This window comes from Muntiacus reevesi, chromosome 2, assembly GCF_963930625.1.
Source record: "Muntiacus reevesi chromosome 2, mMunRee1.1, whole genome shotgun sequence".
Taxonomy (NCBI): Eukaryota; Metazoa; Chordata; class Mammalia; order Artiodactyla; family Cervidae; genus Muntiacus; species Muntiacus reevesi.
The window spans coordinates 238,432,702-238,488,945 of record NC_089250.1 but is presented as its reverse complement, the minus strand read 5'-3'; the positions used below and the strand labels follow the sequence as shown (position 1 = coordinate 238,488,945).

Genomic DNA, 56,244 nt, shown 5'->3' with positions numbered 1-56,244 from the left:
GTGTACCTGTAATTAATATAGTATTATATGGGCTTCCCTGATAGCTCAGTTGGTAAAGAATCTGCCTGCAACGTAGGAGGCTCCAGTTCGATTCCTGGGTCAGGAAGATCCACTGGAGAAGGGATAGGCTACCCACTCCAGTATTCTTGGGCTTCCCTTGTAGTTCAGCTGGTAAAGAATCCACCTGCAATGCAGGACACCTGGGTTTGATCCCTGGGTTGGGACGATCCCCTGGAGAAGGGAAAGACTACTAACTCCAGTATTCTGGCCTGGAGAATTCTATAGACTATACAGCAGAGTCGGACAAGACTGAGCGACTTTCACTTTCACTATATGTCAATCATACTTCAACTTAAAAAATAAAACATGTAAAAAAATTTTGTAAAGAATACATACATATGTAGTAAGGGTTTTTTAAAGGCAAGTGAATGAAAGTCACAAAACACAGGGTGAGAGAAGACAGGAAGAGGTGAGGAAGACTCAGGAGAAGCCAGTTCTTAGTGGGTGGGGGGGTTGCTCTGCACCCCTCTGCATTGACCCACTTCCTGTCCTATGGAAGTGTCACTTCAGTTATTTCACCCATGTCAGCAAATTATATAATAAAACACACATTCAAAGAGTCCTAAGTCACCCTTCCTCAGAGGAACCATCTGACCCTCACAGTGAGAGGAATTAACCTCACCTCAGCCCCATTCTCAAAAGTCCTCTCCAACACCACAGTTCAAAAGCATCAATTCTTTGGCGGTCAGCTTTCTTTTTTTTGAACTGTGGTGTTGAGAAGACTCTTGAGAGTCCCTTGGACTGCAAGGAGATCCAACCAATCTATCCTAAAGGAAATCAGTCCTGAATATTCATTGGAAGGATTGATGCTGAAGCTCCAATACTTTGGCCACCTGATGTGAAGAACTGCCTCATTAGAAAAGACCCGATGCTGGGAACAAATGAAGGCAGGAGAAGGGACAACAGAGGATGAGATGGTTGGATGGCATCACCAACACGATGGACATGAGTTTGAGTCAACTCCAGGAGTTGGTGATGGACAGGGAGGCCTGGCGTGCTGCAGTCCCTGGGACCACAAAGAGTCGGGCACGACTGAGCGACTGAACTGAATCGAACAGCCCCACACGGTGCCCAGGACCCTTACTTCCCGGAGGCTGGGGTGGGCAGAGGTTGGGAACCAGAGAGTCAGCCTGCCTGTGACCAAGTCCCACCTCTGCCTGCCCCACTGGGTCTCCTTGGGCAGGGCTCCTCAGCTGCCTGTGCCTCGGTTTCCCTGACAGTAAACAAGGGCTGACAATAGGACCCGTTCCGGCTGTGAGGATCAGTCAGCCCTCAGCAGGCCTGAGCTGATCTCAGTCAGGAGAGGGGAAAAGGCCACACGGCCATCTGCGGGTGATGGGTCTACAGGGGGTTATTAAGCTGTTCCTTCTATGTCGCCTGTTAGAAACATTTCATCACAAGGGAAAGATTAATGTCCTAGGGCACAGGAAGGAGAGGCAGAGTCTGTCCCTCAGAGCCCCCCAGAGACCCCCTCCCCCCCACACACACGCTGTGCCCGGCCCCTGGGGTGTTCCAACTCCCACAACACTCTCTTCTCGGGCCAGGAAGGTTTGAGGGCTGGCAGTGCCATCCTACGCACAGGTCGGGGGTGGGTGGCGAGCCAAGAGAGTGAGCGAAGCAAGGTGATGAGGAGAAAGGAGAGTCGGCACAAGCTGAGCTCCACCGCAGAGCCTGAGAGCCAGAGCGGGTCTGGCCGACAGCTGCCAGGAGGCAGGTGCTTCCTAAAGTTAGCCGGCGGCGCGGCGATGTAATAACTCATCCAGCGGGAGACCTTGGGGATCCAGCGGAAGGGGCGTGGCAAAGCTCCCTGGAAACCACGCCCTCTGGAAGCCCCTCCCGGCCCCGCCGCCAGCGCCCCGCCCACAGGACGCCCCATCTAGAGCCCCAGGACCTAGTGACCCTGCTGCCAGAGCCGGGGAGCCTGCCGCAGCCTTGGGCGCACTCACATGGACGTGGTCTTGAAGACCGTGCTGTTTCCCCGGCTGTCGGAGAGTTGGATCTTGAAGGGTCCGTAAACAGAGCTCTTGGCGGCAAGAAGGAGCAGCACTAGGAAGGCCGGGACCCCTGAGGAGTGGGACAGAGGCTCAGAGTCTTGTCAGGAGATCCCAGAGATGAGATGCTACAACATTTCTACTGGGCAAGTAGTGGGGAAAGAAAGAGACTGCTCTGAGCCCCCAGCCGCTGTCAGTGTGGTCCAGACTCAGGAATTAGCCAGCCTAGTGGTCTTAGAGAAGGCTATCTTCCCAGGTAGTGCAGTGGTTAAGAATCTGTCTGCCAATGCAGGCGACGTGGGTTCGATCTCCGGGCCGGGAAGATCCCCTGGAGAAGCAAATGGCAACCCACTCCAGTATCCTTGCCTGGGAAATCCCATGGACAGAGGAGCCTGGTGGGCTATAGTACATGGAGTCACAAAAGAGTCGGACACAACTGAGCGCCCATGCTCACACACACGCTTAGAGAAGGCTGATATGAGCGAGGGCTCTAGGGTGGGATTATAGCTGTAGCGGTAGTGGTCCTGCTGGGAGGCTGTGTCTGGGAGGTAATCCGAGAGAGGATTTGGGAACTGGTGAGGAAACATAATAGAGAGGCTAGGGATACTAATGACAGTGGTACCAGAGATGGTGGTGACCACAAGGATGAGGATGGTGGTGGTGATGGAGGTGGAGGCAACGGTGGAGGTGATTGATGATGGTGCGGGAGATGGTAATGAGAATCGTTCTGGAGGTGGAAGTGGTGATAAGAATAGTCATGTAGGAAGTGGTGGTGGGTGTTGGCAGGGATGGTGTCCATGGTGACCATGGTCATGGCAGTGGAGGAAAAAGAAAAGAACAGAGGGGACAGACACCCAAGACCCGCGGGAAGCCTCAGGAAGCAAGAGGGCAGGGAGACCGTGCTTACCCCAGCCCACGGCACAGAGCTTGAGCACGTATCGGTGGATGTAGATGTTGTAGACGCGCCCGAGTAGGAGGTAGAGGTTGAAACCTTCAATGGCCATCCAAGTGAGGCAGCTAAGCAGCGCGAAGTGCAGGGTGGCGGCCAGCATCACGCATGCTGCCCCGGGCACTGGAGGCGTGGCCAGCACAGGGCTCAGCAGGAAGGCGATGTTGAGGAGCAGCACGGAGGCGTGCAGGTTCATGTGGATGCGTGTTACGGAGTCACTCTGCTTCCTGCGGGTGGGAGCATGGCCTTCCGCGACCTGGATGTCACCAGGCAGCGCCACCCCCTGGGCTCATAGACACAGAATGACCGGGACACAGGTCAAGAGGGGCAGGAACTCAACATCAGCCACATACAATGAGGCTGGTCTCCTGCCTCCACTCCTCCCCCACCCCGCCTTCTGCCTTCCGGGAAAGCCCACCTGACTCTCGCGGGGCCAAGTAGAAAAGAAGGAGGCATTCTGGACAGCAGTGGGTGGGCAGGCCCAGCATGAGGACAGGGGAATACCTGGCCTGGAGGTGCAGCAAGACAGTGAGCAGCGAGGCCACGATGGAGATGCTGCAACCCACCAGGGAGATGTAGGTGAGAGGCGCCAGCAACTCTGCAGGGATAGGGGTCTGGGAGAGTCGCTGTGGGGGAAAAGGCAGGGGCAGAAGCATGGAAATGCCCTCCCCTGCCTGAATCAGAGACCTGCCAGGATCTCAGCTCCAAGCCCCTGTCCTCTACAGTGCCATCAGCAGTCCTGACCTGAAAACAGTGGCTTTTCTGTCTCTCAACTCCCATCTCTCCTTCCTCCCGACCTTCACTCTCTTAGGCATTGGAGTGGACCCTCCCCTGCTCCTGCTATGAGCAGTCAGGTGCGGGAGGCCTGGCCTATCAGAGCCCTCCCTCCTTCTGCCCACAGTGATTGGTTAAGGGTTGGACATGTGACACACTCTAGGCCTATGGGACTCAGTCCCAAGATTTTGGCTGGCAGAATTGGTGAGAAACCTGAACCCTAGTAGGACTTACAACAGGAAACACTAGCAGCCATATTATTATTCCGTGGGGAGAGCCTATCTGAGAACTAAGCTAGCACAAAGCAAGCACAGTGGAGAGACTGAGATAGAGACTTGTCTCGGTAATATTGAGTCCCTGGATCAAGCCATGCCTGAAGCCTAATCCAACCTTTTAGGAACATGAACTCATAAGTTTCTTTTTTCTTACCCCCCCCCCCCAAGTCCCTTTGAGTTGGATTTCTGTCCCTTGCAGCAACTTTTACCTTTCTGCTCTGTCCTAGGTATGGGGCCCTCTGCAGCTCTGACCACCCTCATCCAGACTGGACGCATACATACCATAAGAACAGCAAAGTAGGTGAGGTGGCTGCAGCGACAGAGCACCTGGGAAGGTGAGGGCCGCTGTGTGTGACAGCCCTCGGGGCTCCAGGCTCCCCAGTAGCTCTCGTTGGCGCTCTCCTTCCAGAAGACACAGGTCACTGTGTAGCCTTCCTAAGGGGAAATGCTGGAGTTGGGTGCATCCAAGGGGTGGAGGGGAAGGCCATGGATCAGGGTCTGGAAATTGTGGGAGCCAAACATGACTCAGCTGCACCCTTGTCAACATTTTACCAGGCACCAGCTGTGCTTTGGCATCAGACAGACCCAGATTCCAGCCCCACTTCCACCATGGACCCTGAGAGAGACCTGGGAAAATCACAGAGGGTCTCTGAGCCTCAGTTTATTCATCTGCAAAATGGGACCATTTATACTCAAGATATGGGCTTCCCAGGTGGTGTTAGTGGCTAATGCAGGAGACATAAAAGATGCAGGTTCAAACCCTGGGTCAGGAAGATCCCCTAGAAGTGAGCATGGCAACCCACTCCAGTATTCTTGCCTGGAAAATCCCATGGACAGAGGAACTTGGCAGGCTACAGTACATAGAGTCACAAAGAGTCGGACGTGACTGAAGCAACTTAGCATGCATACTCAAGTTACATGGATGGTGGAGTCATCAACGACAATGAGGAATCTTGAGTACCCAGCTCTGGCCAATACAGCAGGTGCTCTTGTGAAATGTGAAACCCAAACGACTCCATTTTAGGATAGCACCGCCATTTTGAGTAAAACCCCCTCCCGAGGAGAGAAAACGAAATTTAAAGAGAAAGAAACTCAACGAGCCAATCAGGGGAGGACAGGAAAGTCCCTCACCCCCCCTTACTCTAACCCACCAGTCAGTAGCTAACAAGACACCCTTAGTTGAAGAATTAACCAATCCCCTTAAGCTTCCCTTCCCGCTTCCCCTGCTATGCAGTATAAAAATGATTCGCCGCTTTCACTAGGGGCTCCTTGGCCGTTGTGTGAAGAGAGTCCCTGCTTGAGCTTGTAATAGAGTTCCTCACTGTTTTTTCATTGATCCGCAGCTCCTGTGGTGTTTGGTGGGATTCCACGATCCGGGTACGACACTCTATGATCAATTGTCCCATTTCCCCTCCTCCCCATGGGGAACAATGATGGTCCAGACCAGTCCCAGTGAGGAAGAGAGTCATCTACAGACTACCCTGATGCCAAGCTGTGTGGTTGGAGAGGTGAGGGAAATGAAACAGGCTTGCCATGGAAAGCTGCAGAGAGAGGGGTGGAGGAGTCCTGAGAAGGGAAGGGACAGCTGGGGGAGTGAGGCCTTCAAGGACACATCAGATTTTCTCTAAGTGGAGCAAGGACATACCAGGTGGAGGGAACTGCGGGGGCTAAAGCTCAAAGAATGAAATGAAATGATGATGGAGAAATTGAGAGTGCAGAGCAGTTCTGATTAGACTGAGTGAAGATAGGGCCAGAGTGTAGAAGCTCTGGGCTTTTCAAGAATGCCATCAGGGCTTGCGCCCACCCAGCAGCCTGTCTTCCTTCTTTTGGCATCAACATCTGTACTTTCCTTGAGGACCCAACCCTCTCCCAATGACAGGTCATATAAATCCAGCCCAGTCCCTGGGCCATGTGACCACAGCCTGGCCAGTCCACATGTTCTATCCCCCTGGGAACAGTGATGGTTCAGGGATGGACACATGATCCAACTGGACCTTTAGGATCTGTTATGGGATCCTGATTTGCATTGGCAAGAAAGAGCCCAATGAGAAGAGGGGAAGGAGGTCCATCACTTCAGCTGCCATCTTGCCACAGGATGGAAAACCAAGGCAGGAAACCACTGCTGAGAAATGGAGACTGAGCCGTTATGGCATCGTATCAGCCCCTGGATCCAGCTGTGCCTGAAGCAGTCCTGGACATTTCATGTACAGGAGGCAATAAATTCCCTTTTCTGTTCAAGCTGGCTTGAGCTGGTTTTCTGTCATTTGTGATTCAAAGAATCCTGACCAATGCAGTGACTAAAAGCTTCTTTCTCGTTTCTTTGGCAGGAATTTTCAAAACACTTCAAAATTTAAAGCAGTTTGTTTCTAAGATAGTTCCACAAGGCTGGGTTTGCTCAAACCAATATTCAACAGGATAGCTACAAGAGGGTAGGGATGGGGTGGAAATGGGGGTGCCCCCCCAACAATACCAGGCTTTGGTTGTGCCAGAAGCTGATGTTCACTGGTTCACTGAGGTTGCTCACGTGTCCATGGCTCAGCTGGGCCCCCAGAACATAGTTATTGAGCAGAGATGAGTTGATGTCTTCCTGGAAGGGCAAGAGAAGAAGGGCTGACTGGAGGGAACACAAGGAGACCCTGGATGAGGTCCGGTCCAAGAGCCCCCTTCTCCATCCCTTCCTCCCTGGATGAGAATAAGCAGCATGGCTTTCATGGGCACAGCTGTGCCAACCTCCTAGGCTTTGCACATGCTGCCCCTTCCAGCTGGAGCCCTATCTCCTCATCACCTCCACCCTCACCTCCCATTTGTTAAATGGATTCCAGCCTAGTACCCTCCACCTCATCCTATCCCAACTCACTTTCAAAGTCAAGCTTAAAAGGCACCTCCCCTGGAAGCCCTCTTGGATTGCTCTTTGGGAACCATCCTGACCCCACCCTGACTCATTCATCCCTTTGAATCTCTATGATTATACTTAACCTTGAGCTAAAATTAAGTCTCTAAGGTCCTGGTCTAATTGTTGAGATGGTGAGTTCTCTGAGGACAAAGATCTTGTGACCTTGTCTGCCTCCCGTTTAGGGACAGGCGCACACACAGCAGATTTCTTAAGTCTCGTTTGCACATTATAATGGTGGCTGCCTACTATTCTGCTCAAATGGAGGTCCAGAGAGGGGCGCTGACTGGCTGAGGTTGCACAGAAGGCCAGGAGGAGACATGGATGGCTGCAATGCCCCCAGGAAGGGGCCAGCGCCCACCCTGCATGGCCCACCAGCAGGGGCTGACCTGGAAAAAGCGGCTGCTGGAGAAGTAGATACAAATGAGACGAAGCTTCCCAGAGCGGGTCCTGCAGGCATTCCGGGTCAGCTCGGCCGGGAACTGCATGGCGTGTTGGGGCTGGGCCTGCAGAGGGCCAGAGACAGGCTGGGCCCCGTGTCCACAGTCCTCCAGACCCACCGCAACACTTCACCACTCCCCACTCCCTTGGGAGCCCTCCCAGCCTTGCTCCCAAGCACTTCCTATCTTGGAGCCTCCACCCACAGAACCCTCTCCTGCCAGGCTGCACCTCCACCCAAACTTCCCAAGATCCTAGGCCTTCAGCATCAGCACCCAACACCCAGGCATTCAGCAGGAATCACACCGGGGCCCTCAAAGGGGTCCAGTGCCCCCGGCCTCTCCCGGGGCTACCTCACCCTGCTGCTGCTGCTGCTGCTGCTGCTAAGTCGCTTCAGTCATGTCTGAATCTGTGTGACCCCATAGACGGCAGCCCACCAGGCTCCCCTGTCCCTGGGATTCTCCAGGCGAGAATACTGGAGTGGGTTGCCATTTCCTTCTCCAGTGCATGAAAGTGAGAAGTGAAAGTGAAGTCGCTCAGTTGTGTCCGACTCTTAACGACCCCATGGACTGCAGCCTACCAGGCTCCTCCATCCATGGGATTTTCCAGGCAAGAGTACTGGAGTGGGGTGCCATTGCCTTCTCCGAGTACCTCACCCCAGGAACCTGCAAAAGCAGGAAATCAACCCTGAATATTCATTGGAAGGACTGATGCTGAAGCTGAAGCTCCAGTACTCTGGCCACCTAGTGTGAAGACCTGATTCATTAGAAAAGACCCTGATGCTGGGAAAGATTGAAGGCAGGAAGAGAAGGGGACAACAGAGGACAAGATGGTTGGATGGCATCACTGACTCAAGGGACATGAGTTTGAGCAAACTCCGGGAGACAGCGAAGGACAGGGAAGCCTGGCGTCCTGCAGTCCACGGGGTCACAAAGAGTTGGACACGACTGGGCGACTGAACAACAACTCACAGCTATTAAGGCAGAGTCCAGAGCCCAGACTGGTGGGGAGGCGGGTGATGGACCCTGGGGAAAGTCCAGACCTTCAACCCCTGGAGCATTTCTGGGGTAGAGGCTCTGGGTACCCTCAATCCCTGGGCATCTCTGACCTGGGGGACCTTCTCCAGAGCAGCACTGCTCAGAGAGAGGCCAGCGAAGTTGCATTTCAGCTTGAAGGCCAGTGCCTGGATGGTGTGCGTCTGCAAGGTGAGGTTGTTGCCGCTGAAGCTGGCATTGAACAGCACCGACTCTAGGCCGTGAACAAGGCTGAAGGTGAGAGAGACAGCCGGAGCCCCGGGATAAGGACGGAGGCAAGAGGAACCCTTCACAGCCTCCCCCATCCGACACCCCTGTCACTCCCACCTCCAAACATCTGCACACACAGTGTTCCTGGCACACCCTTACCTCCCCACCCCACCCATCTCCTTCTCCCATTAACTCTTGCTTGGGTCCCAGTTTATTGGCACCTCCTCCAGGAAGTCTTGCCTGGCTGCTCCCCACTGGCTGAAGTGCCCTGGAGTCCCTACACTTCCCTGTTAAGTCATCAGCATTGGCCTGTCACCCTAAGCACCTAGGGTTTTTAGCCCAAGACCCAGGAGAGCCCAGACGATTCTTGGAGCCCCTTCCCAGAAAAATGCACAGAGACCCATGATTCTGCACTGGTTTCATGGCACCCATGGCTAAGGGCCCCCAACCAGACAGCAAACTCAATGAGAACAGGGGTGCGTCCATCCCACATCTCCAGAGCGTGGTGCCGGGCACACGGTAGGTACTCAGTAAATGAGTGTTGAATAAATGAATAAGCAGTCTACACTGGAGAGACCCTGGGCCACCGAGTCAAAATACAGGCTGGGGGTGGAGGCACAGCGGACTCTGGGCAGGCGAGGAGGGACGCCTGACTCACTCAGCATAAGGTGGGCTGCTCCTGCCCCTGGTTATCGCCTCCATTTTCTCCATCCATTTCAGGGTCATCTGGGACGCCTCTGCGAGGAGCGAATCCAACAACCGCCTCAGCCTCTGTCCGCAGCTGTCCCCTGCACCTTCCCCCACCCCCTGGCCATCCCACGGCCTCTGGCTCTTCTGCCCCAGGCTGCTGCCCCAGGGCAGAATTGCCCTCTTTTCAATCTCCCTTGGTTTGAGGCCACCCCCGCTTCACATCAAAGTCGGGGGTCCGGGCTAGGATGGCTCTTGCAGCTCAGGGAAGCCCTCTTACCTGCCGTCCTGCTCTGAGACGCCAAGAGGCACAGGCAGAGGAAAGCAGCCCAGCAGAAATCCATGTCGTGTATCAGATCTCCTCCAGGAACTGGCTCCCACCCTGGAAAATGTGCATGTCTCTGGGAAGGCATCTGGCCTGTCCCTAGATTAATAGGGCAGCATCTTACCTGATCCTCACACTCCTGCATTCCACAGATGCGGAAACCACAGTTCACAGAGCAAGGGGCTTGCTTTGAGTGAGGCTGCCTGAAGCCAGATCTCCCTGAAACCTGAATCCTGGGCCATTTTTACCAAACCTTGCCATTTGCAGCTCTGTCTCAGTCACTCCCTCCTCCCAAAAAATGGTCTCTCTAGGGGCCTCCCCAGAACTCTGACCTCACCAATGGGAAAGTTGGGAGTTGCTTGTCATTAACCCTGTCCAGCCCTGTCATTCACCCACCGTGGGACTTTGAGCAAGAATCTGTCCCTCTCTGATGAAACTGCCAGCAGCAGCTGCTGCGGGGAATTGGAAAGTTAGAAGGGAAAAAACAAGAATGAAGAGTTTTGGGAGAAGGATAATTTTGATGATAATCATGGATGGTCAGAGGCCACCAAGAACCATGACAGCTGGAGGACAACAGGAAAACCACTGCCTTTGTCCACAAAGAATTCCCCCAGTGCCCATTTTAAAGTAGAATGTGAGTCAAACATATTGTTAAGTACTGTATTCAACATTTGCTTTGAAACCTCGTCTTCCTTTTCACCTATTTTTGTGACTGCCAGAAACCACAGCAGCTGCTAGTTATGAATTAAGATGTCAGGCTCAAATTTGTGAAAATAAATCCAATGATTTGGTTTTTTTTTTTTTTTTTTTTTTTTTTTTAAGGATCCTGCCCCTTTCTGCCATAAGCTCCCTTGGTTTTAAAATGAATGGACCAATTTCTGCTTAAACAGAGCAAATTTATGTCTGCCCCTGAAACATCCCTGGTGGTCCAGTGGTTGAGACTCTGTGCTTCTAATGCAGGGGACATGAGTTCAATCCCTGGTTGGGAACTAAGATCCCACATGTTGTATAATGAGTCCAAACATTTTTTTTAATTAAGAAAAGAAAAGAAATTTCTAAAAACTAAAAAAATAAAATGAGAATGAATGAATAAAACAGACACAAAGCCACAAAAGACAGAACAATGGGAAAGAAGACAACAGCAGATGAGAAATATCAGTAAAACTTCAGCGGTTTCAAAACAGGTGGCCACCTGGTTTTAAAAAAATAAAAGCAGACCATGACATGTTGAACCCGAGTGCTTGCATCAGGGAGAAGTGAGTACAGGGGGTGTGGGATCAGTGAGGGGCAGGGAGAAGGCAGAGAGGTCAAGCCTTACAACCATGGGGGCACTTAGGAACTAGAGGCTTTGGAACCTCTGAAGGCAGGATGGAGGGTGAGGCTAAAAATGGGGGGCGGTGGGTTTGTTGTTGTGAATCTTTAAAATGACCGGCTCTGTCTCCATATCTCCTCTGTCACCAGGAACATCCAGGAGCCTTCCTCACCACCCTCCCCTCCTCAACCCTGTCACAGCTCCAAGTACATTCCGGGGAGACAGTGCACCAGAGAGAAGTGGAAGGGTCCCGTTCTGTGGGTGCCATTCTGGTACAGCAAAGTGAAGCCATGTGCCCTCTCCACCGCCTCCTCCAGTCAGCTTCCGGAAGACTGCAGCAGCCAGGCAGTGGTGCTCCAAGGCAGGAGAAAACTTTTCTCTGAAGAACCAATCATGCCAAGAAAATTATCCTCTAGTTACTGACATTTTGGTGCTCCTTACTAAAGCAGCCAAGACCAAACTTAAGGTGAAGCTTCACCAGTCACCAAGCCCCACCAGGCAATAAAGTTTTTCATGCTCAACCAAGGATCCCTAGGTATTTTTAAATATACACCTTTCTCAGGAAGCTGCTGGAGGATGTGCTTCAACAAAATGAGAGCGTTAATCATGAAAGAACATATAGGGTACAGGAAAACCACCAGAAAAGATGTGAAGCTACTCCCCAGAAAATGCATGAAAAGAAGGCCCAGGCTGATGGCTGGACAGCTGGCCTAGGGCACATCCTGTCCAGAAGGAAGCAGAAGACAGTAAGTTTCCAGGAGGGAGGTCTCAATGTGTAAAAGAAAGAGGCGAATATACAGATTGTCTGACAGGTCTGAATACACAGGAAAATTATTTTGAGAAATGTCTTACAGAAAGCTTGCAAATGAAAAATAAAAAAGAAGCAATTAACTTCAGGAAAACCAAGTTGTACAGGAAAGGAAACGTAATTTTGCTACACAAATTGACATAAAGTATAAAATGTTTAAAGCATTATAAAAACATTTTTTTTTTTTTTTTTTTTTGCTGTGTCACTCTGCATGCCGGATCTTAGTTCCCTGACCAGGGATTGAACCCCAGGCCCTGGCAGGGAAAGTGCCAAGTCTTAACCACTGAACTGCCAGGGAATTCCCTATATTTTTTAAATTGTATAAAAACCATATAAAAATGATTTTGACATCCATTTATGATTTAGAGAGCCACAAGAGAACATCACTCCCATCTTGACAGTGGAAAAAGCCAAATGATGTACAAAACTGGTTTTCTGAGCCTGTTAGAGAACTGAAGTCACAAAACAATCAGATAAACTGGTTTCCGATGGTTGATAAGCCCTTCAAGGATGAGGTGTGGTTGCCAAAAAAGCAGATGAGAACAACTGATACCATAATGGGATCTTTTTTTAACTTTTTATTTTACATTGGAGTATCGCCAATTAACAGTGTTGTGATAGATTCAGGTGGACAGCAAAGGGACTCAGCTATACACATACATGTATCCATTCTCCCCTAAGCTTCCCTCCCATCCAGGCTGCCACATAACACTGTATAGTGTTATGTGCTGTACAGTAGGTCCTTATTGGCTATCCATTTTATTTTTTTAATCATTCAGAAACATTGTTTAATAATATTCTTATCAAAGTAAAACTTACAGAAAAGTTCACAAACCATGCATCTTGGTGAATTGTCACTTGGGTTTCCTGGTGGCTCAGGCAGTAAAGAATCTGCCTGCAATGCAGGAGACCTAGGCTCGATCTTTGGGTCAGGAAGATCCTCTGGAGAAGGGAATGGCAACCCACTCCAGTATTCTTGCCTAGAGAATTTCATGGACAGAGGAGCCTGGCGGGCTACAGTCCATGGGGTCGCAAAAAGTTGGACACAATTGAGCAGTTAACACACTTTATCCATTTCAAATATAGCAGTGTGTACGTGTCCATCTCCAACTTCCTAACTAGCTTTTCACCCCTTCCTTCCCTGCTGGTAACCACAAGTTCGTTCACTAACCTGTGAGTCTGTTTCTGGTTTGTAAGTAAGTTCATTTATATAATTTCTTTTTAGATTCTGAATATAAGGGATATCATGTGATCTTAGTGGATTGTTAAAGGCTGAGAATGAATGAGAATGAGAGTTTAAAACCCCTGAGAGCCCCAGACACAAGGGGAGTCTGTATCCACTTGACCATTTCTCCCCCAGTCCTCTGCTGGTGCTCATGAGAATGGCTGGGGGTGGGGCAGGGATCTGAGAGACCCCCTGTGGTGACACGGGCATGCTGAGGTCTGAGGGTGAAGCCTGGATGAGCTCCAGGCCATGTGTGAGTACGCGATGGTGACTGGCTGCTGCAAGAGACCGACATCTGCGCCCTGGCCTTGCCATGATGAGACTCTCATCCATAGGTCCCTGACTTGTTATAAGGAAAAGATCTGCTGCCTCTAATGGAGAAGTGAAAAAAAAAAAACCCAAGAAAAGACTTCTCTGGTGGTCCAGTGGTTAAGACTCCACACTTTCAATGCAGGGGGCACAAGTTTGACCCCTGGTCAGGAAACCAAGATTCCACATGCAGCACAGTGTAGCCAAATAAAAACCACCTACCCCAGACCCTGCACTGACGCTAGGCAAAAGCTACCTGCCGCTGGCATGGAGTGGCCAAACCCACTAGAGCCCAGGATTTTGCACTGTTATAAAACAAGGGGCTGCTGCTGCTGTGAGAAAGGCAGGAACTTCATTCACACCTAAGACCCCTCCACCAATACATGGCAGGGTTTGGGCTCCATGAGGGTGAAGGAGAAGAAGTCAGTAAGAGGCAGAAGTTGCCAGTCACTGAACAAAAAACAGGAAAGCTAAGAAAGCCCCAGTTATGGGGCTCAGGCACAAGGCTACCTAAGACTGAAACTCAGAGCAAGAGAACCAGAAATCTACTGCTTCCATCAAAAAATTTGCACCAAGTAATCAGCAACAGCTGTCTACCACTGGCAAAGGGGCCAGAACACAAAGAAAGATTCCCTCTGTGTTGCATGCATGCAAGGATGAGAGTAGGATTACTGAGAAAATCCACGTGGGACTCAAGGGCTCACACTAAGCACAGAGTAATGTCCGTCCATCACTGGAGAAATGTGATGCTTGTGCTGCAGAGAAGGTACCTGCAACAACAAAACTGTAACCCAAATCGACCACAGACTAGACTGACTCAATGAATGCCCTCTACTTAAGTCATGGCATAAGAAAGACGCCCACTTCTAGGCATCATTATCTTTTACCTCACTACTGTGCTTTCACACAATGCCTTAGTATTCAGTCAAAGCTTACAGCACACACATAAAATCAAGAAAAAAGAAAATACTTTTTGTCAAAAGATAAAAGAGACAAGAGAAGTAGAGCCAGAGATGACCAAAATGTTAAAACTATCAGATAGGGGCTTAAAGATACATGAGTATGGGAAAGCAGGTGATGGAAAGGTGTGCTCCTAAGGACAGACAGGCTATTTCAGGAGAGCAATGGAAACTATTAAGGAGAGTCAGGTAGAAATGAAATGCTCAATATCATTGATAAAGAATTTCTTCAATTGTGGAGTGAAAAAAAGTGAAAGTGTTAGTTGTTCAGTTGTGTCCAACTCTTTGTGACCTCATGGACTCTAGCCTGCCAGGCTCCTCTGTCCATGGAATTCTCCAGGCAAGAATTCTGGAGTGGACTGCCATTCCCTTTTGCAGGGGGTCTTCCCGACCCAGGGATGGAACCCAGGTCTCCTGCATTACAGGAAGATTTTTTGCCATCTGAGCCACTGAAGGCCTATTTATCAGTAAACCAGACACAGCAAAGTAATCAGTGAATTTGAATATAGAACAATATAAATAATCGGAATTGAAACACAAAGAGTAAGAAGAGTCAAAATAAAACTCAAAATGGTAGGACAAGAGCAGATGGTCTAGTAAACATGTGATTTGAGTCCCAAAAGAAAGGGAAAGAAGGTAGAAGAAATATTTGAAGAGATAATGGCTGAAATTTTTTCCAAAATTAGTGAAAGACAACACATTACAGATTTAAAAAGCTCTACAAAACTGAGCAGAATAAATATAAAGAAACCACACCTAGACACGTCATAGTCAAACTGATGCAAAACCCAAGATTAAAAACACCTTGAAGGCAGAGAGAAAAAGAAACAATAGATATGGGAGATAAGAAATAAGAACTACAAGAGACTTCTCAAGAAACTATACAAACCAGAAGCTAACACAACTAGATATTTCAAGATAAATGTGTCAACCTAGAATTTGATGTCCAGTGGAAATACCTTTCAAAAATGAAGACCAAATAAAGACTATTTCAGATGAGCAGTGGCTTAAAAAATTTATTTCCAGCGGCTGTGCTGGGCTTAGTCGCCCAGTCGTGTCCGACTCTTTGCAACCCCGTGGACTGAAGCCCACCAGCCTCCCCTGTCCATGGGAATTCTCCAGGCAAGAGTACTGGACTGGAATGCCACACCCTCCTCCAGGGGATGCCCAACCCAGGGATCAAATTCAGGTCTCCTGCACGGCGGGTGGATTCTTTCCCATCTGAGCCACTAGGGAAGCTCAAGAAACTGGCGTGGGTAGCCTCTCCCTTCTCCAGGGGATCTTCCCAACCCAGGAACTGAACCGGGGTCTCCTGCATTGCAAGTGAATTCTTAACTAGGTGAACTATCAAAAAGCCCCATTTGCAGCAGACCTGCACTAAAAGAAATATTAAAGGAAATTCTTTTGGCAGAAGAAAATTTATACCAGATGAAAACACGGACCTACACGAAGAAATGCGGAGTGTTGAAATTGATAAAAATATGTCAAATACAGAATGAATTTCCTCAATTTTAACATCTGTCTAATGTAAAAATGGCGACACTATATTGTGAGGCCTCATGCAGAAATTAGCCCAAAAAACAGCACCATGGGCAGAAACAGCACCCAAAAATCGCCTGTATAAGGAAAAAGCGGGTAGCTTGAATTTCATAAAAAATTAAAACTCCTAATCTTTGAAGATCATTGCTAAGAGAGTGAGAATGCAAATTATTGACTGAGAGGAAATATTTGAAAACACAAATTTGAAAAAAAAAAAAAAAGTGCATCTGGACTATATTGAGAATTCATAAACTTAAACAAGAAGGCAAATAACCCAATAAAAAATGGCAAAAGATTTAAACAGTCACGCAGCCAATGAAGATACATAGATGGCAAACAAGCACATGCAAAGATATTCAGTATCACTAGTCATTAGGGAAAGGCAAGTAAAACCACAAAGAGAAGTCACTGCACACCTTCCAGTGTAGCTAAAATCAAAATGACTGGTAATATCTTGTGCTACTGAGAATATACAAACAGCTGAATTCTCATGCATTGATGGAAGGAATGTAGAATGGGACCACTGCTCTGAAAAAGGGCTTCCCTGGCGGCTCAGCAGTAAAGAAGGCCTGCAATGTAGGAGTCTCAGTAGACACAGGTTCAGTCCCTGGGTTGGGAAGATCCCCTGGAGGAGGGCATGCAACCCACTCCAGTATTCTTGCTAGAAAATCCCATGGATAGAGGAGCTTGGCGGGCTACAGTCCATGGGGTAACAAAGGGTTGAACGTGACTGAAGCAACTTAGCATGCAGGTAGGCAGGCACTTAGAAAAATCTGAAAATAACACCAACTTCCATCAAGAGAATTCCCTGGTGGTCCAGTGGTTAGGACTGGGTGCTTTCACAGTCAAGGGCATGGGTTCAATCCTGGTTGGGAAACTAAGATCCTACGAGCAGCACAGCACAGCCAAAAAAATTACATCCAGTGGTGAAAGATAAGCACTGTGATATATCCATGCTATGGACTATTACTCAACAATAAAAAGAATGGGCTGCTGACACAGGCAACAAATGGCTGAGCCTCAAAATAATTATGATAAGTGAAAGAAGTCAGACAAAAAGGTTATGTATTTTATGATTCCACTTATATGATCTTCCAGAAAAGTAAAAGATTGGTGTTAGAGAACATCTCCATAGCTTCCATGGGGTGGGGAAAAGGTAACTGACTATAAAAGGAGCCAAAGCACCTTTTCAGGGGGATGTGCTCTACTCAGTGGCTCAGTCGTGTCCAACTCTTTGCAACCCCATGGACTATAACCCACCAGGCTCTTCTGTCTCTGGAATTCTCTAGGCAAGAATACTGGAGTGGGCAGCCATTCTCTTCTCCAGAGGATCTTCCCGACCCAGGGATTGAACCCAAGACTCCTGTGTCTCCTGCCTCGGCAAGCAGATTCTTTACCACTGAGCTACCTAAAAAGCGGGGATGGAAATACTCTATATCTGGATTGGGATAGACATGTATGTGGGACTCTATGTATTTGTCAAAACTCATCAAACTACTCTCCAAAAGTGTGAGTTTAATAAATAAAATAAATCAGCTAAATAAATAGAAAACTGTAGTAGGTGAAGCATCCGTCTATAAACCAAATTTTGGAGAGTCAAGTCAAAAATATAGTGAGAATATAGGGAAGAGGAAGTGGAAAGGCGTGGAGAGGATAAGAAAGCTAACCTTCCTCCTTCACGGAGGGAGAAAGTCACCAGAAAAGCCCCACAAGAGTTCCAGGAAGGGAGAACCACAGAACTCAAACACCTGTTTGATGGTAATGGCAGAGAGAAGTAGTGAAGAGCATGACCTTTAATTTTGTTTTCTTTCTTTTTAAAAATCTTTTGGCTGTACCACTTGGCCTGTGGGATCCCAGTTCCCCAGGGATCAAACCTGTGCACCCTGCTAGAAGTGCAGTCTTAACCACTTGACTGCCAGGGATGTCTCCATGACCTTTCAATTTTCCACCATTGGATTTGCAAATATGGTATCATCCAGTGAAAGACAAACACACCCCACTCCCCATGAGAGTGGCAGGAGTTCAGCCTTTTCAAGAGAATCATTTGACAACACACACTTTTCATTCTGAATAGCCTCTGATCCAGGAAACTCGTTTTTGTGAATTTATCCTATGGAAATAAGAGGGCAAGCCAGGTAAAATACATACAAAAGTATTTATAATACCACTGTTAATCATAAAAAAGCAAAAACTATGTAAATGTTATTCCTCAATAGAGGAATAGTTATAAAAATTACAGTCCAATGCCACTCTGGAAAAGTTTGGTAATATCTTATAAAACTAAACATGTACCATATGACCCAGCAAAATTAACCCAGCATTTAACCCAGAGAAATTAAAACTCATGTTCGCACCAAAATCTGCATAGGAGGCCTTATTCGCCATAGCCTCAAACTGAAAACAATCCCAATGTGCCTTCAATGAGTGAATGGTTAAACAAGCTCAGGTACATCTGTACCATGAACCACAACTCAGCAATTAGAAAAATATATTGACACACAACTTGGATGGGTCTCTAGGGAATCATGCTGGGGTGGGGAAGCCAGTCTAAAAATGCTAATATTCTATGATCTGATTTATTTGACATCCTTGAAATAAAAAAATTACAGAGATGGAGAACAGATTAGTAGTTGCCAGTGGTTTAGGGACTGGTGATGTTTCTGTAAAGAGTAAGCACAAGAAGCCTTGTGGTGATGGGAAGTTTTGTATCTTCATTGTTATACAAGAATCTACACTTTATAAAATTGCATAGAATTAAACACACATGTACATATACACACCCATGTCAGTGTATAAAAACTGATGAAATCTGAATAAAGGTTGTGAATTGTACCAAAAACAATTTCCTGGCTCTGATGTTGTACCTTAGGTATGATGTTACCATTGAATACGACTGGGTGAAATGTACACAAAAATTTTTGTGTACATTTTTTGCAACTTCTTGCTAATTTATCACTTTTTCAAAATTAAAAGTTCAATATAGTACTACGGATTGCCATTTCATTACTAAGAATTATGATGTAAACAGCCACATTAGAAGAGCACGGAATATCATTGAGTGGAATGCCATGCCTGCTGCTCAGTTGTATTTGACTCATTTGCAATTCCATGAACCATAGCCCACCAGGCTCCTCTGTCCATGGAATTCCCCAGGCAAGAATACTGGAGAGGGTTACCATTTCCTTCTCCTGGGGATCTTCCCAACCCAAGGATCGAATACCCAACTCCTGTGTCTCCTGCATTGGCAGGCAGATTCTTTACCACTGCGCCACCTGGGAAGCCCATTGAATGGAAAAAGCAGGTTAAAAATAACTCGTGTAAACATAATCACTGTGGTATTTGAACTTCTCTACTGTGGTGTTTGAACTGTGGTGTTGGAGAAGACTCTTGAGAGTCCCTTGGATCTCCCTGTCCAAAGGGAGATCCAACCAGTCCATCCTAAAAGAAATCAGCCCTGAATATTCATTGGAAGGACTGATGCTGACGCTGAAACTCCAATACTTTGGCCACCTGATGTGAAGAACTGACTCATTTGAAAAGACCCTGATGCTGGGAAAGCTTGAAGGCGGGAGGAGAAGGGGACGACAGAGGATGAGATGGTTGGATGGCATCGCCAACTCAATGGATGTGAATCTGAGTCAACTCCGGGAGTTGGTGATGGACAGGGAAGTCCAGTGTGCTGCGGTCCATGGAGTCGCAGAAAGTCAGACACGACTGAGCAACTGAACTGACCTGAACTGAACATAATCACATTTATGGAAAATTATCTTTATGTGCATGTTTAAATCTATGAGGGTATCTAGAAGAATGGTCACCAAAATGTTAATAAAGTTCTGGGAGGTTTTTTTTTTTCTTTTTTCATGTTTTCAGTATTATTTGAATTTTCTACAACAAATATGTATTACAGAAAAGCAAATATTTCAATGCTTATGATTTTTCAAATACTCCAAATGACTATTTACCATTATAGAAAAAATAATAGTGACATATGGTTGATGAGAAACAAAAGCATGTTGTAAAACAATGTAATCCAATTCTTATAAAAATTATACTTTTTATATACACAAAGTCTGGAAGAAGCACATCAAGGTCACTTCTGGGAGGTAAGATGCTGGCCTATTTGTTTTGTTCATCTGTGTTTCATAAAGTTACCCTATTTATTCTAGCTATTCATTTCTGAATTTTTATTCACTCTTTCAATGGTTTAGAAACTTATATCTTTCAAATATAAACAACAAATCAATACAAAATGATGTAAAAGACAAAGAATTCTTGATTCTTGGGTCACTTAACCATTCAGTTCCCAGTCACCTCAGTTCACCACTGCTATTAGTGTTTTCTGGGTCTTTCTCAGTTTCTTCATACAAATATAAGTAAATATGAGTTCCCTCATTAAAAGAAAAGAGTGGCATAATCTCTATACGGTTTTGCCCTTTTTTTTTTTTATGTGAAAATACATCTTGGAGAGCTTTCCCTAACAGTACCTACAGCCTCCACTTTCTCTTTCACATCTGCACAGTCTCATGTTAGGGACAAACGATAATTTACTTAACCAGCCCTGTTTTGTGCGTTTGTTTTTGGTTGTGCTGGGTCTTCATTACAGGATGGGTGGGCTTTGTTGCCTTGCAGCACGTGGGATCTTGGTTCCCAGACCAGGGATGGAACCCATGTCCCCTGCATAGGAAGGCGGATTCTTAACCACTGGACCACCAGCTCCCTGTGAAGAGCTGTTTGTGTGGGTCCCAGTTTTTGGCTCTTACAAACAGCATGGCTGTGTTTGTTATCAACACCTGCCTTGTTTGCTGCAAGTGCAACTTCATTACCTGCCCATTTTTGTATTGGGTTAGACTTTTCCTTATCAACATCTAGAAACTCTTTACATAATAGGAAAATTAGCTCTTTGTCTATTATATGAGTTGCAAATATCTTTCCTCATTCGTCATTTGCCTTTTGACATTATATATGGTCTTTTTTTGCCAGGTAGCCTTCTTTATTTAATATAAAAATTTTCTATAATAAAAATTACCAATATTTTCTCTTTGGGCTTCTGGATTTTGAGTTTTAGGTAGAAAGACCTTCCCCAATCCAACATTATAAAGGAATGCTCCTAAGATTCTTATAATACTTTTAAGGTTTCATTTCTTTATATTGGAATCTCCAATCCATTTGTGTTGATCCTAGAGTATGCAATAGGGATTCAAACATTTTCCTGGTGGTTACCCATTTGTCTTAACATTATTTTTTTGGCTGTACCACGCAACTTGACTTGCATGATCTTAATTCCCCAACCTATGCCCCTGCAGTGGAAGCACAGAGTCCTAACCACTGGACCCCTGGGGAATTCCCATAATGCTATGTATTAATATGTATGTTTATTTTTATTTTAAAAGAGAATAAATACTGTGGAGTCAGAGTGTTGGGTTCTTATTTGTTTGACTATTAGGTTAATATTTGAGTTTTAGGTAGAAAGACCTTCCCCATTCCAACATTATAAAGGAATTCTCCTAAGTTCCTTCTAATACTAATATTTTTAAAGTTTCATTTTTTATTTTCACTTGGGCAATTTACTTACCCTCTCAGAGCCTCAGAGATTGAAAGAAATCATTTAGGGGGACAAAGGAAACCACTGAATAAGGCCATCTGGAATATTTCTGTTGAGAAAACTGAGAACCCAGGAATGCAGAAAAGTCTCCCTTGGGGTACAGACGGGAAGACTGAGGCTCAGCCAGTGGTGTGGACTTGACCTCCAGGGTTTGGACCCTAAGACTGGGTCCCCAGGCCTTTGGCCATGCTGCTGCCAGACAGATACAGGGCAAAGAAGAGCTTAATCCCCCCACCCAGCTGGGGAAATTAAGGCCAAAGCAGAAGTGATCCCTCCCCCAAGCACCCAAATAGAAGCTGTGGTTTCCATCCCCTTTCCCAGGAGCAGACCACAATCTTCACTTCTGCTTGCAACCTTCAACATCCCCCTCGCCATCCTTTCAGAGAGACCACCACTCACCATTACCCCACACCCTCAGCCATCTTCTCATTCAGTCATCTCAAATAGTGCAATTCACTATTTGAGGCCTTATAGGAAATAGGAGAGGGCTTCCCAGGTGGTGCTAGTGGTAAAGAACCCACCTCCCAATGCAGGAGACTCAGGTTCGATCCCTGGGAGCGGAAGATACCCTAGAGGAAGGCATGGCGACCCACTCCAGTATCCTTGCCTGGAGAACCCCGTGGACAGAGGAGCCTGCTGGGCTACAGCCTATAAGGTCGCAAAGAGTTTAACATGACTAAAGCGACTTAGCACACAGCACAGGAAACAGGAATCCCTTACCTGAGTCCCAAGAAGTTTCCACTTAGCCGTGGCGAAACTGAATACCGCACAAGAATTTGCCTGGCGTTCTTCAGCAGGCCAGTGGGCAAGCTGAAACACAAACCCAGACTCCAAGTCGAGTGCTCTCCCCCGAGATATGCTGCAGCTTCAGAAAGCTGGCCAGGGGGCTGAGTTGCTACAGGGAAAAACAAAACCCTAATCAGGTCAACAGAACATGAGGGGACAGGTGGCACGCAGAGCAGAGCCTCTGGGAGATGTAAATTCTATAACTAGTTCCAGTATTCAGCACCTGAGCTGTGAAGTCAGGCAAGGAAACTTCACCTTTCGCTGCTGCGTTTTCTCAACTGTAAAATGAGGCCAAGGTCATCTATTTCCTAGGGTGTGTGTGCGTGCGAAGTTGCTTCAGTCCTGTCTGACTCTCTGAGACCCTGTGGACTGTAGCCTGCCAGGTTCCTCTGTCCATGGGATTCTCCAGGCAAGAATATCAGAGTGGATTGACTGTGCCTTCCTCCAGGGGATCTTCCTGATCCAGGGATTGAACCCACGTCTCTTACGTCTCCTGCATTGGCAGGCATGTTCTTTACGTCTGGCACCACCTGAGAAGCACATTTCCCAGGAAGAGAGACTCAAACAACCATATCCATGATCCACACTCCTGGGAATCTGAGACTCTGACCCAGATTCCCAGCCAGAAATACACTGAGCAGGAGAACCCCTGCCTTCCTCTCCCTCTCCAGAGCTGGCTGTGTACCCCAAAGCCCATCCTCTCCCCAACAGCGCCAGAGCCCACCGAACCTGTATGCTCCTGGGTAGGGCCCCACGTGCCCCTCCCAACAGCTGCTCCTGCCAACCACAGGCTGGAGTTCCAACCTCCACCTCCCCATGGCCTGGGTGAAAGTGAAACTGTGATCTCTGCAGGGAAGTCCTGACAGGTGCTATTATTTCCCAACAGGAGGTCCCACGAGGGCCCAACAGAGGGGTCTATGACCCAATCAGATCCAGAGCCTTTGCCTGGGACACGCTGTCCCCAGGCTCCAGTCCAGGGCACTCAGAGGAACCGCACCTGCTCTGATTTGCCCAACATCAACTCTGTGCCAGCCCCTCACCCCGTCACCTGAGGTGCAGGCTACTGGACTAGCCCCATTTTACAGATGAGGAAACTGAGGTCGAGAAAAGCAAAGTTCAATAACTTGCCCCAGGCCACAAAGTGGGTAAGAGGAGTAAAGGTTTGAACCCAGAGCCTAACTACTCCTTAATTGAAACGTCTTTTTTCAAAAACATAGATCTCAACAACAAGATACTCATGTATAACACAGGAAACTATATTCAAAATCCTATGACAAACCATCTTGGGGACTTCCCTGATGGTCTGCTGGTTAAGAATCTGCCTGCCAATGCAGGGGACACAGGTTTGATTCCTGGCCCAGCAAGATCCCACATGCCTCGGGGTCAACTAAGCTGGCGTATCGCAACTACTGAAGCCTGTGCTCTAGGACAAGCGAAGCCACGGTGATGAGAAACCCGCGTACCACAACTAGAGAGGAGCCCCTGCTCGCTTCAGCTAGAGCAAGCCCACGTGCAGCCAAAAGCTAATTCATTCATTCATTAACTTTAAAAAACCATAATGGAAAAGAATATTTGAAAAAGAATGCATATATACCTGTACCTTTGCTGTACCACAGAAGTTAACACGACATTGTAAACCAACTATCCTTCAAGTTAAAAAGAAAAAAAAAGAAATATGTCCCCCCACCACCAGAAAACAAAAGGAAACCAAAAACATAGATCACTACAGTCCTGAGATTAGGAGTTGCCATCAGAGGCCCAGGAACTGGTGAAGGGAAGGCAGGTGAGCCCCACCTTGCTGCTCCGGGGATGTCACCAGCCCAACAACCGCCCAGGCAGGGGTGCGCCCAGCGCCCGCTGAGGACCCAAGGGTCAGGACAGAGTCTAGGGGGAGCGGGGCATGGGGAGACGCAGACAGAGGAGCTGACCTGTGCGGCTGCTGCTGTCTCGCTGCCCACCCGCTGCCTTCTGCAGGAAGAAGGGGAAGTTGGGAACCTCTGTGCTGCGGGCAGGCGGCCTCTGCTCCTTCACCTCACACCGGCACAGCACACGCTCCCAGCACTTCTTCTTTCGCTAGAAGAGGCCCGTTTGTTTCATCCAAGCTGATAGCCACGCCCAGCTCACTCCTTGATAGCAAACCCGCCAGAGCCTGCAGCATTTCCTGGAGGCAGTTTCACATTTGCAGAGGTGCTGGGTGTCAGTGGAGAGAGAGGGATGAGACCAATGTTGGGGGCACCCATCAGGGTTCAAGACCCACTCGGCTCTGAACCCTTGATGATGAGGGCTCTCTCGGCCTCAGTTTCCCCAGGAGTAGGAAAAGGAGAATGATCCCTGCCTGAGCCAAGGATCGATGAGGCAGATGATGGTAAAGACCTCAGGCAGGTGTGGGGTCACGATGCCTGGGTTCCAACCCCAGGCCCACCATTTCCTGGCTGGGTAACTTGGCGCAAGTGATGGAAACTCTCTGAGCCTCAGTTTCCCCTCTGCACAATGGAGACAGTGACAGTACCACTTCGTGGGGTCATGTGGGGCTTATCAAGGGTAGTGCTGCAGAGTCCCTGGAAGTGTTCGTGAAGCCCTTTGGTTTCACATAGGAGGGGTGCCTGGGGCCTGGGGGTGCAGGGGGAAGACAAAGGCCTGACCCAGAGTTCCCCAGTCCAGAGCCCTCTGGAGAAAGGCCTCACTGAGAGTACAGCTCAGAAGACGTGGCCAGACCTGGGGGCTGGAAAGGTGGCCAGCTGCTCCTTGAGCCAGGGGTCTGGACAAGCCTGTCCGACATCTGCCGCTTCCTCCTCAGAACCCTGAGCAACGGGAGGAAGTGTCGGTGTGTGTCAGAGGGAAGACAGGGTGCTCTCTCTTGCCAGGGGTCCAGCCGGACTCCCTGGGAAAATTCTGACTCAGGAATGAGCTTTTCTACCCTGGGGGTAAGATAGGGATGCAGCAACAGAGAGAAACAGGCAGGTCCCAACATGGTCTCCCTTCTCCCCATCCCCACGCGGGGGCCCCTGTGGCCTCCGCCAAGCACAGCACACAGGTACTTCAGGTGGCCTTGGTGGGAGGAAGAAAGGGAGCTGCTCCCTGCAGGATGGAAGGGAGCTGCTCCTTGCAAGACAGGGAAATTTCAGGGAGGTGCAGGCCCACGTGTGCAGGCTCCCACCCCAGCTGCGGTGCAGAGACTTTGCCGGGACACCTATATGCTTGACACCCCGGCCACATTCCTGCTGGGCGACTCAGACAAATTCTTGCCCTCCTCCGCACTTTGGTTTTCTGTGGCCATGACCCAGCCCTTGACCTCTAGGCTCTCCCTTCCTTTCTGAGGTCTCCTGGCCACCTCTAGGGTTGCATCACCAGCAGCTGCTCTCAGGACTCAGGAGGAAGCCCTGTTCACCCCAAAATCCCCTCTATTTTTCATCCTGGATCTGGGCCTGCCTCACTACGCCCTGCCTTTTGGGGGTGCTGGTTACATAGCCCTGCACTCCAGATTCTGGAACTCACTGCCAAGACTCACCCCTAGCTCAAGGAACCAGCAGTGGCTCCCATTGCTTTCAGGGTCTAGCCCCGTCCAGTCACTACTTCCGCCCAGTTCGGGATGTGATTGCCATTGTTGTTGTTATTTAGTCGCTCAGTCGTGTCCGACTCTTTGCAACCCCATGGACTGCAGCACACCAGATTTCCCCATCCTTGCCATCTCCCGGAGTTGGCTCGAACTCGTGTCCATTGAGTCAGTGATGGTATCCAACCATCTCATCCTCTACTGCCCGCCTCTTCTCCTACTCTCAATCTTTCCCAGCATCAGGGTCTTTTCCAAAGAGTTGGCTCTTCAAATCAGGTGGCCAAAGTATTGGAGCTTCAGCTCATTCATCCCCGTCTCCCTGCTCTTATCCTGCTATGACACACACATACCTGGGCACACCAGCTCCTCTCCATCCATTAGGGCCCATCTCAAGTCCTCCCTACTCTAGGAAGCCCTCCCTGCTTCCAGTTCCCCTATGGAACATTCCAGATGCATCTACTTTGGGAGGCATGCCTGGCCCTTGTTCAGTCTCCCAGGCAGGGGGGAAGGCAAGCCAACTCCCACTCCCCACCCTGAGAGAGCCACCCCCAGCCCTTGCAATGTGTCTCTCACCATGGGGGCTACTCCCCTTGGTGATCTGCAAGAGGGCAGTAAGTGGCACCCCTGACAGGACATTATATAAACTGAGTCACACCAGGAAAAAGTAATTTACTTTTCAGTCTTTCTCAATCCCAGTGACATCCAGAAGTGTCTGTTTAGAACTAAATTATCTCTAACCCCTTTCTACCACCGCCTTCTGTCCTTTTGATTTTCATTCTTCAAACTTTTATTGGACATAGAAAACAGGATATCTGATTTTTAGTGATTCTTTTATTGTGGCAAAAATATACATGAAGTTTGCCATATTAGCCATTTCTAAGTGTACAGTTCAGTGGCATTAAGTACATTCATATTGTAACTATCACCACCCTCAAAGCTTTTAGGTCTCTGGAAACTGTAACTTTGTACCCATTAAACACTAATTCCCCATTCCCCACCCCCTACAGCCTGGAGTAACCACCAGTCTACTTTCAGTCTCTGTTTGACTGCTCTAGGAACCACCTATCAGTGGAATCAAGCAATATTTTCCGTTTTGTGTGTAGCTTGTTCTCCTAACATGATGTCTTTATGGTCAATCTATGCTGTTAAACATATGTCAGAATTTCCTTTAGCCTCCTCTCAAAGCTGAATAATATTCTTTTGAATGTATAGACCACATTGTTTATCCATTCATTCACCAACAGACACTTAGGTTGCTTCTATCTTTTGAGTATTGTGAATATGCTGCTACGAACGTGGGTGTACAAGTTGTATTCCTTTCTTAACAAAGTGAGGGTTTCTAGCTTGATTGAGGATGTTGCTTGTTTACATGACATTTATTTTTATGACTTTCTTTATTTATAGCAACTGATAACATTGCCTATTTAGCCTAAAATATACATCTGTCCTTAAAAAAGTGAAATGGTTTAAAGAAAAATGCCAGGTAAATAATAGCACAAGAGTTATGTGCTGATGGCAAAAAGTGGTGACAGAGACACGGGACAGAGAACTGCTGAAGTGTGGGAAATACTAACACAAGCCTCAATGGAAAACCCTACTGTGCTAAATTGGGGAAAGAAACCCCTAGTGGGGGCACTGGGAAACTAACACCAGATTAGCGCTGCATCCAATAGGCTGCCAGGAGGTGCGGTTTTAGCAACAGGAATGAAATGGTAAAGTTGAAAGTCAGATCTGGGTTTTAAGATCTCCCAGGATGTGACTGGAGTCTGTCACTTGGCTTCTGATCCCCACTTTTCTCACTGTGAGATGATGGTAACAACACCAGCTCACAGGATGGCTATGTGTGCATGCTCGCTCAGTCAGCCACGTCCTACTCTTTGCAATCCCGTGGACTGTAGCCTATCAGGCTTCCCTGTCCATGGCGTTTTCCAGGCAAGAATACTGGAGTGGGTTGCCACTTCCTACTCTAGGTGATCTTCCCCACCCAGGGATCGAACCCACATCTCTTGCCTCTCCTGCATTGGCAGGTGAATTCTTTACCACTAGCACCACCTGGGAAGCCCAGGATGGCTATAACACTGAGTTAATTCATGTGAACTCCCAAGCCTATGGTCAGCACACGGCTTGGCTCTATGAGTGGGTAGCTCTCCCTCCCCCAACCCCTGCAACAGACACGCCTGGGACAATATTTTTGGTTCTTCTCTTTGAGACAGATAGCTCTATCATGATGATTTTATAACTGGAGCTTAGGTGACTTCTCTGGTGGTCCAGTGGTTAAGACTCCAGGCTCCCAAATGCAGGGGACACGGGTTCAGTCCCTTGTTAGGGTACTGAGATCCTGTATACCATGTGATGTGGCAAATAATAATAATAATATAATAAGCTGTAAGAAAACAATTGGAGTTTAGGTTCACCGTCAACTCAGCCTCCTCCATCTTCTTAATCCATATCCCCACCTCCAGAAACTCTAGGAAAGAACTCTGGGATCTTGGTCCACAACTGTCCTTACTGGTTGTGAAACTCTGGGTAAGTCTCAGCCAAGAACCTCAGTGAGCATTTCCCCAAGTTTAAAATGGGGGGCGGGGGGGGGGGTGTTCCAGCTCTCTGAGTACTCTATATCTGAATCTCACAGGTCCAAAGTACACAGTAAGCAAAGGTCAGCCACTGCTGACAGGTTAGTTCTCTCTCAAACACCACATATTGCCAGCAAAATCTGTCCCGAGCTGACTGTCAGATGCTATCAACATTCAACCATGCCAAAACAAAGCACATGGTTATGAGTGAAACTACAAATCCTGCAAAAAAGCGTGGGATTTCATGAAGTTGGTGTAAGTGATGCTGTGGAAGAGGAGCAACCACTGACCACAGAGGAAGAGAGCTTCTGTAAAAGAAAGGACCAAGAACTTGCAGAGAGAACTGTTTGTCACAGGATTCAGAGTGAACCCTGGTGGGAAACTCTCAAATACATTTGCAAAAACGATCCTCTTGCTGCAAAGAGTCAATTCTTCATTGATGCTACTGCATGAATGATAACAACCATAATCTAAATACAGGTTCTTTACCATCTTTACCATCTGAGGCACCAAGAAAGCCCCCAAATACAGGCATACCTCGGAGACATTTCCAGTTCAGTTCCAAGCCACCACAGTAAATCAAAGCTCACAATGTATTGAGTTACATGAATATTTTTGGTTTCCCAGTACAGGTAAAGGTTATGTTTACACTACATTAGTATAGTAAGTGTGCCAACAGCATTATGTCTTTTAAGAAGTACATAAACCTTAATTTAAAAATCTTTATTGCTAAAAAGGGGCTTCCCAGGTAGTGCTAGAGGTAAAGAACCCGCCTGCCAATGCAGGAGACAGAAGAGATGTGGGTTGGAGCAGAAGAGATGGGGTTTGATCCCTGGATGGGGAAGATACCCTGGAAGAGGGCATGGCAACCCACTTCAGTATCTTTGCCTGGAGAATCCCATGGACAGAGGAGCCTGGCAGGCTACAGTCTATCAGGTCCCAAAGAGTCAGACATGACTGAAGTGACTTAACACGCATGCACATTGCTAAAAATTGCTATCACTTGCACCTTCAGCAACTGGTAATCTTTTTGCTAGTGGAAGGTCTGAAACATGTTCAGGGTTATCAAAATGTGACACTGAGACACAGTGAGCAAATGCTGTTGGTGCCAATAGATTTGCTTTCTACGTAGTTGCACAAACCTTCAATTTGTACAAAACATAAACACAGCATATTGCGAAGGGCAATAAAAAGACATACGCCTCTATTGTTAATTATCAACTCAAACTAATTTATCTTATTTTTAGTTTATTCTTCCATGTAAAGTCTTAATCCAGCAAGGTTCCCTCCACCACAACTCTGAACTTCTGGTCCTCCTTTAACACGGATTCACCTCATCGGCCTTCCAGGGGACAGGATGTGGTAAGAAGAAGGCTGTCCGGTGACCACTTCCCCCTCTCGAAGTAACCGCAGACACTCACTCTCAAGGGAGGAAGCTCCGAAGTGCCAGGGCGCACGCAAGTACCCTTCAAGGTAACTGCCCGGGACCGCCCCCCACCTCCCCCAGCCAGCTGAGGCCGGCTGTGCGCGGGAAGCAGCCTGGCACATCCGAGAAAACCTCCGCCCAGCTCCACCACGCTTCTCAACATGCGCGAGGCTACTGTGGCCCATCCTTCTGCTCTACGAAGGGGAAACTGAGGTCCGATGAGGTCCAGGGACTTGCTGCTCCGCACCCACGCGCCTGGCAGAGCTAGCACTGGGAAGAATGTAGGTAACAAAGGTATACAAGCTGCGCGTGCTGAGCCCGGGACAGACGGTGCCCACTTCAGCTGCTGGGCGCCGAGTACGTCACTGCCGCTCAGGGAAACTTGAGGCGGGAAAGCCGACCCCGCGGGGCCCCCAGACCCGGCCTTCCTTCCCCCTCCTCTAGGCCCGATGCCGGGGTGGGGCCTCTGTCGGGGTCCGGCCCGTTCGGTGGCGATTCCGCCAACTCGGCCCGAGCCCCTCTCCCCAAAGTTAGGCGCGGGTCCCCACCCACCCAACTCTGCGGGCCAGGGTCAGAGTGGGGCCGCAACTCGCCCGGGCCCCACCGCCCCCGCCCCGCTGACTCCTCTCTCTCCCCTCCCCCGCGGAGGGAGGAGGAGACTCCGCGGCCCTCCCTCGGCCCTCCCGGCGGCGGCCGCAGCAAGCCCCGTGCCCGCTCCGCCCAGCTGCGGCGGATCGGACGTCCGGAGCCCGCTGGTCGCCAGCCGAGGTGAGCGGGGGCGGTAGTGCAGGGGGCCGAAAGCCACCGCGTCCCGGGAACTCCCTCCGGGCCGCGAACCTTCAGCGGGAGGGAAGGGGTTAAGTTGGGGGGCGTGCTAGAAGAGGAGCCGCGGGAGCTCCCGCGTCCGCAGCAACCCCCAAACTTTAAGCAGAACTTCCTAGCCCCCTCCGCGGGCTCCCCTACCTCCCGGAGCCCCAGCCTCAGGAGTGAAGGGGTTCGGGAGTTGGGGGAGGGGGGACGGCAGAGGGCAGGGCCGCCCTTGAAAAGCTGCGGGCTGGGCCAGACCCGAGGGGGACAGCAGCGGCGGGGGCGGAATTTGGACCTCTCCCGGGGGACCCAACGTGGTCACCATGGCGAATGCAGGACGGACGGGCGGCGCGGGCCAATCGGAGCACGGCGCCCCTGGTGGCTGCCAATGGGGGGCCGCGCGGCGGGGTGGGCGGGACCGCGTCTCGCTGGATCGGGAGACCCTCCTCCCTCATCCCGCCGCCGCTGTGCTGGGGAGGGGGAGAGGAAGTGAGGATTTAGGCGACTCGTGGTCGTGGGAGGGCAGAAAGGGAATTTCTGGAAGGAGTTGGGACAGGTGGAGCGACGGCTCAGTGTCAGGAGAAGGGAGTGGGCCTCCGTTGTCCCACTATTATGATTGTGAGAACGGGCGATGTCCTGCAAACCTCCTTCCCCACACGGGGCTTCAGTTTGTCTGTCTTAAGTGTGGGTTATGTAGGGCTGTTGGGGAAGTAGGATTACTTCGTGTCGGCACAGATTCTGCCCACTGGTTAGCCAAAGCTTTTAGGTATTTGTTAGTGCCTCTCCCCATCTTACAAGTAAGAAAACAGCATCAGAGAGGGCATGGCCTTGCTGGTATCAAACAACGTCACAGAGGTAGAGATGGGGCTCCTGGGAAGTCCGCTGTACTAGAGTGAATAGTTGAAGGAGTTGCTCAGAGGCTCGGGGCTGGGGTCCACCCCATCCTCTCCCAGCTGTGCTTGGCCTGATGACTGAGAACCCCATAGTGTAGGTGGTCCTAGGGGCACCGTGCCCCTCAGGTGATCAGGACCCAGGAGGGGAGGCATCCAATCCAAGCATTCCAGCCCCCTGCCCCACAACACACACCCAGTTTTGCTGCTGGTCCTTGATGTGGACCAATAGCTGTACCTCTGGATCTGAGGCGGCCCATTTGTAAAAAAGGAGTTCTGGAGTTCTGATTAGTGGTCCAGGATGTCTTTGGCTTCTCTGTCCAAGATGGAGGTACCTGGGAACAGATTAGAGGTGCCTACCCCCCAGGGCTCAGGTTTCAGCCTGTAGGCTCAGCTTGCCTCCCTTTCCTCTCCTGGAGGTCTAGTGATGGGAGCATGGGTGACAGGTCAGAGGGACAAGTGCCCACAGTCTGTGGGCTGACCAGCCTTGGGCCCTGCACTTATCCAATCAGGCTGTCCTCTGTGGTTTCCTGCTGGGCTCTGCTCCCTGCCCACAGCCAGGCCTGTGGCCACAGGCCAGCCCCACAGCCCCACCTGAAAGGTTCTGGGAGGTTATAGAGGGTTTCTGAGCTGGAGGGAGGAGTTGGGCCATTCCACCCCAGCATCCCATCCCACACCCACCCCAGCCCCCTAAGCTGGGCCCCATCTAGGCCTCAGCACTGCCTACTCTTCTCACTAGATATGAGCCATCAAAACACGGTTAAGGACAAAATAAACTTGTCCCCCTGCGAGTCAGATAGACCCCTCAGGTAAGAGGCCTGATCCTTGACCTGGCCATGAGATGACCTCTGACTTCGACCTTGGCCACAGGCTCTGACACCTACCTGAGCCTGACACCTCTCAGAGCCTGACCCTAAAGTGACTCCTGATCCTTAGGATGGTGCAACCCTCCCTGATTACAGGGAACCCCTGGCTGTTCATCTTCCACCCATCAGCCTGGGAAGCATTAATGCAGCATCTGCTGTATGCTGGGCCCTGTGCTGACAGCCAGTGAGTCCAGGATGCCCTTGTGGTTTCTCAGCGTGGCCACTGCTGAAGAACAAGGAGGTGTCATGTTGGGAGCACTAACACACTCTGTGTATGAGGTTGGGGAAGGTTTCCCAGGGGATTGTTATCCAGAGGTAGGTCCTAAAGGATGTGTAGGAGATACTGCTAGAGAAAGGAGAAAGAACATTCCAAACAGGTCCACTAGCAGCAGGAGCCACCGGTCACTTTGTCTAGACAGGGCTGATGAAGGCCTTGCCTGAGGCAAATATCCAATCAAAACATTCTTCTGTCCTGGCCAGCAGCTGCCTGGAGCAGTGAGGATGACTGTGGGGCTGGGGTTCAAGAGCTCTTGAGTCCCATGTGGACCTGTGCGTGCTTGCTAAGTCACTTCAGTGGTGTCCTACTCTTTGCAACCCTATGGGCCGTACATAGCCCACCACTCTCCTCTGTCCATGGGATTCTCCAGGCATGAATACTGGAGTGGGTTGCCATGCCCTCCTCCAGGGGATCTTCCCAAGCCCGAGATCAAACCCACATCTTTGGCGTCTCCTGCATTGGCAGGTGGGTTCTTTACCACTAGTGCCACATGGGAAGCCCTCCCAAGTGGCTCTGCCACCCAGTTAAGGGGATGTGAAGCCACGGTTCTGCTTTCTGCTCTCCACCCCACCAGCCAACTTTGAGCACATCCTGCGTGCAGGGCCTGTGCTAGTGGCTCCGGGTGGCACAAGTGTCCTGCCTGGGTTGGGGGAGGCCTGAACTGCAAGAGGAGAGAGGGCAGCTGGCCAGGTCTGGCTCTGGAAGGTTGTGGGGATACACTGGCAGAGTGGGGCTGGGGAGACCAAGGCATTTCCGGGAGGTGGTGGAACTGAGCCTGAAGGATGGGTGGGGTTTCAGAGTCTGAGGGGGGCATCCCAAGTCGGGGATCAGACTGAGTAGAGATCCTGAGGGTTTGAGCAAGAATAGACCCGTCTGGCTGGTGCTGGGGGCGGGGGTGGGTACAGGAGAGGGGAGGGTGAGTGGTAAGGACTTTCTGGGCCTGTGGAGGCTGGTCCCTCCTCCACCTGCTCTGTGGGGAGTGGTGACACCCAGCGGGAATCAGGAGGCCACCCCACACACATACAACCCAGCGGAGGAAGACGCTGAACCTGGTGGGGAAGGACAGACGGGTAGGCCCCAGGCCAGTCTCTACAACTGCCAGCTGAACCTCTGTGTGGTGTCTCTCTCGGTGAGTGTGTACGTTACCAGGGCTTGGTGTGTGTGTGTGCCCCCAAGGCTGTGTAGTGTCCGTGGGGTGGGGGTAGGGGTGAGGGGAAGCATTGCTAGGCAGAGCCAAGCTGCCCTTGAGTGTGTAGGCAGGGTTCCTGGTGTGTCCAGGGGTGGGCTTCTCTAGAAAACCTAACTTGGGACCCCCCACCCCCATCCCTTTACACACGTGTGCACACACACCCTTCAGGGGACCTGGGCCTGCAGGAAGAAAGGCACGAGGCCCGTCTAGAGCCCCTCTGACCCCCCTCCTCCCCCATCCCGCCCCACCCCTCCCTTGAGCGTGGGTGCCTGGAAGCCATTAGGGGCCTGGGTGGCGCCCGCCCTGGCCCTGCACGACAGGCTTGGGATTCCTGGAAGGAGCGGGCCACCCCTCCCCGCCAAGCCCCATTCAGGCCTGGCAGCTCCCAGAGGCAGAGAGGATGTGGCAGCGGCCCCCTCCTTGCCGCCCTCTCGGTTTATGGACTGCAGGAAGGGTCCAGCAGACAGGGGTCTGGCCCCAAGGACCCCCGCCTCGCCACCCCCCATTCCCAGCACAGCTCTAGCCTCTGATGAGGCCACCGGACTGGCACTCAGATTTCCTGCCCCCTTCCCCTCCCCCGCAGGCTCTCACATTGTTTTTCTTTTCCAAGAGCTTCTCCATGTGGAGTTGGGCCAGGAAACTGGGGAGAGGAGGACTGCGAGTGTCGGTGTATGTGTTCATGTGTGTGTATATATGCGTGTGTGCATTTGCCTGTCTCAGGGATGAGTATGTATCTTTGCGTGTCTGTGTATATCTGTGTGGGCACATGTGTGTCTTCAGGTGTGTCTGTGACTCTGTATCTACAAGGAAGCATCTCTCTGAACACATATATAGTTGTTGTGTGTGCCTATGGGGCCATCTCCATGTATGTGTGTGCCTGCCCATGTCTTTATCTATATTTACATGTATGGGATTGCTTGTGTGTCTGGGTGTGCCCGTGTCTGTGAATGCACATGGGATCTGGGCCAGTCACCTCATTGCACAGGTGGAAAGACAGAGTCACAGTGGGTACTCAGCCTTCCAGGGATCCCTTGGGGAGTTGGGTATACAGGGAACTGAAACCTAAGTCCGGAGGGCTGTGTCTAGGGGCGTAACTTAGTCTGTGCAGGTGTTACTGTGGTTGAGATATACATGTTTGTATGTATGGAACTATGGGTGGTGACATGGCATCACCAATTACTCAAAATATCCCACACTTGGATGATTAAAATGCAAATCCCCAGTCCCACACTTACTGAACATGATTCTCTGAGGAGTGAGGTCCAGGGACTACATTTTAAGCAAATGTCCAGGTGAATCTGAACAACTTCTTGCTCTAGAAGCACTGGCCTCCCTCACCCCTCACTCCATTTCTACCAGGAGAGAAACTGAGGCCCAGTATGGGGCAGTGGTTTACACGAGGTTGATGACAGAGCAGGGACTAGAGCTGGTGCCTGGTAAAGGAAGACAGACAATAAACTAAGGGCAGACGCACTGGAGAAATATATTGGAATGGCCAAAAGTTTTGTTCTGGTTTTTACATAACATCTTAGGGGAAGAAACTGAAATAAACGTTTTGGCCAGCCCAATAGTAGGATCACTGAGCCGTCCTAAGGAACTGTGACTGTAATAGTCATGAATTTAAATGAACACTGGTCCACAGTGTTCACTGGTGTAAAACCTGTGATGCCTGGTGTTACGGGTGAAGGCACGAGCAGGCAGAGCAGTGGGAGCAACCAGAGATGGCACTGCCTGGAGAGACAAGAACAAGTGAGGGAGCTGGAACACTGAGGGCATTTGGGTGGGTGAGGTTGGGACCATGGCATGTAGCAAGGAGAGAAGGGACAGGGTGGGCAGTGGGGACAGTGAACAAGTGGGGGAACCGATGCGTTTTTGGTGTTGGAGCCTTTGAGAGAGTGAGTTTGGAATTGACTGTAGAGAGGAGGGGTCCCAGCTACTGGTAATGACAAAGGTGGTGGCCACTGGCAGGATCCAGCGTGTGTTTTTAACAACTCACTCTGGCTGCTGCTCTTGAGGATGGATTTGAAGGAGGCAAGAGGGGACAGGGGGATGGGACAGGGACAGTGGTGGCTGCAGTCTCCCCAGTGGGAAATGATGGTGGTGGCCTTGATGGTTAGTGGTTGAGGATGAAGAAGGTAGGTGGATCCCTGTGATGTGTGGCAGACAGACTGACAGGACTTGGAGGTGGAGAGAAAGCCAGTTCCAGGATATGGCCCACGATGTGAAGAAGTAAAGAAGCACTCTTCTCCCAGAGAGGGAATCCAGAAGGAGGCTCCAGTTGGGGGAATGGAGACAGGGAATCCCATTCGACCAAGCTGCGTCTGAGTTGTCTGAGGGACATATGGGTGGTTCTGGAGAGCAGCCCAGGCTGGGGGAGAGACTGGGGGTTACTGAGGACGTGGAGAGATGGCTCAGGCAGGGGCAGCCAGAAAGGAGAAGGCGGCCAGGACTGGGGTGACTCCAGCACTGCAGGGATGAGCCTAGGTTGCCAACCAGGGAGGCTGATGGGGGACCGCTGGAGAATAGGAGGAAAACCCAGAGAACATCCTGGGAAGGAGAGGTGCAAGAAGGGAGGGCTGGACGGTGCCCAGAGCTAGAGAGGGCATATCTGCGAGAGTTGAGACATGCCCAGAAGGTAGGGCAGGGGGGCTGGAGGCCAGGCTGGTAAGGCTTGAGAGAGGGCGAGGAAGGTGCACAGGGTGGAGACAGCAAGCATGGACCACTCTGGATGGGCCTGGAAAGGGAGGAGACAGAGAAGGGAGGTTAAAGTGCCAGGAGAGACTTCAGCAGGGAGCAGGCTCCTTGGAGAGAGATCATTGGTCAGGGTGGCAGAAGCTGGATGGGGGGCCTTTGACTCAGGGAGGGAGAGCCCCCTGTCCTCTTCACGGCAGAGAGGAGGGGGATGTGGGGCTAAGGGCAGGACAAGGAGGGAGCACCATCCTGACAGCTCCTCTTTTCACCACAAACTGTGACATTAGATATGCTGCCAAGAGTGGGGGGCTTAGAGCCTTGAAAAGGGTGATGAAGGGACACAGCCAGACAGTATTGGGACACTCTTCCAGGTTACTGAGAGTCCCACCAGCAGTGCCCTGATAGGTCACCCAGAAAAGGAAGGAATAATGATCAGGGCAGGTCTTAGGGGCTGCAGTGAGGCACTGAGGGTCAGGCCCAGCTGAATGGGAAAAGAAGTACGAGATAGCCCAAGGAGCTGTCGGTGGTCAGCATGAAGCCACTCTGAGGGAGAGTGTGGCAGGCTGGGGACAGAGCAGGGCATGTGTCTCACTTATTTTAAAAGGGATGTGGCCAACAAACAGCAGAGCTTAGTGGTCGGCATAGGGGGACACCTCACCACACTGTATGGCCCCCCCATCTAGACCCCAACTTACTTCCATCATACCACCAGTGTGTGCATGTATTCACCAAACCCACGCCAGGGTTTGGACTTCTAGATGGTGTATCTGGATCAACTCCAGGGTTTACTTTTGCTGAGTCTCCCTTTCCTCTTCAGTAAATGTCTATAGTTGCCCTCGAGTCTGCTGAGAGGATAGCTCACATAGGCATGATGCCTGGCCTGTAATTGGCCCTCCATAAATGTCACTGTTATTGTCATCATGTGCTGGGACAAAGACCAAGAGCCAGCCATCCCCTGCCCTCAGCAAACTCACAGCCTGGGGTGAAGTTGGAGTGCTCACAGGGACACAGAAAAATAGTACAGTGAGGCTGGCTGGTGGAGACATGGGCAGGGGCTAACCACCTGGGCTGAAGGGGTCCCGGAAAATCTCCTGGAGAAGACGCTATTTCAGGTAGGTTTTAAGGATGGGAAGAGTCAGCCCAGCGCAGGAAGAGGCTGGGAGGGGACTCCTGGCATCAGGGCCAGCATGGAAGCACGTAGCATTCCGGGCGGAGAGCAGTATAAGCCATTCGATGTGTGAGATGGGACCTGAAGGTCAGGGACAGCGTATCAAGGTTTCAGATCAGCGGTGGCTGCTCCAGGGTGAAGGGACTCAAGGGGGTTATCTGGAGGCCAGTGAGGAAGCGGCTGCAGGCCCTTGCTCACCACTCCAGCCTCACTGGCTCCTGGAGGCGACCAGTTTCACTCCTATCTTTGCCCATGCTGTTCCTTCTACCGGTCGTGCTGTTCCCTTCGCTTCCCATGCCTGAGCTTAAGGGTATGGACAGTTGGTGGCCACCTCCAAATAATGATTGTGTGTTCTCCCGCAGGTCGGAGGAGCGTTCCCTCCCCATAGCCCGGAGAGCAGCCGGTAGCAGTGTCCATCATGCACAGTGGTATCGCGTCTGCCACGCGTCCCCCGCGCCGCCTCTGAGTCCAGGACTTCCAGTCCAGCGCCCACGAGCCCGCCCGCCCCCGCGGCCACACCATGAGCCACGGGCCGAGCCCCCGGCTGGCCGAGTCCCCGCAGCTGTCCAAGGGCAGCCTCCTGACCATCCTGGGCAGCCCGTCGCCCGAGCGCATGGGGCCCGCGGACTCGCTTCCGCCCACGCCTCCCAGCGGCACGCCCTCCCCCGGGCCGCCGCCAGCGCTCCCACTGCCGCCGGCGCCCGCGCTGCTGGCCGACGGGGACTGGGAGAGCCGCGAGGAGCTGCGGCTGCGGGAGCTGGAGGAGGCGCGCGCGCGGGCGGCGCAGATGGAGAAGACCATGCGCTGGTGGTCGGACTGCACCGCCAACTGGCGCGAGAAGTGGAGCAAGGTGCGCGCCGAGCGCAACCGCGCGCGCGAGGAGGTGCGCCAGCTGCGCCAGCGCCTCGACGCGCTCACCAAGGAGCTGGCGGGCGCTCGGCGCGAGCGCCAAGAAGCGCAGGGCGAGTGCGAGGCGCGGGGCCGCGAGCTGGCGCGGCTGCGGGGCGCCCGGGGGTCCGCGGACAGGACGCCCGATGGGCCGGAGACGGAGCCAGAAAGGGAACAGGAGCCGGTGCCGGTGCGCGACGTCGGATCCGGATGCGAGAGGCCGCAGGGCAGCCAGGTGCGCCGCGTGGGGCGGGGCTCCTGGGCGGGGCCTTCGCGCTGGGGTCCGGAAGTGGGAGGGGCTGCCTGACCCGCGCAGGAGCCGAGGCTGTAGGGCTCAGAAAGGGAAGTCCAAGGGCCTGGCACGGGGGTAGGTATCCCACCTCCTGGGATTCAGGCTCTGCCGTGCAGAACCCCAGGTTACCTTCCTCCCACAGACCCCAAGGGCAAAGTGTCCCTGATTCTGGTGGTCCCGCCGCTCCCATACCTGAGTAATCAACAAACCCAACAAATCATCCTCTCTGAGCAGGAGCAGGTTTTAAGAACTTACCTGAAAGGCATCCATTCATTAGTCGCAGAGCTGAATCCTTTTATTTATTCAATTTAGAGGAAGGAGTAAACATTTTTAACAGGTGTCTATCAAAGCTGAGGGGTGGGGGGGTGTCAGGGCAGTGGGAGCACGAAGGAGGTCCTTGAGTCAGGCTCTGAGGAGGGAGCTTCACAGAAGCTTTTCTAGAAACGATCCCATTTAAGCTGAGATAGGAGAAATTGATGGTGAAAAGTGCAGGAATGCATTACAGGTGATGGAAATTCTGTGCAAATAACGAGAGGCTGAGAGTGCTTGGTAAATCTGGGAAAGGCCTCTGTCATTCCATGGGCACCCTTACAGATTGCTAGGCTCTGCATACACACTATCTAGTTAATTCTCAGGGCAACCAAGGGAATACTGGCTTTACAAATGAAAACACTAGGGCGCTGAGAGGTTAATTACCAGTGACTCCCAACTGGTGACTGGAGTCGCTGGGAGTTGACCCCAGATGAACTTCTGAGCCCATGGTGATAATAATTAGGCTATCTGGAACATTAATGATATGTGTGGAGGGCAGCCTCCTCTGAACAAGCAAGATTCACCTGAAGGCCGTTTAGGGACAGAGTCCAGGCTCAGGTTGCTCCCAGCTCCATCCGCAGTCAGGTCAGCTCCTAAGATTCTTAGCTGCCCTCTCCCCTCTCCTGCCTGTAGGCTAGAGTGGTCACTGCTGCCTCCTGGTGGCTGAAGCCCCGTTCCCGGGGGCCTGCCTGGTGCTTGCAAGTGACATTCCTTGCTCTTCTTTGGGGCAGAGGATGAGCCTCTGTATACCAGCTAGCCTCGGGCACTGTTCCTGCCCTCTCTGTGTTCGGTTATGAGTCACCCCAGGAGGTGGCAGGTACCGTGGCAGGAGCTTGGAGGATGCAGCCTGAGTTTGTTCTCCAGCCCAGCCTTGTCTGTGATCTGTGACCCTCCAGCAATTCCCTTCTTCCCTCTCTGGTTCCTCAGTTGGGAATTGGAGCTTTGGACCAGATGGCCTCAGAGGCCCCCACCCAGACAGTCTGAGATATAAGAGGAGTAGAATTTCACTCCTCAGGCCCACTGTCCTAGTCTGGATAGGGAAACTGAAGGTCAGTGGGGAAGGGACCAGCCCAGATTCATCTGGAAAGACTGGGAGGAGCCAGGCTGGGACAGAGGCCATGGACATCTTGGGTCTGTGGTCAGAGGCAGGCCAGGGGTTGAGTTAATCAACCCTCACCCCTTTCTGTCGGGAGCCGGTTCTGCTCTCAGAGGCCACCTTCCTGTGCATCTTTTATCTATTGTGGTTTAGTTGCTCAGTGGTGTCTGACTCTTTTGTGACCCCATGAATTGTAGCCTGCCAGGCTCCTTGTCCATGGGATTTCCTAGGCAAGAATACTGGAGTGAGTTGCCATTGCCTTTTCCAGGGGATCTTCCCAACCCAGGGATTGAACCTGAGTCTCCTGCACTGGCAGGCAAATTCTTAACCACTGAGCCACCAGGGAAGTCCATGCATCTTTTACCATGAAACTTACCATGATTCAGGTGATCCCACTGAAAAGTGGGATCTTTGAGCAGGAGTCCTTTTTGAGGGAATCTAGTCCTTATTGCTTGTAGGAATCCCTGCTTCTGCATTCATCAGTGTCCCACCAAATATCTGCACACTTTCAGCAGCAGAGAGCTTACCACCTCTTCTGGGGAATCTTCCAGGATTCAGGGAATCTGAGTGACTGACTCTGTGAAGTTCCAAGCAGTGAAGGGAGAGGGTGTGGCCCTCCCTCTCCAGGGGTGGAGAGACAGGCAGCAGAAGAGGAAATGGGGGTCCAGAGGACTATGTGGCTTGCCCATGGTTACCCACTAAGCTGATGCCAGACCCTGGACCTGGGAAAGGCCATGATGAAGGCCAAGAGGGTGAGGGCTCAGTGATCACTAGTCCAACCTCTGCCTGGGTCCCCGCAGGAGCTGGAGCTGGTGGAGAGCCTGCTGAAGAGCAGACCAGAGGAGCCCGAGGGCTGCTGGGAGGTGCGCAGCGCAGGGGCTGGGGCCCCACGGGGCAGCTCGGGCCGCCAGGAGCGCAGCCGCCTGCCCTGGGAGGACACCACGGTCGAGGAGGATGCCTCCAAGCTGACCGCCCTGCGGCTACGGCTGGATGAGTCCCAGAAGGTGCTGCTCAAGGAGCGAGAGTGAGTCCCGGGAGGCAGGCAGGGGCTGGGGGGCGGGTCAGGCCATACCAGGGCCTCCTCGGAATCACAGAATGAAAATCCGTGTCACAGAAGGTGAGTCTCACCGAAAGGGAATGGGACTTCCCCTTGGAGTCCCATTGACTCTTGGGACTTGAGAACAGTGGTACTGTGCCCAAGGAGCTAATGTGAGGGTTTTTTAAAATTAATTCAATTAATATGTGTCAGGGATCTGGGTCAGGCACTGTGCTCAGTAGGGATAAAGCTATCCATGAGACCAGCAATCCCTGCTTTCATGCAGGGAGAGTGCCGTGGGCAAAAATCAAAGCAGGGAAGGAGGGATAAGGGGGCTGAGGGGTGGAAGCTGGGAGTTTGGTTTTGGATGTGTTGAGCTTGATTCAGCAGGAAGGCATTTGGGGACGTGAATGAGTCTATAGAGTTCAAGAGACAGGTCTGGGCTGGAGGTAGAAATTCAGGAGTCATCAGTGAATAGATGATGCTGAAAACTATGAACTGGGGTGAGAGTGGATAGGGCAGAGGTCAAAGGATGGGGCCTTGGAGCCGACCAGCTATAGAATCAGAGGAAGAGGGAGGCAGCAAAGGATACAGGAGAAGGGAGCCAGTGAGGGGGCAGAGGAACTGTTTCATGGATGAGGGAGCAGTCAGCTGGTCAAGTCAGAAGAGGACTGAGCACTGACCAGTCGATTTAGGACTTGGAGGTCACCAGTGACCTTAATTGGTCATTTTTGCCTGATTATGGTGAATATTTAGTAACACCCCCCTTTCCATCCAGAAATTAAACACAAAGATGGTATAAGATAACTACACACAGAAATCTTTTAAAAATCAGTACAGTGCCCTTGTGAAGGTAGAAGCAGAGATCACAGCCATGCTTCTGTAAGCCAAGGAGCACCAGATATTGCCACCAGAAGCCAGGGAAGAGGTATAGAACAGATTCCCTCTCACAACCCTCATGTGGAACCAATACCTTGGTCTTGGGCTTGGAGCCTCCACAACTGAGACACTGCATTTCTGTTTAATCACAGTGAACAAAAATCAACCTGTTGTACTAACTGAAATGTAAAGTAATACTAAACTCTCAGAATGGGAGGCCAGCGCAGTGTGGGGGTTGGTCATGAAACACTAAATACCGGGGCCAATACCCACGGCGCCTCCTTCACATTCAGGGCAGAGTGTGCAGGGTTAGGGTGATGAGAGCAGCTGATGGAGCGCCCACCCAGTGATGTTGGCGAGAAGGGACTCCTCCTTCGGAGAGTCACTGGACAGTGTTTTCCAGCTTTTCTGACTGCAGAGCTGTGCATTCACACCAAGTCAGCATAAAACAGATAGGGGGAGTGGGGGTGTTATTTGATGGATGAGCCCAGGGCCTGGTGCTCTGGAGAACCAGTCACTCCCCACAGCAGGGGCTGGACTCTCCCCACAGCAGGGTGGAGCTCCAAAACTGCATGACCAGGGTGCCTGCCACAGAGTGGGGTGCCAAGGCCTAGAGTATGCAGTAAACCACCAGAAGCCAGGGAAGCAGCATAGAACAGATTACCTCTCACAACCCTCACAACACCTTGGTCTTGGGCTTGGAAGGGACTGGAAGACTATGCAGGAGGACTCAGCAGAGGGCCCCAGTGGGCTCACCCCCACGTCTCCCCTCCCCAGGGATAAAATGGCACTGAGCAGGAACATCGAGAAGCTGGAGGGAGAGCTCAGCCAGTGGAAGATCAAGTACGAGGAACTGAGCAAGACCAAGCAGGAGATGCTCAAGCAAGTGAGTCTTGGAGACCAGGGTGGGCTTCCTGGAGGAAGCAGTACTGTGTCATTGAATTTCAGCAGTGGGAATGGGAGAAAGAGGAGAATTCAATCATTCACTGTCAAGCACCAGCCGTATGCCATGTGGTGATCTGTGGGCTGGGGCAGGAGGTGGAGGAGGGGTTGTGGGGAGGAGACCAACAGCAACCAGGTAGATAAATTCAGAAGCTGTGAAAGCCAAAACACAATCAGAGAGATGAGATGGTGGGTCATAGAAAGGTCTCTCTAAGAGGGTTACATTTGAGGCAAGACCTAAAGTGATTAGAAGAAGCCACTGTTGAGAAGAGATGGGGGCAGAGTTCCTGGCAGAGGGCACAGCAAATGCAAAAGTCCTGAGACCAGGACAAGCCTAGTGTGTTCAAGAAATAGAGGCCAGTGTGGCTGAAGGGTAGTTGGTAAGAGATGAGATTGCAAGGGGATCCCACCGGCCTTGTAGACCAAGATAAAGGAAAAGAGTCTGGATGTTCACTGGGCACATAGTGGGTATGAGATCTTGTTAGAGCCTCCCAGCAGTCAGGGAAACACACTTGGTGTCCCTATCTTACAGATGAGGAAACTGAGACTCCAGCTGGCAGAGAGGAAATTCCACCCCTGCAGTTTGGGAACTCTTGCATGCTGGGGTCAGGCTGGGCTTCCCTTACTGCTTCATGCGCAGACCCTGATGGCCACCAGGGGGCGCAGCCACCCTGCTTTTCTAAAAGGCTGGCAGCTCACAGACCCCAGAGCCTGAAACTAGATTTCAACCAAACAAGAAGATTGGTCTTTAAGTAGAATCTCCTTAAGGAATCTCCTAAAATAAAGCTTCCCAGACCCTGCCCTCACTCTCCTGTGTCAGCATCTTTGGGGCTTAGGTCCAGGAATCTGTCTTTTTAATCTTTTCAAATTGTGTAGTCATTTGAAGAAATGTGAGACCCAACTGTGCAGTTTTACAGATATATAACTATAAAGATTCTCATTTGTATCTGGGTTTTTTTCCCAGCAACACTGCATATTTAAGGTTCATTCATGCCATTGCAGAGTATTCCTCTGGCAGTTTTCCCTGCTCTTAACAGGGATTCTGCACTATTTTAAAAGCACCCCAGGCAATTCTGGTGTGACCAGCCTCACACCCACAGGCAGACCTGCATTCAGATCCAGTGGGGGTGTCCAGCCAGTGTTCGCTGAGGGTGCCCAGGCCATACACGGATACGAAGGCGGGCAGACAGAAATGCTGTCTCCCAGGCTCACATTCTTGTGGATGTAGGGAGATGGAGAAGCACCCCTTCTAGATAGGGAAGACAGGAGGAGCTTCCCTGAGGAGAGGGCATTTAGGCCAAGACCGAGAATGAGAGCAGTCAGCCCTTCAAGATACCTCAGATGGAAAGCACGGAGCAGAGGGAACCACAGGTGTGAAGCCTGCAGCAGACGGAACTTGTGTATTTGAGGACCAGAGAGGAGGCTCAGAGAGCTCTGGGGAGAGGGTGATGCAGTTGAGGGGAGATGGCTTTGTGGAACCAAGGGGTTGGTTCTTAGGGAACCTGGGGTTGGGGATATGATTAACTGTATCTCTTTTTTATTAATTATTTTCTGGCCGCACAGAGTAGCTTACAGCATGTTAGTCCCCCAACCAGGGATGGAACCTTTGCCCCCCTGCAGTGGAAGCTCAGAGTCCTCATCACTGGACCACCAGGGGATTCCCCTGGGGTTATCTTTTTTTAAAAGCTCACCCTGGGCTACTATTGTGGAAAATGGGTTGATGAGAGAAGGTCAGGGGGCAGGAGGAGGGCGCCCAAGAATGGACGCTGGGAGACTGGATGATAATCAGGGAGGTGAGAGATGTTGGAGGAGGCAGATGTGGTCAGATTCAGGGTCTGTTCTGGATACCCCGTGGCCCATTTGGGCCTCATGTAAGGCTTCTTGCTGAGCCCTCCGGCACCAGCGCCCACCCCTCCCTGGGTGTGGTGGTCCTCACCTAACTAGCCTGTGCTGTCTCACACAGCTCAGCATACTGAAGGAGGCCCACCAGGATGAGCTGGGCCGCATGTCCGAAGACCTGGAGGATGAGCTGGGTGCGCGCTCCAGCATGGATAGGAAGATGGCAGAGCTGAGGGGCGAGGTGAGGCCACCAGCAGGGCCCTGGGTCTGGGGGTGCCCGGGGGGCCCTGCCTCCATCAGTCATTCAGTCACAGGAGGGCAGGAACCAGCCACAGCCCTGGGTGCTCCAGTCTGCAGGGGGTGGGCCTCTCTGGCTCACAGAGACCAGAAGCTCACTCACACCCTGCACACCCTGAAATAAGCCCGGGTTAATTATAGCTGCTGCAGCTGGACTTGCTTCCTGGAGCCAAAAACAACTGCCGGAGGAGGTGGGGAGAGGGGAAACCTCCCGCTCAGTCTGTGCTGTGCCCCCTCCCTGTGGACCCCTCCCCCTGTCCTGCCCTGTTGCAGATGGAGCGGCTGCAGGCGGAGAACGCCGCCGAGTGGGGTCGCCGGGAGCGGCTGGAGACGGAGAAGCTGGGCCTAGAGCGGGAGAACAAGAAGCTGCGGGCGCAGGTCGGGGACCTGGAGGAGGCGCTGGCCCGACGACGGCGGCAGACGGCCAGCGCGCTGGACTGTGACCTGCGGGCCAGCCAGGCCGCGCTCTTTGAGAAGAACAAGGTGGGGTAGTGAGACGGCCGCAGCCAGGGCCGGGGCAGACCACCTCCTGGGCGTCCAGCTCCAGACTGCAGGGGGCCAGAGACCCTTGAAGTAACGACTACAGACTGAGGAGGTGATTGCCTGGCAACGGCTCCTCCTGGGCACCCGCTGTGGGCCAGGCCCAATGATACCACCATCATAGCTGGGTTTGTGGGGCACCACTATGGCCAGGCTCCGTGCTGGTGCTTTTTGCCCGTGCTATGGAGAATACTTGGTGGCGTAGTGGTAAAGAATCCACCTGCCAAGCAGGAGATGCAGGTTCGATCCTTGGGTCCGGAAGATCCCCTGGAAAAAGAAAGGCAACCCACTCCAGTATTCTTGCCTGGAAATTCCCATGGACAGAGAAGCCTGGCAGGGTTCAGTCCATGGGATCACAAAGAGTCAGACACAACAACATCACTTAATCCTTTCAGCAGCCCTTTTATTGGTCTAACAAATGTTTGTTGAGCTCCAGCTGTGTGTAGGCTTTGTTCTAGGTGGTGGGGACACAGTCGTGAACAGACAGGAGGAATGTGGCCTCCCCTCATGGAGCTGATAGCTGAGGGGGATACAGACATTGCTCCCTCTGTCACACACTTATGCTGGTCACACAGCTCTATGGCTGTGGCAGGGAGAGAGGAGAGGGGATGCCCGGGGACCTGGCTGAGGCAAAGGTCCTGGGGAGGCTTTCCTGAGGCAGTGACGTTTAAGCCCAGGTCTCCAGGGAGAGCAGACATTGACTGGCAGTGGACTGATTCCAGGAGGAAATTTGAAAAATGATGTGAATGAATGTCCCATGGTGACAGGGACCGAGAGCTTTCGAGGAACAAGGGAAGCTGGTGTGGCTGGAGGGGAGCAGGCAAGAGGGTTGTGGTAGTTGAGGCAGGAGGCCTGAGCCACCTTTGAAAAGTGAGAGGTAGGTGCAAGCAAGTTGTGGCTCTGAGCGCTCACTGGCTGCTATGTGGAAGATGGATGAGAAGGCAAGCTGATGAGGAGTCTGGGCCATTTCCTGGGGGCAGCGGGAGATGATGGAGGCCAGGACCAGGCTGAGGTTGGTGGAAATGGAACAAAGAATGGATTCAAGAGGCCATTTCACAGATGTGAAGACTGAGGGCTCAGAGAGCTCCCAGAGCTCAGGTGTGGACAGTTCCTCTCCTAGCTGCTCATCTTCCTCCCAGCCACTCTGGCTTCAGATCTCTTTACTTCCAAAACACACTCCTCAGCTGACCCAGAGCTTTAATGCCGTTTATACATCAAAGAGTCCTGACTTTATCCCTCCCCAGAAAATGAGACTCAGCGCAAGTAGCCTACTGCACACCTCAGGTCATCTCCAGCAGGCACCCCCAGAGTTCCATGTCCAGAGTGGAGCCAGCAGTTCCACCCACCTCCCCCCGCATCACCCCCAGGCCTTCTCACCTCACTTGGTGGCACCTCTAGCCTCCAGCTCCTCACCCAACTCTAGTGCTGGCATTTCAGAGAGGTTCCAGGGAGGAGGGACCACAGCACCACCTGGCCTCGTGGACTCCCCGGCATGAGCCCTCCTCCATCTCCGCTCTCCTGCAGGAGCTGGCCGACCTGAAGCACATGCACGGCAAACTGAAGAAGCAGTTCCAGGAGAAGGTGGCGGAGCTGGCCCATGCCAACCGGCGGGTGGAGCAGCACGAGGCCGAGGTGAAGAAGCTGCGGCTGCGGGTGGAGGAGCTCAAGAAGGAGCTGGCCCAGGCTGAGGACGAGGTGAGCCCCTGTGGGGCCTCGGGGTGCGGCCTGCAGACCTTGGCTGGAGTCGGTGGGAGTGGAGCTGCAGGGCCCTCCTGTGTCGCTCCATGCTGGGTCCCCGGTGCCTGGTACAAACCTGACTCTCGGGAGGCACTCAGGAGAGAGTGGGTGAGTGACAGGTGGTGTGTGGGTAGGAAGACGGGAAGAGAAGTGGACAGATAACGTAGATGAGTGGTTGAGTAGAGTTAATGAATGGATGAGTGGGTGGATGTGAAGTTGGTTAAACGGACAGAAGGATAACTCCATGGATGGATGAACAGATGGATGAGGGGATAGATGGACAGATGGCTGGGAGAGAGGAGAGATGGATGAGACATAACAACAGATGTCTGATGGGTGGTTGGACGGATGGATGAAGGGGTAGGTGGGTGGATGAATGGATATGTGGAAAGATGGATGACTGAGTGGATAGTGGAAAGGTGGACAAACAACTGACTTGGTCAGTGGGTGGAAGAGTGAATGGATTGAAGGAAAGAAGGGCAGAAGGATGGGTAGATGGGAAGATGGGTTTGGAAGAGTGGAAGGACAGAAGGGTAGTATGAATGGGTGGCTGAATAGATCAATGGATGGTGAGTGGGTCAGTGGGTGTCTCCATAGGCAGATGGATATTTCCATGGTTGAATGGTCAGACAGACATATTCATAGGAATATATGGGTAGGTGGGTTGATAGATGGATCAGTAGCTTGGGGCATTGGAGGATGGGTAGATTTGGAAGGGAGAGGCAACAGGCAAGAAGAGGCAAAAAAGGGATGCTTTCCTGGAGGAGCTGGGCCTTGGTCTAGTTCTTAAAGGAGAGACAGAAATTACTCTCGAGGAGGGTCATTCTCAGAGAAACAGCAGGAGTGGCTGGTTCTCAGCAGATTGCAGGGCAGGCTGGCCCAACCCAAGGTGACTCCTGCGCTCTTGGCCCCGTTCACCCTCACAGTTGGACGAGGCCCATAACCAAGCGCGGAAGCTGCAGCGGTCACTGGATGAGCAGACGGAGCAGAGTGAGAATCTGCAAGTGCAGCTGGAACATGTGCAGTCGAGGTGGGCCCAGCGTGCCGCCCCAGGGGCGAGGACTCCCGGCCGGGGCACACACACAGGGCGGAGGTGCTTCCAGCCCAGGGGCAGGGGTCAGGGCTGGAGCCCCGAATGGGCCTAGAGGGGAAGACAGGGAAGGAAGAGATCTGGATGTCCTGGGGCCAGAATCCTGTCCCCTCCAAGCAGGAAGGGCCAGGGCTCGGAAACCAGGGAAGGGAGTGCAGGAAGTAAGACCAGCTGGGAGCCTTGGAGTTGTGTCCTGTGGCCAGCGGATATAGAGGGAGCAGCCAAAGAGGTCAGGCCCAACTCGGGGCAGCAGGGAGGGCAGGTGGATCCGGGCAGTCTGATGAGAAGGACAAGCAGCCCGCAAGGTCCGCAGGCTGGGGTGACTCTGGACTAGCTGGGGTCTGTGGGATCCCAGCCCTGATGATAGCCCCAGACCCCTCAGCTGCAGACAGGACCCATCAACCTCAGTGAGGGAGGACCAGGAGGTCTGGGGGCCCACCCAGCACGCACTGCCTGCCGCCCCATCCCAACACCCCGAGAGTGGCTCTCTTCCCCAGACTCCCCTTAGAGCTGGGATATGTCAGAGAACATCTAGTCCAAGCCCCGCCCCATTTCACAAGCTCCCCCCTGAGACTGATTTCCTGTGCCAGGCCAGGCCCTTACTTCCATCCTCTTATTTCATGGAATAGACAGCACCCAGTCTCTGCTGCCAAGACTGCCTGGGTGGTGGGAACTCTGGCTCTGCACTAAGTAGCTATGTCATTTTGGGCCACTTACTTAACATCTTTTTTTTTCCCCCCGAGTTTCCTCATCTGTAAAATAGGATTGATAACAATTTTTATTACTTCTTGATTGTGGGAATTAAATGAGCCAATCTGTGCTTATAAAAGGACCTGGCCCATGATAAATGCTAAATAGTAGCAGAGCTTTAGTATTGGAGTCAGATATTGTGCCCTGGTTGGATAGCATCACCAACTCAATGGGCATGAGTTTGAGCAGACACCAGGAGATAGTGAAGCACAGGGAAGGCTGGCCTGCTGCAGTCCATGGGGTCTCAAAGAGTCGGAAATGACTTAGCAACTGATCAACAGCATTGTACTTTAAGAACCACGATCGTAGGAGAGACAGGAAGGAGAATTTTTTTCTCCCCCTAGGGGGCTGGCAAATGAGGAAACTAAGGCACAAGAGGGTTAAATCTTCTCACTGCCACACAGGTGGTGGGTGGTCAGGTCAGACTGTCCCCCCGCCAGTCATCTGCCACCTGAGCCCTTATTTACAGAGCATGTACTGTTATATATGTGCTGAGTGTCTGTGGCTCAGAGCACAGACTGTGGAGCCAGACCTGATAGCCGTGTGACCCGGGCAACCAAGACTCAGTTTCCCCAGCTGCTTGGGATGTTGCCTATGAAGTGTCATGCTGGAGCCCAGCCATAAGTGCAAGTCAGGCTCGTGTCTGGCCAGCTCTGCCCACCCCACCCCCCTCCCCATCTACCCCCCGCCCCCGACTCCAGCACATGCCCCTCACAAGGCCGCCTAGCCTCAGGGCCTTCCCGCAGTCTTGGCCACATTCTTTGGGAGCCATAAACTCCCAAAATGGGCAGGCAGGCTGGCTCTGCCCAGGCTCTCAAGTGCTTCCATGGGGAGGGCGGGGGTGCCCAGGACCGCTGCCTCATCTTATTTCCCAACTTTTTGTGCTTTAATGTTCCGGGGACAGCTCACTAAATCACCGTGCAGTAATGGAGGCCCCCACCCGCGCCCCTCCCCGCCATGTTAATAATTCATGCCTTCCAGTAAGAAGCAGCCAGGCGGCTGCTCCGCTGGGGGTGGGCGCGGGGAGCCAGGGAGGAGGGGGGGGATGGGCATTTCCTCTACTGGCTCTTCTTAGAGGCAAGTCTGCCTTGTAAATTTTGGCTTTAGGAATTTTAATGTGGGGAAAAACTAGGGCGGAGGGCTTTCTCACTGACATTAGGGATGTAGGGGACTCAGAACCCCCACCCCTGGACTCTCTTCCTATGGTCTTTGGAGCCTGGCGTGGGTTCGAATCCCAGCCGCGGGACCTTGAGCCGGCTTCTTCACCTCTTCAAGCCATCCCCCCTACCCGTACCCCCTGCCCACTCAGGAGCCAGCCATCCAGTTCAGAGCCCAGCCCCTTCTCGCTGCCGTCTGTGGGACATAGTGCCTCAGTTTCCCTATCTGTAAAATGGGAGAGACAGGAGCACCTCCCTCACTTTGGGGACTTCTGGAAGGATGAAGTGAGATGAAGTAATGTTTGTGGAAGGCCCAGTCTAATGCCTGGCAGCGGGAAGCGCTAGTGGAGGCTTAGCTGCTGTCAGCACCAGCGGATCAGGCTGGTCTCTGACCCGCCTGTCACCCCACCCCACAGGCTCCGCCGACAGCAGCAGAACGCCCCCCTCTTTGGGAAGATCCGCAGTGCTCGCTTTGGCGCCGAGGAGGCAGGGGACGGAGCCAGTGACCTGGACGAGGATGAGGACCTGCAGATCCAGGTGGCTTAGAGCTGCCGGCGCTGGGCAGGACGGGGCCGTGGCCTGGACGCCACCCCCCCAACTCTGGGTGCCCAGGCTGACCGGCCACTCGAACTGATGCAGCTGTCTGTGCTCGCTCTGGGAGCCGACCTCGGTCTCTGCCACAGACAACTTCCTTCTCTCCCACGGTGAGCGTTGGTGGTCCCACCTAACCGACACTCCACGGAAGGGAAGCCGTGGCCTACGTTTTATATATATATATATTTTTTTAATATATATATATGTCATATATATATTAGTATATATGCCTGGGGTCCTTGGACTTATTTGGTTTTATAAACACAGGACCACTCCAAGGCCCAGTCAGGTGCCCCCACCCACCCAGGGCTTTCTTGCCGGGGGAGGGGGTGTCAAAGGAGAGCTGTTAGGGGCCTCCATCCAGGCTGCCTCTCTGGACCTTGGAGGTCTGGCAGGGGCTGTGGCTGTTCTTAGTACAGTGTGATAACCCAGTCTTTAGTAATAAATGGAGTTCAGGTTCTTGGGTGGAGTCCTGAGTGTGTGGCAGATGCAGGCACGCGCGTGGGGGACAGACAGGATCAGCCTGCCCCAGCACCAAATCTGAGCTCGGGAATATTGATATGAAGTCACTTGAGTGACTTAATAAATGAATGAATGTGAGAAAGAATGAATGAATGAACAGTGGAACTGATGAATGGTCTGGAATCCAGCTCCTGTGAGGGGAACGAGAAAGGATGGTGCATGTTTAATCTGCAGGAGACTTCAGTTCTGACTCCAGATGAATTCAGATATCTGCTCTGGCCCTTACTGGCTGTGCAACCTTGGGGAAGTTACTTGCCTTCTCTGAGCCTCAGTTTCTCCATCTGTAAACTATCTCATAGAGTCATCAGGAGGATTAGATGAGTTCACCTGGTCCTCATTAAAAGTGAATTATAATTGAAACACTTCAAGGTATGCCCTGGAAAGGAGGGATTTGCCAACTGGGTTCGGCCATAAGGAATGACATTCAGGCAACTGACTGGTGGGCGTTTACCCAGAGCTGGGTATGAACACAACCTCTAACCCTTTCGTCATTCTCCTAGCCCTGCTTTAGGTAGTGACATGATAGATTTTATCTTTTGATTCTTAATTCCTAAACTTTCTATAACCAGCCAGTGTATATTAAATCTGGTAGGAAAAGTTATTCAAAGCATGGTAGTATACCTTGTTGAATCTTCACAAGCTGAGATGGCATTTGAGACACCTGCTCTTATTGAGAGTTTGACGTGAACTCTTAGCATGCAGGGCCTGCTTTCTGCAGGAGCAGGCACTCTCAGAACTGTCCTAGCCCAGGGGCCACGGCGAGTTCCCTGTGTTCAGAGGTAAGAACGGAGAGGCTGGGCTCAGAGCAAGGGCCTGGCACCCAAGAGAAGTTAAATTCAATTGATGGAGGTGGAGGGAGGGCTCCCTGCCTTGGGGTGGGCAGCTGCAGTTAAAGACTTCTCTCCTGTTGTGGCCCAGTCTAGGGGACCCTTGGGGCGATGGTGCTAGGACCCACGACTGCCACAGGCCCTGGGGGCTGAGAGGAGGCGCCAGGCAGGCCCAGGAGCCCCGCAGAGGATGATAAATAGGTCCCCTATTGCCAAGCCTAAACTGTCCATGCTGGCAAGGTGAGGTCTGCTGTCAAGACACAGAGGCCCCAGATCCCCTCCTGGGCTCCAAGGTGGGGAGAGAGGAGTGGGAGAAACCCCACATGGATCCCCCCACATGGGTCTTTCCCCACAAGCCAGAGCCAGCGGAAAAGAGAAAAGGCTCTGCGGGAAGAGGAACATTTTCTGCCAGGGGTCTTGCAGTTTTCTCTCCCAAACAGGAAGTGGGCCCCAGAAAAGGCTGAAAGCGCTGCCCTTTGACCCCTGGGAGCCGGGAGTCAGGCGCTCACAGACAGCAGCCCTGAGAGCCGCCCCCTAGGCCCCCAGGCAGACCTGCCATTCCCAGACACAGAGCAGACCGTCCAGCCCGGCGGGCTCCCCCAGACTCCCCGGCACCTCCGGAGAGATAGCGTGGAGCAGGGGCCCCATTACAGCCCCTGTCTGCAGGCGGGGCCACTCCTGAGAACGGCAGAGAGGAGAGGGTCTGGCTTCCCACCTCCCATGTACAAGGGAGCCGGAAAGTCTTGGGAGGGAAGCGCAGCCACAGACACGGGGCTGGAAGGTTCTCTGGCCCTGGAACTCACGCTGTCTCACGGCTCAGAGCCCTTGCGTCCTTGGGGGTCGTGACAGCAACATCTGCCAAACAGAAGCATTAACTTTGGCTCACATCTTGCTTGAAAAATGATATTTAATGCATTGCTGATGTTAATAATGGGAAGTTTCCTCATAAAAAATGTGGGTTTCCCCCTCTTGAGACCTCAGCACGTCAGACCACACGGGGCTCACACTCCTGCATGGCCGCAACTATGGAGGTGAGAGGTAGGTGCTCCCTGGAACAGTGCACAGGCACCCATGAACCACAGTCCCCACCACTCCCTGCAGCCTCACCTGCACCCTCCTCACCTCTCACCGCCTGGCCCCTAGAAGTAGGCTTGTGTCCTGCCCCTGGCCTAGTCCAGTCGTTCTTTGAACAAGTGAGGAAATTGAGTGTGTGAAGCACAGCCAGGCCAAGTTCACATGTCACTCTGCCTCTCAGAACTCCTGCAGGCTCCTTGTCACCATGGGCAGCAGTGCCAAGAACAGTTAACGTGTATTGAGCCACTCCGTGTGATTCACGACCCTGTGAGGCAGGGCGTCCCAGCATCATCTCACTTTACACCAAGGATGCAGGGGCTCAGAGGGAGCAAGTAACTGTCCCAAAGCTGGGGCTTCCCTAGTGGCTCAGCGGTAAAGCATCCACTGCCAATGCAGTAGACATGAATTCAGTCCCTGGTCTGGGAAGATCCCACATGCCACAGAGCAACTAAACCCATGGGCCACAACCATTGAGCCCACATTGTAGAGCCCAGGAACTGCAACTACCGCGCCCACATGTCGCAACTACTGAAGCTCTTCTGCCCTGGAGCCCTTGCTCTGCAATAAGATAAGCCCTGGCATTGAGAAGCCTGCGCAGCAACAAAGAGAAGCCCTCGCTCACCACAACCAGAGAAAATCTCACACAGCAATGAAGACCCAGCACAGCCAAAAAATAAATAAAAATGTTTAGAAATTATTTTAAAAAAAGAAATAGAAACTATCCCAAAGCCACACAGCTACTTAGTGGTGACTCTGGCATTCCAGGTCGGGCAGTCTGAGAGCCCACACTCCTGATGATGACCCCCTTCCCCTACCCCTCCAAGGCCAGGCACCACCCCACTCCACAGGCCCTGCAGCTCAAGCCATGTTGAACCCCCTTCCTGCCATTCAGATTTGCCCCTTCCCTGTCAAAGTCCCACCAGCCTCTCAAAGCTCAGTCTACTTGGTTCATTTGGGCTGTGTATTTGTCTGCTTCTTCCACCCCACCAGGTGCTCCTTGAGGGCAGAGAAACCTTCCAGCAGTCAGCACAGTGCCTTGGGCCTAGTGAGCATCTTTAAAAAAGGGAAAGAACAAAGGATGGATGACTGGATGAATGAGATGGTAGAAGGTTGAAGCCAGAACCACCCCTGACTCCAGCTTCACTGCAATACTTGGAGGACCGGTCGTAGATGACTTTCTTCTGGTCAGCTGAGAAGCCTCCCAGTCACTGAAAGCTGCAACAACCCGGGGGCAGCAGTGCCAGGGCCTCTTCACACAGACCTGAAGTGCCGGGACAAGCTGCAGAACCTGACGGGCCAGACACTGCCCCGCCCGGCCCCTCTTCCCCCTGCAGCGTGAGGCTGGGGGCCCTGGCGTCTGTGTTCCCCTTGCTCTCCAGTCAAGTTTGTGTTGCCCCTACTAGGCAGCCCCTAGGGTCCCTGCCTTGAGATTTATGCCCAGGAGTGAGTCCCCACATCCTAGCCCTCCAGGCGAACTTGATTTCTGGACCCAGCTGCTTTCTGTTTGGCTGTGTGTCTTCCGGCCAGCTTCTGCCCCTCTCTGGGCTCTCGTTTCCTTATCTGTGAAAGGAAGACAGTAGCAGTTGGATTTTCCCAACAGAAGATGGCTTCACTGTTGGTGTTATTTTTCTGGCTTTCCTTATGCTCTCTGTCCCCTGCCGAGACCCTAGCTCCTGGTCAGCCTGGGGGCCCACCAACCACCCTGGCCACCCCTCTGGGACAGTGGGTGGTGGGCTGGAGACAGAGGCAGCGTCCAGGAACCAGCTGCAACTCTCAACCCGCTCCCCACCTCCCCCACCACCACTCAGCTCCTCTGTCTACTAATTGTAGGGTTGCAAGCAGCCAGCTGCCTCCCAGGCCCCAGGCGGGTGCCTCCCAGTGGATCAAGGGCTCCCTGGAAAGCCTCTCAGCTCTCCACCAGCCCCACAGACCAGCTGCTCAGGGGTGGTCTCCATGGTGCTCAGACTCCCTTCTCCTGCTCTGGGAGGGGGCCAGGAGAGGTATAAGCCTTTCTCAGCTTTTCTCATTTCCCAGGCTTCCCCCCACATCAGAGAGGCACATCCCGAGCCCCCCGCCCCCACTCAAGAACTAGCCATGGGGTTCAGTGAGTGGGAGGGAATTTGCCTGCCAATGCAGGAGACGGGGGTTCAATCCCACATGCCGCGGATCAACTAAGCCCCTGCTCTACAACTGCAGAGCCTGTGCTCTAGAGCCCAGGAGCCATGACTTCTAAGCCCACAACCAGAGAAAAGCCCGAGCGGCAATGAAGACCCAGCACAGCCAAAAATAAATAAAATTATTTAAAAAAAAAAAAAATGAAAAGAAAAACTAACCATGGCTCTCCACTGCTGGACAGATAAAGTCTCGCTTCACATCCTGACCCGTGGGTGCGGGAGGTTCAGACATGCCCTTAAGCACATTCCCCAGAGGCCTTGGTCTCACGGCCCTGTTGCTCCAGGATGAAGTCCTGACAGGCCCTTCTCTTCTGCCCCTGCTGGCTTCCACGGCATCCTCTCCATAGCTGCCCCATGGCTGGAGTGCCGCTGTGCGGTCAGACAGGTTGACAGCTCCACCGTGACTGCAGCGTTCTGCTCTCACCGGGACCTCGCGCTCTAACGGCCGGGACCCCGCCTGTGGGAATCTGCATCTCCCACCCGCCTCCTCCAGGAAAGGAGGGCAAGTATCATTCAAAGCATAAGCATCACCTCCAGAAGTGATCAATGGCAAGATGAGGAAACTGAGGCCCAGAGAGGGAAGGG

The 56,244-nt window shown here is 51.9% G+C and overlaps 2 protein-coding genes across 4 annotated transcripts in view; one reads left to right on the top strand and one right to left on the bottom strand.

Annotated features, from left to right (window-relative positions):
* ADGRG5 (adhesion G protein-coupled receptor G5) overlaps positions 1-9,652 on the bottom strand; it is an 11,232-nt gene extending 1,580 nt beyond the window's left edge. Inside the window, exons 1-9 of the mRNA XM_065920507.1 lie at positions 9,589-9,652; positions 9,280-9,358; positions 8,486-8,642; positions 7,329-7,445; positions 6,520-6,636; positions 4,332-4,484; positions 3,505-3,626; positions 2,959-3,227; positions 2,007-2,124 (exon numbers count right to left, since the gene is read on the bottom strand). Coding sequence (XP_065776579.1) covers positions 2,007-2,124; positions 2,959-3,227; positions 3,505-3,626; positions 4,332-4,484; positions 6,520-6,636; positions 7,329-7,445; positions 8,486-8,642; positions 9,280-9,358; positions 9,589-9,652 — 1,196 coding nt within the window. The remainder of the gene's footprint in view (positions 1-2,006; positions 2,125-2,958; positions 3,228-3,504; positions 3,627-4,331; positions 4,485-6,519; positions 6,637-7,328; positions 7,446-8,485; positions 8,643-9,279; positions 9,359-9,588) is intronic.
* Positions 9,653-29,874: 20,222 nt separating this feature from the next.
* On the top strand, positions 29,875-55,625 carry CCDC102A (coiled-coil domain containing 102A). Of its 3 annotated transcripts, none has more exons than XM_065925403.1 (9): positions 29,875-30,006; positions 37,976-38,736; positions 41,002-41,225; positions 42,894-43,002; positions 45,022-45,138; positions 45,468-45,677; positions 47,259-47,429; positions 48,398-48,501; positions 50,885-55,625. In XM_065925403.1, the coding sequence occupies exons 2-9, from the start codon at positions 38,134-38,136 to the stop codon at positions 51,012-51,014; spliced, it is 1,668 nt and encodes a 555-aa protein (XP_065781475.1). In that variant the 5' UTR covers positions 29,875-30,006; positions 37,976-38,133; the 3' UTR covers positions 51,015-55,625. The 3 variants fall into 3 exon arrangements, with proteins under 3 accessions (XP_065781475.1, XP_065781474.1, XP_065781477.1); XM_065925402.1 differs by lacking the exon at positions 29,875-30,006 and adding an exon at positions 30,398-30,493; XM_065925405.1 differs by lacking the exon at positions 29,875-30,006 and adding an exon at positions 33,677-33,694.
* The last annotated feature ends 619 nt before the right edge of the window (positions 55,626-56,244 follow it).

Coding starts and splice junctions, on each gene's coding strand:
- CCDC102A (XM_065925403.1), top strand. CDS start 38,134: ATGAGCCACGGGCCGAGCCCCCGGCTGGCCGAGTCCCCGCAGCTGTCC. Junction 45,139..45,467: donor TGGCAGAGCTGAGGGGCGAG/GTGAGGCCACCA, acceptor GCCCTGTTGCAG/ATGGAGCGGCTGCAGGCGGA. Junction 45,678..47,258: donor CGCTCTTTGAGAAGAACAAG/GTGGGGTAGTGA, acceptor GCTCTCCTGCAG/GAGCTGGCCGACCTGAAGCA.